A 71,796-nucleotide genomic window follows, 5' to 3' on the forward strand; every position below is an offset into this window, starting at 1 on the left:
CCGAGCCAAGCCTCAACGAGCCCAAGCCGAGCCTCGAGCCTCGAGCTTCAAATCCACCCCTAATCATAAGGCTACCACCTATAAGTGACTTTGCTTTTTTGTTGTTTTGGTATAAACGCTAAGTTCCTTATGGTTCTTTGTTTTTTGCTCGAGGACGATCAAGTTTAAGCCTGGGTAAGTTGATGGTTGTGAAATACGCCATTTTTTCTCGCGTTTAAACCCTTATCTAAGTCAAGAAATTGACTAAGTTTACCTCTCAACTTGACTAACTAATGCAAAGATGTGCAATCTATTATATATTTGGATGCTCTGCAGGAAATCACGTCATAATGACAAATGGACCTGCAATTACTGAAGAAAAACGCGTCAGGAGCATGGCACAGTTGACTACGCTAGAAGAGGCGGTTCCAGGGGCTTTAACGGGCATCGGTACGGGCAAGCCCCGCTCGTACCGTGCACCCGTACCGTATGCCAGTGCATTACCGAGGTCAAACCCTATAAGTTTCGTGAAGGGACCGACGCTGAAAAGAGAGCCATTCGTCGCCAAACAGAGCCGCCATCCATCAGATCCATCTGCACCATGCCAAAGAAGATCCACCACCATAGTTCATCCATCCCATCTCCCATCTCCTCCATAGCCATTGCCATCACCATTGTAATAGAGATCTCCTTGAGAATTGATGACCATTGTAAGAATATTGTGATTTCAATCTAAGTATTTTGCACAATGATTTCTATCTTCGTATTTGATCTTGATATTATGTGTGAGTTCACGGGCTACGGGTTGGGGTGAATCCTCGCAGCGTTCATGTGCATCTAATATTATTATATGTGTAAGGATGGAATAGGAGTTTTGCAATCTTGTATCCTTATCTTTCTCGTCTCGATGATCCGCAGATACCCATATCATTCGATTTGATCAAGGAAAGATGCGGGATGAATGGAGAACGACGTGCTACCGCGAAACCTCAGTGACAGAAAGGTGAAAGTAACAGTACATGTTTAGTGATTTATTTGGAATTATGACACAATTATCTAGCTTAAGGCTTTGGTCTGTATTCATTTACTTAATAATTATTGTTGCTTGTGGCTGTAAGGACAGTGGTTGGACCATTAGGCTCTTGTCACCTCTAGCTTTAGGGACAAGAGTATTTACGGATGTGCTACTCACGAATCTCTTATCTCTATTTTATTTGTTACACATATGTGATTCAATTATATATATATGTATGCATAACTGCAGATGAAACCTCAACCCTGGCCTATTTTTATCATTGAACACAACCCCTTAAAAGTAAACTAGATATGTCCGGTAAACTGAAGATAAACTACACTAGAATGTATTGTAGACGTTTCCTTTACACCATTTTAGCAGCGCTTTCAAGGTTCGGTTAAACCTAGATCTTCTAGGAAAAAAGCTTATCATAGTACAATCTGTAATCCGGATCAAAAGTATCACTTATCCTCCTAGTTTATTAATTCCAAAGTTTATAAACTTTGTAACCTTGTTTGAGAATAAATAAAGCTTGTGGAAATGCTTTTTCCTAAAAAATAGTACTAACAAAATTCATAGATCGTAATAAAACCCCGATAAGTATTTTTCCATGATCACTGATACATCCATTTACCGATTTGTGTGATATCCTGGTCATGGGTTGGGCACCAGTGGAAACAAAAAATTAGATAAACAATGGAATTAAACCGGTATTTTCTAAAAAAATTGAACGATACATTCTCGTACAAATCTTCAAAATATATAGAGTTAAGGAGTGGAATTTAGTACAACAACTAATTCTGGTGACGGTGGTTAAAAGTTAAGAACGGGGATATTGACATAATTATTAGAAATAAACAGGTTCCACTTTTTTTTATAATTTGTGACACCCGCATCTTTTCTAGATGGCATGCCTATATTTAACATACAAAAAAGCACAAATATAATGGGAAAACCACTTTTTAACTTGGGAGCATATGCTTCTTGTACCCAAGAAAGCATTTGAAAAAAAAATCTGAACAAAAATTTGGCACGTATATGTCGACATTACATGTATGCACGCCAAGTTTCACGGAAAATAGATATTTTTGTGTCCTGCGTAAAAAAGATAAAGAAATGTATTCTGGAAAGGCCTTTTAAGCACCAAAATTTATCTTTTTTTTCACAGGACACAAATAATAAATAATGTCGGTTTTTCGCGAAACGACTTTATGAGCATATATAATGACAAAATGTACACGCCAATTTTTTTAACATTTTAAACTATGTTAAAAAACTATTTCAAAAACTAGGAGCATGTGCAAAAACGCCTCGTCGGTGATCGGAAAAACAACGGTTCATCCCAAATGTAATAAACTACATAAAGCTACATCTACTATCAACATTTCGTGACACGAAAATGACACCACAACATGGAGGAATCAAAATAGAGCAGCACAACACACATGTCGCAAAGTCTCAATAGGGAACAACTCATGCCAAGTGGCACACAAAACTCAATCTTAAACATGGGAAATGGCAACTCAAACCGAGAATCCGGATATTGCATCACCACACAAAAATACTCCATCTACCGTTCAACTTCAACGGAATGGAAAAAAAAGCGGCAGAAGCTATATTTTTTCTTCTCAGATTTTTTCAAACACAAGTCCATTACCCATTGGCTTTGACTGACGATAATAAAAAGGAAGAAAAAAGAGAGAAAAAGAAACGAATTTAAAAGGTGGCAAAAAATACTAAAATCAACAGCACACCAACCGAACTCTTTTTTTTTCTCTCCTCCTACCGCGCTTGCCTTTTTCTCTACTCTATATCTTCCTCCATTCCCCCCACACGCAAAAGCTTCCCTCCATGGGCACCTCCCCCTTCCCCTCATCCTCCTCTTCCTCTACCTCCCCCCACCTCCGCCTCCACTTCCCCGCCGCCGGCGCTTCCCCCCTGCGGCAGCAGAGGCAGCCGGACCGGATAACCTCGAGCCATGCTGCCGCCTTCTTGCGCGCCACATGCTCGAGGAAATGCCTTGGAGTTGCAGATCCCAACAAACGCTAGGATTAGGCGCTCCCCGGGGTCCCTTTTAGCTCCCCTCTAACGATTTGTCTAGTTCTTGGTGTGGCTTGGTTGCTGTTCTTGTTCTGTGATTTGTCGGTGTGCGTGTATTCGGGTACAGAGTCGTCTACTGAGAAATCAGGAGGTTTGGGCCCCCTCCGGCAGCCGATTTTTGTGCTTTTGCTGCTTGTATGGGAGTTCCCGTCGCGCGGAGGTCCGATTCTTGGAGTACCGACCTCGCGATGACGGACTGGGAGCACAGCGCCGACCTCGGCGGCCGGCCTATTAACGGTGGCCGAGGTGGGGCCACGGAGCAGCGCGGCGGTGGGCTGGACGGGCCTCCGGTGTCCCCGCCGGAGCGCGTCCCGACGCCGTCGTCGGCGAGGTCTGTCGGATGGCGGCGCTTCTCCTCGCCTGGCCCTCTCCGGTGCTCAACGCCAGGGTGAGTAGTTGACTTTAGTACATGCCTTGGAGAGCATAACTTATATCATGTTTAATTTAATGAAAATAAAATTTGTTGGTTGTAGGAGTATTAGTTATGATGACGGCGAGGACTCTGACCGGTATTTCTCCCCGGGTAGTGAACTTTCTCAAGATACATCTGATACGGACTCCATGAGCACAAGTATTAGCAGGCTGTACACATTCAGGCTGGCTTCGAGCCCGGTGCAAAGTCCTATGAAACGGCCGGGGCTAAATGGTCACCGAAACTCTGGCCATGGCTATGATGATCTTGATTTTTCTAGCTCAATGGATTCACCCAAGGGCGATGGCGAACAGAATGACAGCACCATACATCCAATTGACTTTGAGAGTAATGGAATATGGTTTCCTCCATCGCCGCAGCATGGTGGCGATGACTTTGAAAATAGTTTCTTTGAATACGATGATGATGACTATGACAACGCTGATGGGAGGAACTTTGGGCATGGTAACCATGACAGTGGCGGTAGTGACGATTTACCAGGGGTTGAAGGAAAACATAATATAGCTCATAAGGAGTTCTTGAGGAATGCTTTGCATGGGCATTTTAGGGCTCTTGTGTCCCAGTTGCTCCAAGGCCATGGAGTTGATCTCGTGGATAGATGGTCCGATATCGTATCCTCATTAGCATGGCAGGCAGCTACCTTTGTCCGACCAGACACAAGCAAAGGTGGTAGCATGGATCCAACCAGCTATGTCAAAGTCAAATGTGTAGCGTCTGGGAATCCCAACAATAGGTATGCACTATAACTGTATCGAGCAATTATTTGCTCTTTGTCATGATACTTCGGGAGCTAAATGACTATTCATCTGTTTGCAGTACTTTCATTAAAGGCGTTGTTTGCTCTAAGAATGTAAAGCATAAACGCATGGTGTCAGCGCATGAGAACCCCAGAATTCTTCTTTTGGGAGGAGCACTGGAACACCAAAAGGTTACAAACAAACTAGCATCCATAAACAGCCTTCTCGAACAGGTAAAGCCTGTCATTTTTTAGTTACAGTATATTTATCCAACAGCTTTTGGTATGTTCATGGTTGACTTGGAAAGTTTTACATGTACAGGAACAGGAGTATCTTAAAAATGCTGTTGCAAAGATAGTGGCCCAAAGACCTCATGTCTTACTGGTTGAAAAAAGTATTCCAATGTATGCTCAAGAGCTTCTTGCAAAAGACATCTCTTTAGTACTGAATGTCAAGCGATCACTTCTAGAAAGGATATCACGCTGCACAGGCGGCCAAATTGCTTCATCCATTGACAATGTCACTTCAGCTAGACTTGGACACTGCCAAGCTTTCTGGATTGAAAGAGTTTCAGAAACTTTGGCTCCAAAGGACTCACACAGAAAATCAGTCAAGACACTGATGTTTTTTGATGGTTGTCCAAGACGATTGGGCTGCACGGTAATGCATAAAACTGTCCATTGCCTTCCAAAGATCATCAATATTCTATGCCATGATAAATTAAGTGTCAATTCACATCATGTTGTTTGTTTCTAAAATCTTTATACACTCGTACTTCAGTTTTATACTTTTCCCCATTATGTTGCCCTTTCTGCTGAGTATTGCGAAGCACTTTGTGTTTTAGGTTCTCAAATGTTTTACCACTCTTTGGGCCTATTTATTTAGTCAGTCCTCATACAGTGTATGACTTATCAAATACAACTTTTATGACTTAACTAATAAACCAATATGTTTCTGCTTAGGTCCTTCTAAGAGGCACATCCTATGAAGAGTTAAGGAAGGTCAAACTTGCTTTACAATTTGCTGTATTTGCAGCATATCAACTATCACTTGAGACCTCATATCTTGCGGATGAGGGTGCAATACTACCAAAGATCCTTTCAGATCTTCCAGTTCCTCCACTTGAGAATTACATGAATGGTGGGAATAGTTCCTTAAGTAATCATACCCATGCTTCAAATGATATTCAAATCATTAGTGACAGAACTTCTGAAAATGGATGCATCATGCCAAATTTCCCTGATAGTTCTTCAGAATTGTTATCTACCAATCAATCTCCTTCGGAAAGTAACTTTCAGGAAGATTACACTGGTGGCGCTAATGGCACATCTTCTCATTCCCCAATATTATCTCTTGATAATGGTTGTATGGCACCTCTAGGCATAACTGTTCATAGAGATGCGATGGTTGGTGGGACTTCTAGAGTAGAAAATGACTTGGACAATGGTTGGCATCATATATCAGATGAAGAAAATGCAGGAGCAGCCATACATGATCATAACGAGAACCTTGCTGAGTATTTCCCAACATCTGATAATGCACAGAGCATTTTGGTTTCCTTATCAATTGCGTGCCCTCAGAGACGAATTGTGTGCAAGCAATCTCAGCTCTTGCGCATAAAGTTCTATGGTAATTTTGACAAGCCGCTTGGGAGATATTTCCGTGAAGATTTATTTAATCAAGTATTGTGTTCTCAAACCTATTAAGTTTTCTATTTGCTTACAAGCTGTCACGTGTACCACTTTATTAATATATTTGGTCTTTGTTGCCAGAGTTCATGCTGTGCGTCTTGCAAGGAGCCTGCAGAATCTCATGTACAATGTTATACTCATCAACAAGGCAGTCTGACAATCAGTGTAAAAAATCTTGCATCTGTGAAGTTACCTTGGCGGAATGATGGGAAGATATGGATGTGGCACAGGTGCCTCCGGTGCAAATCAAAAGATGGAAACCCTCCCCCAACAAAAAGAGTAGTGATGTCTGATGCGGCACGTGGACTTTCTTTTGGGAAGTTTCTCGAGCTTAGCTTTTCAAATCACACAACAGCCAATCGAGTTGCCTGTTGCGGACATTCCCTCCAGAGGGACTGTCTTCGTTTTTATGGGTATGTGGTAGATTTTTGCATTTGATTTTTAAAATTTTAGGGCCAATGTAAATGTTGGCATTCTCCATGAACAGGTCTGGAAGCATGGTTGCTGTCTTCCGTTATTCTCCTGTAGACATCCTGTCTGTCAACTTGCCGCCCTCAGTATTAGACTTTGCTTGTCCAATAGCTCAAGATTGGCTCATCGAGGAAGCTGGTGATGTATGTTAATTTAAATATAAGTTTGTTCATTTACTTCCTGTTTGGTCTAGCTTAAAGTTCAATCTGAGCGATACACCCAGCTTAAAAAAAAGCTGAAGCTCAACTAAGATATAAGTTGTGGTGAAGTGTTTTCTTGACCTTTGACCATCCCATCTCCCTACGCCGCACCATCCCGGTAATGCAACTGCTTTTTTGTGCTTCTCTATGAAGCAGTCTTGTGGGTTCTCTGACCATGGGTTCCCAAAGCAACTCTGTGGAGCAAAGTTAAGCTGGGACAAACAGCCGTTAGATGGATGCTGAAAATTCCCCTTTTGACATATTTTTCTGTGAAATTATAGCCCTACTTAAATGGTTGTTTTCTCTTGCAGGTAGCCAATAGGAAGGATAATCTTTACAGGGTGATTTCTGATAAACTTGACTGCATTGAAAAAACGGTCTCAGCCCAAGAAGACATGAGCGTGAAGGCAGGCCTGTATAAACATGTTGTTGATCTTAAGGATTTGATTAAAATTGAGTGGAAGAAGTATGATGTAAGTTAAACATTTACATGGTGATGTTAGTTGATTAAAATTGAGTGGAAGAAGTATGATCTTAAACATTTACTGTGCAGTAAGCTACATGATGTGCTGATTGTTGATTTCTTTTGCATGAATGTACACCATTTTCAGGTTTCAGGTGAAGAAACTATAGATGTTCTAGGCCTCAACCATGTGAGGCGAGAGCTTGTACTTGATGCCCAAGTATGGGATCGCCGACTGCACATGATGCACTCACTCACCAAGGAAAACTATCATACTATGGCAACTGATGCACCTTGTCCTAAGAAGCTTCCTGGAAGCTTATTAGAAGAGTCGAAGGCTGAGATTTCTAGTGAGCAGGAGAATATGCGGAATTCAGTAGAATATACTCACCCAAGTTTGTCCATCACAGATACCGGGAAACCATTGCTCAGAAGAGAACAGAGTGACACAACTCTGTCACATTTCGGGCTGGAAACCAATATAGATGAAGTATACCACCAGTCTGTTGAAGGCACTACTGGTTCTGCTGGTCTTCACTTTGTCTCGGGCCCATCTGAAATACAGAGTGATGGGGTGGTGGCTGATGAACTTAAGCTTGAGAAGACATTGGAGAAGTCGGAGTCTTCTGCATCGAATCTTTCTGATAGAATTGACTTGGCATGGACTGGCTCTAGTGTGGAGACACTTCCAGTCTTACCTACTGCTCTGATGAATGGTTCCTCATTCCAGAATGTCATGGCTCCAATCAGAATCAGATCATTTGATTCTGGAATCAATTTCAGGAATAGATTATCACCTGTTGACGATCCAAATGTCAGCATAAGAAGAGCTTATTCCCAAAGGCCTCCAAGGGCACTTGAGAGAACAGGCAGGGGTTTGTCCCCGACATTCACGAATACGTTGTCACTTTCTGGTATGATGGATGGCGAGGGTTGTATGCTTCTATCTCAAAGTGTTTTGGATGTTGTCGTTCCAGTTTATGATAATGAGCCATCCAGTATAATAGCCCATGCCATGACTGTTCCGGAATATCATAGTTTCGTGTTGCCATTGAATGAATTGGATGCCTCTGACCAATCTCAACCTAGAAATGGAAATGATTCCAAGGATACTCACTTGACAGTTTCTTTTGAGGATGAGGATTCATGTTCTGCAGAGAAGGCAAAATTTTCTGTAACATGTTATTTTGCAAAGCAGTTTGATGCAATCAGAAAAAAGTGTTGTGCACATGAATTAGACTACATCCGTTCTATGAGTCGCTGCAAGAGATGGAGTGCTCAAGGTGGCAAGAGCAATGCATACTTTGCCAAGACGCTCGATGACAGATTTGTCATAAAGCAAGTGACCCGGACAGAGTTAGATTCATTTGAGGACTACGCAGCTGAGTACTTCAAGTATTTAACAGAGTCTGTAACTTCTGGAAGCCCATTTTGCCTTGCTAAAGTCCTTGGTCTTTACCAGGTTTGTAACGCTCTAGTTTATTGTCATGGTTTGTAGTGTCTTGTAAGATCGAAACATGTTAACTTAACTGTGACTCATCAATGCACTAGGTCGTTGGCAAGAACATGAAAGATGGAAAGGAACTGAAGGTGGAGGTAATGGTCATGGAAAACATATTCTTCAATAGGAAGGTATCGAGAATATATGACCTGAAAGGATCCTTGCGTTCCCGTTACAACCCTGATACATCAGGAAACAACAAGGTTCTCTTGGATCTCAATCTATTAGAGACACTTCATACGAAGCCCATTTTTCTCGGAAGCAAAGCAAAAAGAAGGTTGGAACGAGCTGTCTGGAATGATACTTCTTTTTTGGCAGTAAGTTACTCTACTTACTATGTTATGTACGTCTGGAAGTTGCATAGTATGTGTATAACTTAACATTGTTGCCAGATTGGTCGATGATTTTGGTTAGTCAATGTGGCAAATAACACTTAAGTTATTACTTAATTGGCTACTTGGACGATGGATCTGGGTTGGCCAAGTCAGCAGACACCCTGTGTTAGCTGAAATCTTGATACCTAACATTTCTGGATGACAACTTCAATCTGAATGATTGTTCTCGTTAACTTTTGCAACGATGATATAGTTCTGCAAATATTGAAATCTCATTTGTGTTGCGCATTTCCTTTTACTCAGTCGGTGGGTGTGATGGACTATTCTCTCTTGGTTGGCATCGACGAAGAAAGCAAGGAGCTGGTGATAGGAATTATTGACTATCTCCGGCAGTACACCTGGGACAAACAGCTGGAGACTTGGGTTAAGGCATCAGGAATCCTAGGGGGCTCCAAGGACGGGCTCCCGACCATCATCTCTCCGGATCAGTACAAGAAGAGGTTCAGGAAGGCCATGTCAAAGTACTTCCTAACTGTCCCTGACCAATGGTCGCCTTGAATCAGCCACTTGATGCTATTATTTGCCTCTTCAAGTGCATGATGGGGTGACAGGAACTGGGAAGCGGCACATTATTTTCATCTTCTTTTTAACTTTGTTTTTTGTTAGGGTAGTTGATCGATCTGTGCCTTTTGTATGTTGTTTTTTGTTTGCAACTGGCAGGATCACCGGAAAAGGATTGGCCCAGGCTGTCCGTCCAGGCAGGCCTGGGGATCGATACATGTATATTTTATAATTTCCTTCAACATTGTAACATACACTGTAACATGAAATGGAAAGGAACTAAAATACTCTATGGGTTCCTTACAAGTGGGTTCAAACTACGTCATGATTGTCTTATTCGGATGGATTATTCTTTTGGTGAGGAGATGTCTATGGCCAGGTGGTTGTGGTGAATTCGTTGACGCTGTGTGCTTTATATTGTATATATACTCGCTGTTTTCTAGAAAAAAAAGTGACACACTTTAAACAAAAGATAAGAGGTGCCGCAAAAGTAAATAAAAAATATCAGCGCACTTTGATGTATTTTTAGGAAACTTCGATGAACTCTTTAGGGGAATGTTGTTAGATCAAGTGGGTTTTTTGCTTCTATCTTTGATGGGCCTTGCAGGAAAGCCCGCCATATAGAAAATAGGCCTGTACCAAACTCAAAGAATCAGATGGATATCAAACACCCCTCAAGTGCCAAGTCCTCTTTCCCTCAAAAAAAAAAAAAAAAAGTGCCAAGTCCTCTTTGCCACCTATTGTAAAAAAAAAAGTCCTCTGAGTTTCACCTGGATCATACGTTCGTTTCACCTGGAATTTGCTTACCTACTCTTTGATGATGCGACGCAAGCTTGTTTTCTTTTCTTATCAGGTTCCTTTCCAGACTTATGTTACATCCAATCCAAGGATCATGTGTAGTACTGACTGTAGGAAATTAATCGAGGCCACATGTCCAGAAAAACTACGATCAACAAGAACTACTTGTATAAAAGCCAATACTGATCACGGTCATGAATTCATAGTAAACATTATAAAGAAATCGTGACCGACACACAGCAGGGTTCAGATCAAGGGCTCCACTGCAACCACTGCGATATTATTTTATTATTCTTTAATAATAAGGAAGTGCATCATGTTTCTATTGCGAAACTAGTTCGGGCAGTCCGGCATCACAGGCTCGGCAGGATCGCTGACCCGATAGAGTAGCCACGCAACCCTGATGGTGGAGCCTTGCTAGCTTCAGTTTTGACGGTGGCGCTGCTTTCAGGCTTTCCCTGCAGACCCGAAGAGGCGTATTTTCTCTGCTACGACAGCTTTCATTGCCTCCTTAGCAGACGCCATGACCTGAACCAGGTCCTTTTCTGGCTTCTTGAGGGACTCCAGGTAACTGTTGCGGACCTCTGTGTTCACGTTGAATTTCCTCACACCCAAACCTATGCACTCCTGCTCCAGAAGTTCAGAAATTGAAATTTTAGAAAGCAGAAGGAGTTCGAGATTATTGTCACTTGCAAAATAGGATTTCGACCATGACAGTAGTAGATGATAACGCAATCGAGCTCATCAGTTGATGGGCTTAGTATGGAACTGTGAAGGCCAGAGGATGAGCCCCAAAATTGTTTTGGAAACTAACCATATATTTCTTTAGGGGAGGGAAAAACTAACTATAAATTTAGTTATATGCCTGACTTATTTTACGAGGGAAAATAAAACTGGTATTTGGGTGGGTGGCTGGGTGGTATATTTTTTCTATGGTAAATAACCAAACACGTTTTGAACTCACAAACTCTAGCATTAAGTATCTTTTAACCTTATGGTTGAAAGTTTTATGGTTAAAACCAAGTCCACAACCATGAATTGCCTTATGGTTGGAAATGATAAGCCTCACCATTCCCCAAATGATAAGCCTCACTATTACAAGCTACAACTTCACTGATCTTAATAAGGAAGGGAACAGTATATCAAACCTTTACAAGTTCATGTGGGAGGCCAGATGCTCCATGGAGAACCAAACTAACTCCTTTCTTCATGGTTAACTCACGAAGATCCTGTCATCGTTTCAAACACACTGAGTTAGGAAGTCACATACAACTGCACAAATTTGCTTGATCTTCACATAATACTTCACAAGATGTTGGGAAAAAGTTCCACTTGACACCCCTGAACTGTTACAGAAGTTAAGTTCCAACCTTTGACTATGAAACCCACTGTTTTTAAACTTGACCAGAAAACACAGACAACACATGGCAGGCAGGTGCCGTCACTTATACATTATCCACCTTTCCATGCCAGGAGATTAAGTAGAAATATCAGGAAAATCATAATTTTTAAAAACAATTTAAAGGTTCTCACAAAAAAAAGGGAAAAACAGAAAGTCGGGTAGAAGGTCTGGTAAAACAAATAACACGTGGGGATTTAGCCAATATACGAATTTCCTTGTTTTGATTTTCTAGCTAGTTTAATTCTTTTCAATAAAATTATGAATTGTACTTTCATTTTTCTTGATTTTTTTACTAAAGCTGCTTACATAGCAAACTGATGGCATAATAATGTGCTGTCACATGTCAGGTCAGCTCAAAACCACATGGGTTTGAGCTGAAAAACTGCTGGTTTCAGAGTTCAAGGTTGAAAATTGGACATTTTTCCAAGATGTTAGTACAATTGCAAGATAGCATTACTATATAGACAACAATTCGCTAAAAAAAATCGCGAAAACGCAAAAGCCTTGCATTTCGATGAATTGAACAACAATTCGCTAATGGAATGTGGCATGCTATGATGCTTTCTTAGAAAAATCTTATGTTCTGTCACTAAGATCACATAAAGATTTTCATAATTTGATTGCATTTGCCTGACCTTTAGCAAGTCAAGTCTGAGGTTTGGTCCACTGGGAGGATATTTTCCATGAACATTTCCAATGCATACTGCTAATGCATCAATACCAGTTTCATCAATGAATTGCTCAGCCTGAAAAAAAATGTGCCATATAAGTTCACAATTGATACAAGAATAGAAGGCCATGGAGCTGAAATTTGTTGGGGAAAGAGAAAATGACCTGAGCAATATCAGTAAATCTTGCTTCATATTCTTCCACTGTCAGGCCGTCTTCAGTTCCTGATAGTCTCCCAAGTTCAGCTTCCACAAGTATGCCTTTTGCATGAGCCAATGAAGATATGTTCTTTGTGTATAGGATGTTCTCCCCCAAAGATAGGTGGGAACCATCCACCATGATTGAGTCAAATCCCTGGAAAATTAAGGGTCATAGCAAAAAGTCAGGACAAAAGTCAAGAATGAGATCTAGTAAATTATCAGTCTCATTCATGATTTCAGTACAGTACAGCTTGAGAAAATAACGCATATTTTTCTCATACCATCTCAAGAGCTTCAAGCAAATCTTGCTTGGAAGTCCCGTGATCATAGTGAACGGTGATAGGTACCTGAGTTAGAGGATCACAGAATGATCACCTTTATAGAACATAAATCAAGGGTGGCTGAATTGTAATATTTGAGAACCCAAGTTACATAAACATCTGTCAATTTTTTATTCACATCGTTGGATGTCCGCGTATACTCTTCAAGCATACTATATTTTCTAGTTTCTCTTACACTGGCTTGTTCTGCTGCAGCAATGCAGCATGCTACCAATGGAACTCCACCTTGCTTCAGGGCACTGGGATGAACCTAAATGAACACAATAAACATGGTTAGAAATTAAGATAATACATACCAACTACAAAAAAAATAGATATTAAGATGTCTGCAATAAAATTAGCCTGAGAAAATTGCATCTGTGGTGCTCGCTCAACTTTAAGCTTTTCTTACTATCCTTCGTCACCTGGAAAATCTGAAGCCACAATCCCAATACTCGTCACCATTTCTAACCGGACTCTCTTTCAGGATTTGCACAGAGTAAGAATGCAAGATGACATGGCAACTTTACTGACGTGTGTTAATACTTTGGCCTGGTGGTCACAGAAGGTACGGATAGATAGCTCATGTGGTCCAACTTGTTACACACATATTACTCTCTCTCCCACAGGAGCTGCAATCTTACAACGGCGCCATCACCCTGCCCACCATGTATTCGGCGAAATGCTGTTAATCAAGGCATCACTCGAGGTCACAGCACTCCGCAAGCACCAAAGCTGCTCTCTGGGGACATGGAAGCTGCATGGAGGCGGGGCACTCCAGAGCCCTCGGTGACAGAGGAACTACAGCGTGACTGGACTGAAAGTGTGAGATGAAGCAGAACAGAACGTGACAGCGCGATGAACGCAACAAACCCATGGTTGGAGTAATTGTCGCGAATGACTTTGAGTCTTCCATGGTGAGTGGGTGAGCATCGCGCACCAGTAGAGAGAGAGAAGGGAAGGAAAGGTGGGGAAGATGGGCCGGTGGACAGCGGAAACAGGGAATTACTCCACTGACATGTGGAACCAAGACGCCAACTTTACTTTCTCTCTGTCAATTAAACTGCTTTCCATGTCATCGCCCTCATCTACTTCCATTATCTAACAGACGCATGGACTCAAGCAATGCAGTTCCGTCCACACAAAAAGAACTGGTACAAATCCATGTCAGCTGTGCTGTATTGCGTCTATTCCATTAGAGCTAGTTGTTGCAAGCTTTTACTACTCAACTCCTATCATGGATACTCCACTACTCCGGTATGGTATAAAGGGTCACTGAACATGATAAACTATGTAATTCATACCAGAAATTTCCCAAGAAAACATTCTATTATTACTATTAAAGAATTCCTAACCTGAAGAATAGCAGGACTTTCTTCAGCCTCTGCAGCTGCAATGACAGCTTCAATTCCCTCAAGGTTATATACATTGAAAGCACCAACTGCGTATCCACTCTTCTCCGCGTTCTTCACAATAAGAACAATAATTAATGAAGTATTTGAAGCAAAAGATGATGTATATTCTTAACTAGAAGTTAACATGGTGGATAAATCTTACAAGGAGAAGTTCTTTTGTTGAACTTCTAGAAGGGCAAGCCCAATTCTGGACCACTTTTGCCAGAGCACTGTTATCGCCAACATTACCTGTCGTTAGGGGAGCGACAAGATAGTTCATTGAGTAAAAAGGTAATGTTATCTGTCTGTTGGTATGGAAATGAGATAAGAGTGTTTATGACCAGGGAAAACGATGTAAGGGACACCAGGATGTCTACTCTCAGGGCCAAGCTGCCACAACGGTACACCAGCTAAAGCTTGTCCCATTACTTTGGCACGGCGAGCTTCCAAAGCTTTCGTAGCAAGATCAGACGAAGTGATTCCTCCCTTTGTAAAGAAATCATATTATAAAGACTAACACCAGAAGTATATTTCATGCACAACTCGTGGAATCAGTCATTTTGTTTGAGATAGCTAGCACGGTTGAATATGTACACTGTTCTTTTTTTCTGAAGGAAACATGTAGCCATATTGGTGTTATACTATCTTAATATTTAATAAAGTATGAGGCGAAGTTCCAATAAAACATAACAAACATTTTGACTGGATAGTAACAGTTTCAGAAGTTGGCAAATTTTGCAGGATATAACAAGCTATATCTTATGCATACAGTTTGATACAGTGAAATAAGTAACAATACAATGTGCTCAGAAGGAAGAAAACAGTTGTTTATTTGTTACCTTTGCAAGGATGTAACGGGGTCGTGTATCAATTCTTCTCACAATCTCTACTAGTGCTGAGCTCACTTTGTAATTAATTTCTAAACTTTCTTCAGGAGCTGCAACATGGAAGGTACCCAAGAAATAAAATACTTGTTTGGCATCAAAACATAGCAAACAATAGTAACATGTCACTGAATGACAACGGTTGTGGTTGACCGGTAACGACAGAGTGCATCTGAATTGAATTCAGGGATTAAATTAAGCTCTGAGCATCTGATACAATGTACTCCCTCCGTCCCGAAAAGGAGTCTAGATACATCCGAATTTAGACAAATCTTCGACATGCTTTTCAGGACGGAGGGAGTAGATTTTCGGGGATATTTTTGTGCTTCCTCAGAATCTCCCAACTTTTGGTTGCAAAGTCATTACCAGCACAACTTTGTCATCAATTTGTCAGGTGAGATGTGGCTCGGGGAATTGATGGCATTAGGAAGCTAGAAATCAAAACTGACTCACTTTTTTATCACCGGATTGCTAATGGAACAAATAATACAAATGGCCATATGATAATTAGAGAGATACTAACTTTTTCCGGTAATGAGTTGGCGGCTGGTGACGACTAGAGTGTCTCTCCTGGACTGTATGTAAGCATTTCCTAATTCAACAACTCTGCTGATTTCTTGGTCTCTGTCCTCAGTTGATTTCAGTGAGACCATCTCAACAGACACCTGCAATGAGTAAATAAGAGAACATGATACTAACAACTCAAACTGATATCAGAGAAAACAATTTAACTTGCAATAGTACTGGAACTGTTTACGTTTTTATCCAAGTAGATGTATACACTGAGTGACGGATCATGTTTAGGCATGACAGCCAAGATATAAATTACCTCTATCACTAGAAGGGATTGCGTGCATTGTGAGCGAAGCTCATCAACCTAACAAATTTGAAAGAACATGCAAATGAGATAAATATGGGGAAAAGCATCTTAAAGCGTTGCAGGGCTAACCTGCTTCGTAGTTTTTGGCACATAAGAACCAACAACTATGAGACCTCCAGCTAAAGTTCTTTTTAACCCAAGGTCATTTGGGCGAATCGGTGGCTTTGGCTCAATCCCAATTCTAGCACTCACAAAACTTGCAGCTGTGCGGCATAGAAATCGCTTTCCTTGCAATTCAGCCTGATGGGTTAATATACAAAGAGAAGAACAATATATCAAAACAAAGCATCCATCTTACGAATAAGACATATTATCACACTATCAACAAATGCTTCTTGTAGAAATGGAGCGTTATATCATGCCTGGATCATTCCAGCAGCAAAGACATTCATGTCCCTCTCACTAGCAGCATTGACAATACACACAGAGCCCTAAAAAAGAGTCAAACTGCCTGTCAGGAAATATTCGAGGTAAATCAAGAGGAGAAGAAATCAGAACAAAAAGGAAAATGGGTTTCTGATAATTGATAGGCGAGTTTGATGGTCAGTACAGTTCTCTAGTCCCTAAAATGTCTGTAATATTTTATAATCCATTTCATTTTAGCATGTATTCTGCCATGACTGCAAACAGAAATGAGAGTGTGAAAGATCTATAAAATGAGTGTGCAATAACTATATTATCCACAAAAAAGTACAAAACGACTTGAAAATAAATGTTCATATGGTACATGTTTATTATTAAATACCTTCTCCAACCTACAGAGATGCTGGCAGACTGCATTTGGTCCTTCTTTACGCAGAAGACTTATGGAAATTGTCGAAACTTGGTTTGCTGAAATCCTTCCTCTAGTTTTTTCTTCAACCCACTATATATCAAGTAATATAAAATTGCTAAGATCGTTGCTTTTCACTTCACCAAACAAACAGTTCCACAACAATACCTGTTTGAGATCGGAAGATGTATAGCCAAAAGATGCATCCTTGGCGAACTCAGTCTCTCCAGCAGGAATCAATCTGTAAGATATTGTTGGACAATAATAATGTTATGTGTTAATTTGTATTTAAATGCATTGCATAATAATACTGCATAGATTACCTGTCAGATTCTGCAACATAATGAATGTCATCAATAGTGTACCGCCCACCTTGAAGAAAGAAGGGACAGATTATCCAAGCATCCATGTCACCTAATACTGAAACAACTGCATCAGCTTCCTGGAAAGTAGAACGATGTGATGTATGGTCAGGGAAATGAAATAGAAAAACAAGAGAGAAAGAGAACTTCAGATAATAACCTCTGGGAAATGGCCACGTAGAGTGGAATCGCCTCTCAAGACCACTGTATAGCTAATACCAGGGACAGTCTTTGCTGCAGCTTCAAGATTTTTGCAAATATCTTTTACTAGTAGTGCGGCCTATATAAGTGAAAAGGTTTGAACATATATTTAAAGACACCAAAGATAAAACAAATTTTGCGAGAATATAAAAAATAAACTTTGTAAGATTACACTTTCCTACCTTATCAGCAATCATTGACCGAGAGTTTGTCAAAATAAAAAAGCAAGTTGGCAGTTTCAGAAACTGCTCTGTGAGGGCTTCAACAGGCCTGCAGTTTAGAGTTACGAGTGAGGCTTATGAATTTATGTAAGGAACATGGGCAAACGAAAAACAATAGATAATCGGAAGGATATTTAAGCTAAGATAACAAAATATGCTTTGGTTTACCATTCAGTCAAGACCTCTATATCATGAACTGTTTGAGTTCCAGTTGGATCATCATCTAAAACTACAAGAACTTTTTTGCTATCATGAGATGCAGAGGAAACAAGATCATCCATTGGAACTTCAGGCCACTCAGCAGGAAGAGAACGCAGGACATCGTCTTTATCAAGCATGGGTGGCCTTGCTTCTACTTTTACTCCAGTCAATGTCTCATAGACCTGTGCTAATGCAACCGCCATGCAAGTTAAGGAAAGAAAATTTAAATTAGGCTTATCAATTAATCTTACTTTCTCTCAAGTTTTGTTTACTGAGAGGTGCTAGCTGCTGAAACATAGGGTAACTTCGCACCTTGACAACAGCAGCATCATCACACCGACCCCACCCAGAAGAAGAACCTGTTGGAAATACATCAAACAGATAAAACAATAGCCATCTTTTTAAAGACTATTATAAAAAATACCTGTAGTACAGTGGTATTATTATAGAATAAAGGGGTGAAATGGCATCAAATGGATCGTTCTCATTGTACAATGAGAAATATGCATTGTTGAACATTTGGAACAAAATTCAATTAAGAAAACATTTGGAACAAAAGCATAGAATGAGAAATGATCTTTGCTTTTATGCCAGACAATTACCTGAAACAAACAGTTGATGAGCAACACTAGAGACATGCAATGGGATCCCCAAGCTGGAGCTTTCACGAGATACTATACCCTGAAATAGGCAAGACACACATTATGATATTTTATCAGTAGTTCATATAGTGCATAAGTCATAGATCGGTTATCCATACAAGATCCTTGACGAATATGTCCACTGCAGAATAAGGTGTGTAATCATTATCAATCATGTGCGGCACACGATTTCCAAACATCCTGCAATACATTAAGTGTATCGATTATCAGATAGGCACCTTCACTCATTCTAAAACATATCACTGGATATCTGAAAGACTGGTCAGTTGACCTACAGGGAGCTGATAGCTTAGTTAGAAAAAACTACTAGAACCAATTGTTTCGTTTCTTCTTCTAGAACACTTTGTTACTCGGGCAACATACATACATAAGTATAAACACTGAAGAGTCAAGAAGCAAAAGGGATTACAGTGAGGCAGTTAAACAATGGAAACATACCACGAGTAACCTCTTGCATGTTGAATAATTTCGAAAACTCTTCTTGTTCGCAAATTTAGTCGAGCACCAAATGCCATTGCTTCAGCTGCTGAGGCTATATGGACCCCAGCAAGAAGTTGGTTGACCATTTTAACAGAACTGGGAACAATAGCAGAAGAGATATGTTGATTTATGCACACAGAAAAGTATTCAGACATCTTTAATTGTATATATATATATAAACAACCGCCAGCACTAACAAAAAATAGTAAATATATATAAGCAAGGCACATTGTTAGGAAATATGTGTATCACCTCGAAGCTCCACATCCTCCTTTGATGACATATAGCTTCTCGCTTAGTGCTGTCATGCAAAAAAAAAAAAAAAATCAGAATCATGGACCAGTGTCCATATGTTCTAAACAACATATGATGGTCTTCAGAGAACCTATTTTACCTGACAAAACTCTACCAGCAGAATACAGAGCTTCATCTGTTCCCGAAGCCATTACCTTCAAAAGAAGTTCAAATCTATCTATCAATTAAGGTTACATCTTCACTTTATAATTAAACTGATGTGTTGCTAATCATACAGTTAGGGTCCCATCTGCTGCCCTCTTGACACCACCAGATACTGGAGCATCAACCAACTTTATCTCTCGACTTTCGGCTGTACAGAAGTAGTTCATGATTCCAAATAAAATCATAAGAGAAAGCAGTAAACAACATTGCCGACATATCTAAAATGGAAGCAGTTCTACACTTCTGGTACTACAAGCTTGCAAGGTTTTGGGGTGCTACCGTACCATCAATGCATAGAAAACGATATTAAATTTACAAAAAAAAAAAATGAATTTCTCTAGACACAATTGACATGACATAAATCTAGCAAGACACAAAATGCAACCTACACATGGAGATAACAAAATTTCAAATAATGTTTGTTAATAGCCAAAAATAAAATGGAAAAGAAAAAAATGGAGCAGCTATAGCAGTAGATTTTATTTCTTGATGTACAAGTCAAATTTAGAATTTAGAATTTTGCGTCATAATAGATCTATATTGTATCATAGCTGTCAATTTTTCGGAAATTTTCACTTTTGGAGTTGCTCTTCATAGCACTTTATGGTCTGTTTGGGTGGGAGCCCCAGGTTACCAAGCCAAATAATTGGTTTTGAACAAGTGCTTGGGCATTGTTTGGATTGGAGCCTATTATTTGGCATGCCCATGCCAGCTTCAGATCTCCAGTAAAAAAATTACACCAAAAAGTTGGCCAGATGTGGCTGGCGGAAATCTATGCCAGTATTTTGGCTCGCCCGTGAGTTGGCAGGGCCAACCTAGGCAAAAACCAAACATGCCCTTACTTCATAACAATGGACTCCAAACGCTAAATACATACAGGCTGTCACTGCACAGTAATTGTCACTTCTGCAAATGATTACTAAGTGAATCTGTTGTTTTCAGTTGAACAATGTAAAACGCTACTTGTGACACACTGACAAGATAGGAACAGATTTAGATTTCTATGAGTTGGCTTTAATATTTACACCGAATGGAATTTCCGATAACGGGAGTGATGTTTTGGCTCTTGGGTGCATATGCTCCCTTTATTTTGAAATGCATCTTTGATACATTTTGAAATGTCAAAAAATTCCAAACGAAAAATTAACGTGTACATCTTCACATGCTACGTGCGCATAAAATCTTTCCATGAAAAATCGACTTGTCGTTTGGGCTGTGTAAAATACACAAATTTTGGTGATAAAAATAAGGCTTTTTGTGAGATATGTTTTTTTTTCTTTTTTTACATGGACCACAAAAAATATCGGTTTTCTGTGAAACCGTACGAACGCACATAGATTGTCGAGATATACAAGCAAAAAAATTTGTTAAATTGTTTTGACAATTAAAAATATGTTTTTGGGGTGGTGGGAGCATATGCACCCGGGAGCCGAATGGAATTTCCGATAACCAAAGTGTTTGATGATCTTGTTCCTTATTCAATGCCGTGACAGAGAGATAGAAAAGAGCTGCTACCTTCCAATCTTTTCTTGAGTTGAGTCACAAATCCAGGAGAAACTGTAGAAGACAGAATAACGGATGTTCCCGCTGACAATGCTGAAAGACAAGGATATCAACAACCGTGTAACTAGAGCTCAACTAAAAGTAAACTACCTGAGAGATGCAAATAGTCAGGAAAACTAGAACGAAAAGGATTAATAGTAAACTTTACCTGGCACAGCACCAGCATTTCCATACAGAACACTTTCAGCTTGAACTTCATTTGCAACCATGATAATAAGTATTTCCACATCTGAAACAAATTTCTCGTTAATAATACAGACATGGCATCATCATTGATACATAGTACATGGTATTTCTGTTCGGGTGGTGTCGCTTTTAGTTAAGTAGTGACAAGATGGGCTCTAAAATGAGGGGGAAAACCAGATTTGAGAGAAAAAAAAGTACACGAGAATTATGAGGTCTGAGCTGACCTCATGAAGTCAAATAATTATAAAACACTGGCGTACTTTTATAGTTTGACTCTAAAATGAAGGAGAAAAAAAGTACACGAGAATTATGAGGTCTGAGCTGACCTCATGAAATGAAATCAGATAATTATAAACACTGGCGTACTTTTATTGGTGATACTATATTTCATACAACAAGATTTCAATGTACCTTTTGATACTTGCTCAGGAGAATCTTTAGTCAATCCACCTAAATCAGCAAATCTGGCCATTGTTGGCTTGTACACCTAAATGAGAAAATGAGATAAAATTATTGTTTTGTGGCATCAGAAGAACATCTTTTATATAGCATCATGTACAGACAACGATATGTAAGTAAGGGTGAGAGGGGTATCCTATTTCCTCAACTCTAAGAGCACATACATTTGTATAAGCTCAATGTGCCCAATGAATTACCAAAAGGAGAAGAATTCAGGATATATTCTTGTGTTATTCAGATTACTGCTGTCCTTTCTCATGCCTTGAGATTAATCTAGGCTATTCACGGAATCGTCTGGCAAATCAAAGGCTTAAAACCACAGAGGTAAAATTTAACATCCATCATATTATTGTCTAGATTATTTGAAATGCAAACAATGTACAGAACTACTAGTATGACTAGAAATAACAAATCAAGTTGAGAACTTCTTTTATTCCTTGTACTTGAACTGCAGCAATTCAAATGAGAAACTATGAAGTAGAGGAGTAATAAGTGTGAGTTCCTACATCATAAGCAGTTACAGAGAACCCTGATTTTAGCAAATGAGATGCCATTCCAAAGCCCATAGCTCCAAGACCAATAAAGCCAACTCTCTTTACTTCTTTAGAGGCCATAACAAGCTGATCAGCTAATTTGCTCGCGTCATAGATTTGTTTATTGGCAGCATCTATGATGTTTACTCCAAATAATTGTTCCCAAACCTGTAAAACGGTTTTCCAAATTTTAAGATAGATCTGACAAACTGAAGCAGCTATGTGCAGCTTGAGAAAGCTGACAATAATTCCAAACCTTCAACGGTGAAGCAGATTCACCTCCAATTACTGCTGACGAACCTGAAGATAAGTACAAAACCATGCATAAATAAGAAGGCAAGCAACTTAAAGCTTTGGATGGTAGTTCAGGCTATGAGGAGAATTTCAACTGTATTGCTGTAAAGAAGGTTTGACAGCATACCATGTATTAATTGTTGATAGGCAACGGATAGAAGTGGCACAGGGAATGTTACTGCTTTAGCCATATCCATCACGTAGCTCTATATTGTTTAAGAGAGAAAACTTTCTTAGTGATTCGTATGCAGAAGCATTCAGACAATCAGCCATGCAATAGTAGAAGTCCTTCTACAGTTTGCAACATCAGATACTAACTAATCTTTTAATTCTCTATCCAAGATGGTGTTAATTTATGAGATCAAAGCATGGGAAGATACGAAATAAAAATGCAAATTTCATGAGCACCTCCTAGCCATGATAGGTGCTTGGAAATAGGAGAAACCAAGGAGGAGAATTAGGAAGATTAAGAAAGAGTCCAGAAGAGAATCAGGCCAGTTAGAGATATAGTAATAGTTAGACTTCATAGAATGTTCAGTGCATGGACACAGTAATAGTTGAGTTCATATAATGTTACGAGTCCACAGACATAGTAATAGTGATTTCATCCTGTTAGTGGCCATATCACGGAGCTCTGCTACCTCGGAAGGACTTGAGGGTCAAGGTCAGTCCCTCTAGCAAGAAATACACTCTTCTCTTCCAATTGCCAACCCCAGCCCCTACAATTTATCTATCACATCCCAGCTACCCTACTTCTACAGCCGGGCATGGGCTCCTATAGGCAGAAGGTGACTTCGGTCATTGTCCGTGCAACCTTCACAACAATAAGCGTGTACATCATATTTATATTCTTCTACGTAAAAGAAACTTACTGCATGTTTCTTTACTGACTTCAGAGAATCAGTAAGCACAGGATCTTCACTCAGAAGTTTTGGAACCACCTCCACAAATATCCTGTCAATAAATAGGGCGTTCATAAGTTGAAATACATACCTCCAAGTATTACAGGTTTAGAAAAACACAAAAACACAATGATCCTTGTAACCTTGAGCTTCCTGCAGCATTTGATATTATGTCATAGATAATTGATGGATGGATCCCAGCTCGAACACCAAGAAACATTGCTTCAATAGAAGCAACAAAATGAATGCTTTCCAGCAAATCATTAACCAGCCTCATTTTGCTGTAAAATAAATTGTATCCGGTTCAAATAGTGACAATAATAGTTTCAGTAGTATTGGAAGGGATAAAAATTGATACATCTATTATCTGGTATTTGATATTTTCAGAAAAAAGAAAGCAACCTGCTGCTGCCCAATTCACCTTCGACAAAGTAAATGGTTTTTTCAAGACCTGCAAATATCAGATAGCTTAGAAAATCAGCATCATTACAGCATCCTAGATAAGGACCAAGAATAAAACATTAGTAAAAAGTGAACAAATTTGGAAGTACCAGAGAAGAGTTGACCAGCTCTTTCTGCTACATCCTTTCTCCCAGATGCAACGACCTGACATTGAAAAGCTAATAAATAGTGATATAACAGGATAATGGAAGCATACATGCACACAGTCCAGATTCTCAGCTGGTGTGTTACTTACAACAGTATTATGATTCAGTTCGTCAGATAAACCACTAAAAAGGTAACCGTCAAGAAGAAGGGTATCTTTCTTCTCATCTGCAGAATGTAATTTGGATTAAGTAATAGAGTCATTCATCACCAACATTCGTGCACTCTGTTTGTTCGAATGGGATTACAGGAGGATCATAGAAACTGCACGAGCATTTCCTAGTGTAGGCTTTTGGGGAAATTGTGGATGGGTTGGTCACTTGGACCTCCACACCCTCTCATATATATAGCTCAACTTAGGCTTACATGTTAACTCATACACTAGAATAGTCTAGACACTACTACTATACTAACACTCCCTAGAATACTCTAGACTTTGCTAATAAACTAACTTAGATTCTAGCACACTACTCGGAATATTCTAGACTTTCCTAGGAGACTACTACTAATCTCCAATTCCCCTAGAGCATTCTAGACTCTACTAGAGTACTATTATACTAATCTTAGATTCCAACACTCCCCTCAAGATGGGCGATGGATATCTATCATTCCCATCTTGTTACATGCCAACAAACATTCCTTACTACCTAATCCTTTGGTTAGACAATCTGCTATTTGTTCTCTAGAGGTTACATGGCTTAACTTCAAGGTTCCTTCGTCAAGCCGTTCTTTAATGAAGAATCGATCTATTTCCACATGCTTTGTTCGGTCATGCTGAACGGGATTGTTAGCAATGTTTATTGCTAACTTGTTGTCGCACCAAAGATTCAATGGCCCTCTCCGCAGTAGCTTCAATTCTGATAGGAGCCCTTTCATCCATAACATCTCACACAAACACACCGCCATTGCTCTATACTCGCTTCGCAGTTGATCTTGAGACCACATGCTCGCTTCTTGCTCCTCCAAGATACCAAGTTTCCTCCTACAAAGACACAAAAGCCCGATGTTGACCTTCGTCATCAAGGCAACTTGCCCAATCAGCGTCACAATATCCCTCCACACTCAAGTGCCCATTGGCCTTGAACCATAGACCTTTTCCAGGACTTCCTTTCAGATAGCGTAAAATTCTATAAGCTGCCTCTAGATGTCCACTTCTTGGGTCATGCATGTAGCGGCTCACCACACTCACGGCATAAGATATATCAGGTCTCGTATGGCATAAATAGATAAGTCGACCAACAAGCCGTAGGTAGCGCTCTCTATTAACTGGATCTCCTGACTGAGCACATAGCTGGTGACTTTGCTCAATAGGAGTTGAAGCAGGCCGACACCCAAGCATACCAGTCTCATTGAGTAGATCCAACACATATTTCCGTTGAGAGATAACTATTCCTTTAGGAGATCTCGCAATCTCAATACCCAAGAAATACTTGAGTTGTCCTAGATCCTTAACCTCAAATTCTCTCGCTCAATCTCATCTTCGATCGGCTTATTTCATCATTATCGTCTCCGAAGTGATAACAATGTCATCCACATAAACCGCAAGGATGGTAATACGACGCTCCGAATGCCTATAGAACACGGTATGATCCCTATTACATTGCTTGTAACCCATATTGCGCATGGCTCTCCGGAACCTATCAAACCATGCCCTTGGTGACCGCTTGAGACCATACAAAGACTTCTTCAATCCGCACACCTTCCCCTGGGTGTTGGAGTTACTAAAGCCGAGTGGAATGTCCATATAAACTTCTTCCCGGAGATCTCCATGCAAGAAAGCATTCTTGACATCCGAGCTGATGCAAGGGCCAACCAAAGTTAGCGAGCACAAGAAATAAGAGTTCTTATAGTACTCATCTTTGCAACGAGCGCAAAGGTCTCGTCATAGTCAATCCCATATGTTTGACCGTAACCCCTTGCCACCAACCTTGCCTTGTATCGTTCTATTTTCCCTTCGGGGATTGCTTCACGGAATACACCCATTTGCAAGTAACTGGACGTTTTCCAGCTGGAAGAGTAACAAGATCCCATGTATTGTTCTTCTCAAGAGCTTTCATTTCCTCCAACATGGCCTCGTACCACTTTGGGTCTTGTTTTGCTTCTTTCCAATCTCTTGGGATCACCACAGATTGCAATGATGCGATGAAGGCCCTGTAGTTCGTAGATAGAGATGCATGTGATACATAATTAGTAATGTCATGCTCCTCCTGGTACCAATTTGGAGGTTTTCTAGCTGCAGCTCGGGTTCCTTTTCTTAAGGCAATGGGCAAGTCCATTGAATCCCTCGTAATAGATGGACCTGCGTCATCAGACAATTCATCAGTTTCAACACCTGTTGGAGCATGTTGCTCCCCCTGCACCTGTGTGTCACTTGTCGTGGGAACCTGTTGTTGCACATGTTGCTCCCCCTGCACCTGTGTGTCACTTGTCATGGGAACCTGTTGTTGCTGCTGCTCATGCTGCGATTTTCTCCGTGTATATACTTTCAAGTTCTCTTCCTCGTTTGGCTTTCTCCATCTCTCTTCACTTGTAGCTTGTCTCCTTGTAGACACCCTTAGATTTTCTTCCTCATTTGGTTTTGTCCATCTCTCTTCACTCGTAGGAGATGGAATTGAACCAACAACAACTCTGGATGGTTCATGTTCCTTTGTCCTCAAAAGTTCACTCTCCCCTCTCGACTAGCTTCGATTGTGCTAGGAGAGTCAAAGTCAAACAACGAGCTGAGGTCCGTCTTCTCTCCATAGAACGGCTCAGACTCTCTAAATGTCATATCCATGCTAACAAATGTTCTCCGCTCACTAGGGCTCCAACACTTGTAGCCCTTTTGTCCAGATGGGTATCCAATGAAGATGCACTTCACAACACGAGGATCCAATTTTCCCACCGAAGGTCTATGGTCTCTAACAAAGCAAGTACACCCAAACACCTTTGGCGGAACGATGAACTCATTTTGGGCATAGATCATTTCATATGGAGTCTTCATCCCAAGCACTCTTGAGGGCATCCGGTTGATGAGATAAGTAGCGATCATAACCGCTTCACTCCACAAGAATTTGGGCACATTCATGGTAAACATAAGTGATCGAGCCACCTCCAACGGATGCGATTCTTCCTTTCAGCTTACTCCATTCGTGGAGAAGTATCGGGACATGAAGTTTGATGAAGTATTCCTTTTTGGGAAAGAAAATTGCCAAATTCATTGTTCACATACTCCGTCCCATTATCTGTCCTGATAATTTGAATACTAGCGTTGAAGCGATTTTGGACATATGCATAGAAGTCCTTGAAGCGTGTAACCACCTCACTTTTATGTTTCAGAAGATATATCCAAGTCATTCGGGAGTAGCAATCAATGAAGGTGACAAAATACTTCATCCCGCTAACGAGACCACCGGGAAGTCCATACATCGAGTGAATCGAGTACAAAGGGCAACGTGCTCCGCAGTCCACGACTCACATATGATGTCCTGGTGTGTTTTCCAAACTCACATGCATCACACACAAGTTTTTCTTTGTCCACCTTCTTCATTTCTTCAGGGAATATCTTACTCATAGTATCAAAGGACATATGGCCCAATCGACAATGTTGGAGTATCAACCTTGCCTCATCTTCATTGGTAACAACTGTGAGAGCAGTGCACAACGCTTCATCGGTTTCCCTTCTATCCAAGTACCACAATCCCTTATGTCTCACACCTATCCCAAGCCTCCTTCCAGGTCTTCCTCTCTTCAATTATACAATTATATCGATCGGCAATTATTCGACAATCAATATCATCAACCAAAGAGCTCATAGACACCAAACTCACCGGAAACGATGGAGCATATAGTACCGAAGACAATGTAATTGACGGAGTGCATTTCACTGTGCCGACCCCTTTCACAGGTTGATAAGTTCCATCGGCTGTTTGGATTGTCTCTTTATGCATGGGTGGATGTGGAGTATATGATGCAAACTCACTCCACTTACCCGTGACATGTGCTGATGCTCCCGAATCCAGAATCCAATTTGAACAAGTTCCATTTAATGCAGGAGCCTGACTTGAGATTGCTTCTTCTGTTTGTGCAAGATTCACACAATTTCCTAGGACAGTTGTTTTTTCACTTTGTTTTGAAATTTCTGCACTCTCCCTTGATTGTCTCAACTTCTCAATCTCCTTGAGCAATTGAGTCATTTTCTCAAGTAGCTTCTCAATTGTTTGATTCTCCCCCATTGATCAATATTTCTGAAAATCACCAATAAACCAGCTTATGTGCTTCTTCTCTTCTCTGCTATATTTGACCTACTCTTGCAGATCTCTCGACCCCTTCTTCTGGCTGCACACGCAGCTTAGGTCTCTCCTCTGTCCTCTACTCGCACACGCAGAAATCAGCACCTTTGCTTCTCCCTCTTCACTGCAAGCCACAAGCAGCTGCACATCACCCAGCTGCTCCCTTCACCACCACACCGAACTTTGCAAGATTCACCACCACTCCGAACGCTGCAGACGGTTGGCTCCGCACCTCTGCCGCAGCTCACATCAACACTTCTACCTGGGCAGCACTCCACTCCTCTGCCCGTCTTTTGTATTTCCCCTGGATTTTGCGGAACTCCACCTCACTCCACCGAATCACCACAGGCAGCCCGTAGCACACACCATCACTGCCTCTAGCTCGATACCATGTAGGCTTTTGGGGAAATTGTGGATGGGTTGGTCACTTGGACCTCCACACCCTCTCATATATATAGCTCAACTTAGGCTTACATGTTAACTCATACACTAGAATAGTCTAGACACTACTACTATACTAACACTCCCTAGAATACTCTAGACTTTGCTAATAAACTAACTTAGATTCTAGCACACTACTGGAATATTCTAGACTTTCCTAGGAGACTACTACTAATCTCCAATTCCCCTAGAGCATTCTAGACTCTACTAGAGTACTATTACACTAATCTTAGATTCCAATACCTAGTAATTGTTAACAGATTAGGTCAAATCAAAACTCAACACAAGCTGAGCATGGATACTTAGTTGTTAAGTGTGCATCTTTCTCATTCTTAAAAGTGACACTAGAAATTAGCATTCTACCTGCAAGCCTCTGCTCCAACTTGTCAAGACGACTAGGCACCAACGTCGACCGAATCAACACAAGAGCCCCTGCGCACAATCCTGTGCAATGCTCAAGCAAACATCATATCGGATGTTAGCAATATAGTATAACTTGTACAGAAACAAGTGCGTGAGGTTGAAAGACTGGCAGGCAACAGCATAACACAGGAAGCACGTGCATACCTTTCACAATACCCTGAGCCCCAAAGAACAACTCATCTACCGCATCGGCGTCGCTGAGCACAATGACGAGCGCCGCATCTGCAGGCACGGAGAGTTTGTGATCGATCAGATAGACGCAACACACATACGACGCCACCAGGAAGAGCATGGTTTCTTAGGCATTCCAACAAACGCCTTGCACGCACGCACGCACGCACGAACTATGGCAGAAGAGCATGCGCGGCATGCTATCTCCGCCACGAGGACTGGACAGTGCTGGAGATGGTCATGTACGCTCACCTCGCGCGGCTTCAGCGGGGCTCCCGCATCGGACGGCGCCGCCCAGCTCCGCAAGCGCCGTTGCCGCCGCCGATCCATCCGCCTGCACGAACACGTTGGGTGAGGGGTGAGAAACGAAGCAACGTGGGGGGCGCGCGTGACGTAGGGAGCACGGAAGGAAGGGCGATCGAGCCGGGGCGACCTGGGGGTCGATGTAGAGGCGGACGATCGCGCCGGAGCGGAGGAAAGAGGCGGCGAGCGCTCGGCTCGGCTCGTCTGCGCCGACGAACGCGACGATCGCAGACGACGACGGCATCGGTGGCGTGATCTCGCCGACGGCGACGGCGACGACCAACCCGGGGCAGAGGAGGCGAGCAGAGTGGAAAGCCGAGTGAGGAAGGGAAGTGACGCACGAGTCGACGACTCCACTGTTGTACACTACTAGTGTAGTGGGCCCGGCCTTCCGTGGCACCAGCTAGGACATGTCGCATGTCTGGGTTCCGGATAAAAACGCCACGAGGGCTCTCTCCCTGCATGTGGGCCATGGGAGAAAAACTGTGCCATTTTCTTACTTGGGACATAGAGATTTTAGTGCACGTGACATGGGACATAGCGCGATACAAGGATCTTGCTTTGGCTTTCATTTAGATCAACTTGCTTGGGTTGCCGGTAGATCCACCTGGAATAACATTTTTTATATGTCGATGAGAAAAGGAATAGAGATTTGGTGTCCATGGGCACTACTGATCTCGTTTTTAAAAATCATAAATCATATTTTTTAAGTTTTAAAAAAAATTGGAACAAAATCTACATATAGACAATGATGTATTCCACAAACTGTAAAATATCAATTTTAAATACTTTTTAGTTTGAGCTATTTGAGTAGTCATTTTCAAATCTCCAAAATATATCAGATTTTTTTCATTTTTGTCTAGCATAAAATAAAAAAGAATTTCGGGTTGATAATTTGCATGATTGTGAGATTTGTCACTCAAAATCTCTAAACTTATTTTCAGATTTTTTTTGATAACTTGTAAAAATGCTTTTTTAGTTTTTTTAAATGGAAAGAGCACTGAATCTCGGGAGTCAAAACCACTTTCCATGACAAAAGAGAGTTGATTGTGCTAACTCTAGCATATGCTGGAAAAAAATAGCTCTGTCAACCATCTTCTGATACAGTATAAAACATGCACAGAGGACTTTATGCCTATTGCAGATGATCATCCCAGGCCTAGGAGGGATCTAAACCACCCAAGAGGTTTGATTGAGGAAGCAAATGATTGTTGCTTATGCTTTGAGTGTGGCACATGAAATTGAAGGTGATGCTTGTTTCAATCTCATTGTGATAATGGTAATCTTTTCGGAATGTTTAATCGCCTTCGAACATACATTTTAAAGATAATATTGACAATAGTGAAATTGCATGGAGCCCCCTTATGTGGTTTTGGTAATTAATGACAATCCCTATGGACTAATGTTTGCATTGAGTTATATTTTTAGGAGCTATCCATAGGCAATGCTTGAACCACTTGTTGGCTTCAAGGTTGCAATAAGAAGAAATTGATGAAAAATATTAAGTGTCTAGTATGTCTTGAAGATGAAGTGAGCCCTCAAAGTTAACTTCAAAACATCAACATGATGAAGAATAAAAAAATGATGTGCAAGTTCAAGATGAAACATCTCGAAGAGATCATTTGCTTGAAGCTTGCCATCCATATGGTGATCATGGATATATAAAGATGCGCCGAAGAAGAAGCTCTCCCATGGTAGAATATGGGGGACCAATCTACAAGACTTCGTCAAGCAAGCACAATCAAGAAAGACGTTCCATCTCGTTGCAGTCAAGATCGTCATCATCCAACTCAAGAGGAACGCACAAGGTTAAGATTTGCTCTTGATAGGGTTCCTTTATTACCGGTCTCATGGTGTAGTTGGAGACCAGTTTATAGTTTAGTTGTCGTACTATCAGAGGGCTCTCGAGTGAGTAACTCGATCGTATCCTTCAGAGAGCTCAAACCTTTGCATCCTTGCATCATATTTCTTGATTGTTATTTGGATCTTATCCATGTGATGTTTTAGAGCTTGTTCTTATTCTCATGACAAACTCTAGTTCATCAAGAATGGTTTTTGCACGGGCAACTTGTTGCATTTTCGAGGTTGAGGTTTTACCGGTATGTCTTTTTTAGATAGGTCAAACCTTTCATCATTTATTTATATCCTACCTTACTGGACTATGATAGTTCCCTGAATGATCTTGTAGAGTTTGTTACTACCTTTGAAAAGATCCCAAGATCATCAAAATCGGAGTCCGAATGCTCAAGTTATGGTCATTCTCGTTTTGGTGTTTCTGCAGTTTTCGGGGGGGGGGGGGGATTCCGGCCCAGATTACAAAATTTCCGGCCAAATGTCCGGCCCCCTTACTCCGAGCAGTTCCATTAAGTCCTTAGCCGTTTTTCGAAGCCTGGGGGTGAAAATTCTGGCCCGGGGCGGAAATTCCGGCCTCGAATGTCCCAAACGGCCATATTCCATTGGGAGGGGGTATATAAGACCCCCTTCTTTCTCCTTGGACTGGTTGCTTCTTCTACTCTCTCCCTACTCCATTGTTGACCTTGAGAAGCTTCCTCTCCCTCTAATCCCTCCATGATTCTTGCACCTATTTGAGGGAAAAGAGAGAGATCTAGATCTACATCTTGACCAATCAAATCACTCTCTTTGTGAGGAGAATCCACTAGATCTACATCTTAGAGAAATTTGGTGTTCTCCTCTTATTTGTTCTTCCTCTCTTATTCCCCCAATAGCTTTTGTAGCTTTGTTGGAATTTTAGAGAGGACTTAAGCATCTTAGTGGTGTTCTTGCCACTGCATTTGGTGCATCGGTTTGAGTTCTCCACGGTGATTCGTTGTGGTGAAAGCAAGAATGTTGTTACTCTTGGGTTCTTGGAACTCTAGACGGATTCTAGGCCTTTGTGGTGATTTGTTGAGAGCCTCCAATTAAGTTGTGGATGTGTGCCCCAACCTTTGTGTAAGGCCCGGTTTCCGCCTCGAAGGAAATCCCGTAGTGGAACCATGACCTAGGCTTTTATGGTGAGGGTCACTGGAGAATAAGGTGAGGCGACTTCGTGGCGCTCGGTGTGTGGTGTGACTACCGCATCTTGGGTTGAGGTCTTTGTGGAGTTGGTGTGCATCGAGCAACCACACCTCAAGGTGAGGTCTCTTGTGGCGTTCGGGAGCACTAAGCCACCGCACCTCTCCAACGGAGATTAGCACTCGCAAGAGTGTGAACTTCGGGATAAATCATCTTCTCCCACGTGCCTCGGTTATCTCTATACCCGAGCTCTTTACTTATGCACTTTACTTTGTGATAGCCATCGTGCTTGAAGTTATATATCTTGCTATCACCTAGTTGCTTATATTGCTTAGCATAAATTGTTGGTGCACATAGGTGAACCATAGTATATAGGCTTTGGGCTTGACAAAGTAAACGTTAGTTTTATTCCGTATTTGTTAAGCTCATCTCGTAAAAGTTTTAAACCGCCTAATCACCTCCTCCCTCTAGGCGACATCTGTGTCCTTTCAAATAGCCATTAAGAGAAGTGAATCCTCCAGTTTATTTCGTCGACATGTATCGAGCCACCATCGCTCTCATGGGCGAGACACGAGGAGTTGCATCCCAATTTAGCATCGCGTACTATTCTATCGAATACAAATTCATGTATGATCGCTTGAAATCTGTGAAATTAGATCAATCTTGTTAGGAGGTACTGCCCAAGGAAAAGAAAAGGTGACTTCCAGATCAGGGATAATAAATAAAATAGGAACCGGATAAAATCGTATATCGAAACGACTTCTGGCATCACCGGAGGGATCGGAACCACATTCGTATGCCACCTATTTTTCTAGATAGGACAAACTATTGGAAGCAAATGGAAAAGGAACACTGAGTAAAATCAAAGAAACTAGCGGACACTAAATAGATCCAAATAGGTGTTTAGAGTGAAGCTTCATGGCTTATATGAAGCCCTCTTTGATTCATAGGATTTTATAGGAATTATGTAGAATATGGATCCTATAGGAAAATTTCCTACATAAGTTGTTTGATGCATAGGAATATATTCCGTAGGAAATAATCATATAGTAATCTTGTAGTGCAAATTTTATAGGAAAACATATTAGGTCATGCCTCATGAAAAATTCCTTCGCTACAATCACACTTCTTTCCGTATGATTCAAGTATGCATGACATTTCAATATATGCTTTTCATATTCCTATGATTTTCCTATCCTGTGAATCAAAGGAGCGCTGATTTGTAAGAATATTGGAGAAAAATATAGGAATCGAAAATTTTCTTTGGTGATACTATTTGTCCATTTGATTCAAAAGAATGAAGCATATAAAAAGTGTAGAAGATACTCTTTTTGGCATAGGTTTATAGGGAATACAAAGAAATTCTACACTCATTCAAATCTCTTTTTCTACATTTCCATGCACAAAGAACGAGCCAAAGACCATAAATTACATGATAATAACCTAGTCTTATCTTTATATATACTTTAACATTATGCCTTATTCTGTTTGCTAGGTTTCCCTAATTATTTGTAATCGGGAGGAATGACAGTTTGATCCTTTTTTATCTTTAGTTTATCTTTTCCTTGTTTTTTCTGTTTTGTTGGATAGAAGTGCGGACTTGTTCCGTTATCTGATGATAGTAGAACCCGGAGCCCTGTAGCTTCGTATGGGAAAAACCCACTTTAACCTCGATTTAATTATGCTTGTTAGCATTTCTGTGTTTTTCTTCTTTTTCTGCAACTCAAAAACTTGTTTCGCAAAATTCATGTGTTTTCTTATTCTTTGCTTAGCACATGCATCACATTCCTATGATTTTTCTATTCCTATATCTTTAAATCCTCCAAAACAAAGAGGCCCTAAGTCTTTATAACGTTTGTAAGTCCTTGGAGGCAACGCCTCAACGGAAGAGTCGGTGTCATGTGGCGGCTTTATTTCCAACGAGCTGTTAAAAACACCAAAAAAAGAGGTTTCACATGTCTTGTCAATCTAGAGCCAACAACAAACCAGCAAAAATATAGCTTTATTTCATAATGAGAAGTACAAACGTTTACCAAGAAATGTTGTCTTCGAGTTTACAACAATATGTTATGAAATAAACAGTGGGTTGGCTAGTAATTAAAATACAGAGTACATGTCGGTGCATTTTTGCTGCCTTAAACAATTTGTGCAAACAAGCTATTACAATCCTAAACCCAACTAGTAGCAAACAAATATTACCTAGTGTAGGCACACCACATACAGTGCAGATACCAAAACTTCCCTCCACCCACTGCTGCATACATCAAGCTAATGTCATCGATATTATGCAAACAGGGACATCATCACATCATCAGCTGAGTTTCTTCTTGGTAGTTGTAGTCAATGTAGCCCAAGCGTTCAATAAATACCAGGAATAACCCTGTATGGTACTTTATTGCAGTAGGTCTTCCAATACTTGCCATACCTGACAAAAGAAATTTCATCAGGCACAAAAGCACAGAACTGGATATTGCTTAAACCCGAACTAACCAAATAAGTACAAACAACAATTTATCGGTGCTAGCTAAACAGATAACTTAAAGGTTGTGTTACATACTTTGATGAGCATCTATCGTCATCCCTCTTTGCTCGGTCGAGCAATAATATGGTCAGAAATATCACATAGAAATATGGGAGAAACTGCAAGTGAGCAAAGAAAAACAATTAATACAATCCCAGCTAAATTTGTCATATGATACAATATACGGCATGCTTACGTGATCGAAAAGAGCTGGGACGGTCCAGAAAAATGCTGATAGTATTTCTGGGACATAGTGAAAGTGACGAGTCAAGCCCCACCTGTCCAAATAGAAAACCAAGGCTCATGCTCAAATGGCTATCATCTCTGCATATATATGGTCACAAATTTCATTTTTTATGAACAACGTAAAGAAAGAAAACTGAATCTTAGACTCACCATCCAGAAGTCAAGAGAAGACTGGTTTTTGTTTCTCCATTTGTGGTCTGGTAGGAAGCAACAATCTGAAGTTCCACCAAAATAAAGATGTAAGCAAATCTACAAACATGAAAGTAAATTTTGGCTATTTTAGAAGCTTAAAACTAAGACCTTTGTCGGAGCTTTGCCCCAGACTAAGCATTTTCCATTGGTCCGGCGAAATTCTTGGCGTTGGCGATCACAATCATAGTTTATATAGATGCACAGTATTCCAGCAAGAAGAATTGACAGTGCCAGCTGCAACAAGATTAACAAATATTCCTTTCAAGTCTTAGAACTAAAACTGTGAATACGAACCAAAGTATCAAAGATATTGTCTGAAAAAATAACCTGGGGACCCAAATTCACAGGATGATTGACAAGGTACATTCCAGGAGAGGTATATATCGATGGAACCCATACCAAGCATCCCCAGCAAATGTAGAAACCGGCTGTAGAAAATCATGTCAGACAAAAATGATGATCTGGACCCAAAAAAAGGGAACACACCTTTACAAGCTAAAAATTGAGTAACTTTATTATAATAATATATTAATTCAATCCTGATATGACGCAATATACTTTAATAGGGGTTCTTTTGTATCTACCAGTATATCCAAGAACTAATATTAGACACTGATGGCCTTTTGCAGACGTACGAAGTTTGAGTGTTTTGTTAGATTCATTCTCCTATTGAAATAAGTCAATGAGTATTCAAATTAAGCTAGAACTTTTCCTGCAAGAAATTTTTCAAGTATAGATATCTCCAACAGGTTGAGCCAAGTGGTTTATTTCATTTCTGCACTTGGATGTTTGGATTTTGATAGTAATATTAGCCTCACAGAACATGTTATTTTCCATAAGTTTTATGGCAGTGCCATGGTACAACCTAAAATATCATATTCACATTGTGAACATATATTTGTTATTTCTTCTATCACATTTTTAATCTGACGTTAAAAATTTCAATGGTCTATGTACTATAGCATCAAATATTTTCGGAATTTTCATGTTGAATTGGTGTCCAGATGGAAAGATGATACCACAACTGGAGCAGAAAAATGGTGATTGCATTTGATATGTTGCCATTAAAAACAAAATAAATAAATTTCCTACCTCTATCATGAGCAATGTCCATAGTGCACCAATATCCAGACTCCCACCAATAAAACTTAGTGATATAGATCAACATCAGTGCAGTATTGACAAGCATGGAGTCTGCAACTCGGCCATTCATTTCATACTGCATCTCAAAGTTCATAGAGACCAACTGAGTTTGATAGAGAACTGCAGCATATAGCATAAACACTAACAGAGGCTTTCTATCTTTACATTGCTTAGTATGAATATAACACATGAACGAATATAGGCACAAAGATAAACAAAATCCGATAGCAAACAATTTAAAAGTGTGCTGTTTGATTGGGACTAGTTTAAATATTACTACTCCCTCCGGTTCATATTAATTGACTCTAATATGGATGTATCTAGAACTAAAATGTGTCTAGATACATCCATATTGAAGTCAATTAATATGAATCGGAGGGAGTACAATGTTCTGACCTGCTTTATGCAGTAGGTTACAGCAAGAACAGCCCAGGACATCATCCCAAAACGGCAGTTTGTAAAGACTTTGATGTCAAAATGCTTGCCAATCCGAGGATACAGTTCCATTCCCTGAAAATGTGCATTTTAGATACATGAATCAGCAAGTCCACAGGACATAGCTCATAACTCCAGGCAATGTAAAAAATATATCACATGGATATAATAAGACTTACCCAGTAGAAATCGATTATCGCGTTCCCTGAGGATCCAGAATCAGATGAAGATGGTGCTACATGGCCCTAAAAGGTAGAATAAATTATCAACCAACAAAGGAAGCATAGGGCTACATAAGTATATGTGCATACAAAGATCTGTTAAATAACCGCACCTTTATGTACAGTAAAATACAGAACACAAAGCTTCCAAAGACGAGAGTCGAGAAGATCTCCCCCAAATGATCATATACTATCGCAGGGTTAAAAATTCCAAACCTGACATGAATTTTTTTGTTAGTGAATGGAGATATAAGTTAGCCTACAAGTAGTCCTTATCATATCATTCAGATTCATAAAACTGCAATAAGAAAACAAATGACCATGCAAGTAGGGGCAAGTCACTGGATTGTTTAGGGATGAAACCACCACAATGATTAATAATGTTGTAATTTGAGTTTAATCAGTAGTTTCAGCCAAGACAATAAGGTAGTCGATCTTACCACCAAAGGCTTAGGTAAGTGGCGAGTGTCACTGCATATGCTTGCAAACCATTTGCCTGCCAGGAAGAAGAGAGTACTATTAATAATTTAATGCAAGTACAGGTCAGTGATGCTGACGTAGCAGGTAGTAATTAAATGAAGGTACGATCTGAGCTAGGTACGATCGATTAGCTAGGAAATCAAGAGTGGAGAGTAGATTAGAATACCTTGTAGACGGGCACATTGCCGGAGGGTGAGACGGGCCCTTCGAAGCGCTTCCCGGGGAGAAGCAGCTGCAGGGCGGCCTCGAAGAGGGCGAAGCCGAGGATGATCTTCCCGGCGACGACCGTGGGCATGGGCCAGATGGACCTGAGCCCCTCCAGGAGGCCGTGGTCGCGAAGGTGCTGGTACGTCTGCACCACCGATCCGTCCGCGTGCACCATCGTGTACCACCTGCGAGAGCGAAACGGCGAGGGCTAAGATGCGAGATCGAGATCGAGGTCGAGGGAGCGGAGCGGGCTCGATCTGGGATGAGGAGGAGGAGGCGCGCTCACAGGAGGATGACGAAGGGCGGGCAGAGGGAGAGCAGCGAGAGCATGGAGGCGTAGGTGAGCAGCGCGGAGTGCACCGTCTTGGACGGCGTCGGCCGCGGCGGCGGCGCGGCGGGCGAGGGCTTGGCCGGCTTCCCCATGGCGTCAGCCGCCTCGCTTGCCCTCCGGATCTCGCGCTCGCGCGGGTGGAGACTGGGGAGGCGACTTGGCTTGACTGAGGCGTGGTTGCCGATGGGGCGCTCCTTCCTTTAAAACCAGGATCTCCGTTGGGTCACTGCATGTGGGCCTTCCGTTTTTGTTGCTTCCCCTGGCAGCTGCTGTGGACTGTGGTTTTTGTTGCTTCATGACATGTGGATTTGGGATCTGTGATGTGGTGCACTGGTGCTGCACTTGGACACAGGGAATATTGGGCATGTATAATGGTTGATAAGACGGTTTTATCTTATGCCTTATGCCTTTTGATATGACAACAAAACATGATATACAATGGATTATTTTTTAGTCTAATCTTTAGCCTCGTGTATTTCTAAAAATATGGTGAGACATATTGTGCTAAGAGATGATCTCTTGCCAAGAGAAGGCAAAGATCTTTTTTGTTTTTCTCTCCTCCAACTCAGCAATTATCTTATGTGGCATTCCTAAGATAAGACTAAGATAAGACCATTCAGTGGCGGACCCACCGTAGGGGCGAGCAGGGGCGGCCGCCCCGGGTCTCCCATGGCGGAGCAGGTACCCCTCCCTACCTTGCCTCGACAGAATGGACTAGCGCAAGTGCGCCATTGATGAATCTGATGAACCTTTCTGCGAAGAGGAAGACGAAGACAGCCGAAGCAGTGCGTGGGCTGGTTAGCTGTTAGCTGGGCTTAAGTGAAAGGTGAAATGGCCCAACCGGTATCTCACTCTGGTGGCCCTTATTGACTTGGTAAAAACAAGTCTTCCACCCTGAAAAAAGTCTTAAGCACAATCTGCATCGCACACACTACTACTTATAAAAATTCTCCAATACACAAAATGTAATTCCCATTGCAGACGTTGTTCCTGCTCAGCTGGTAGCCTAACCAGGCCGTTTGTCAAAAAAGTTAGACTTGGTTTCTCTCACATGTGCTTGATTTAGCTTGGTAATTTGGGTTCGTGTTGTCGCTTGAAACCATTGTTTTAAATGGGAGGAGTCAAAATAATATTTTGTGAATCACTTATTTTTTGGTTAGACTATATATTTATGCCTAAAAAATATGCACATTGTACTTTCGCCCCAGCTAACCTTAATTTCTGGGTCCGCCACTGAGACCATTGTACATGCCCTTAGAAATAGGGCTTTCTATCTATGGCGAAAGTGGAACACCATGGGTATGCCCTTAGGAATAGGGCTTTCAAATAGCATACTATTTTTTCGTTGAAGCGTCAGAACCAGCCACGGCAGCGTCCTCCCCTTCCCACCCCAAGGGCGTACCCATGGTGTTCGCCACAATGCTAACAAGGTACTCCCTCCGTCCCAAAATGTAAGGCGCCTAATCTTTAGCTAAAAGGCCTAGCAAACTTCCACTAAAGGATTTCCTCGAGACGAAAATCGGTCCTTTACAAAGTTCTTGGGGCACACATCAACAACCGAATTGGAGACTCCCAATATATGTAACAACACAACAACAAGAACAAGAACAAATCAACCACAAACAACTAGGATTTTCAAAGAGAAACACTAGCAAAGGGACCCTCAAGCAAATGAGGGGGAAAAGTAAATCACTTCGCTGAAGGTGTAGATCGGGGTCTTCTCCTTCGATTCTCCAAAGATCAAGAAGAAGAACTTGTGCAAGAATGAGCAACTTGGTGTGGAGGAGGACATCTAGTGAATCTTGTATTTCTTGGTGTGGCTCTAATGGTGAATGAACTTGTGCAAGAATGAGCAACTTGAGCTGGAAGAAGAAGGGGGTATTTATACCCCCCCCCCCCCACCAATTGTAGCCGTTGCAAACTTTTAGGGCCGGAAATTCCGGTGTTAGTTGGGGTCGAAATTTCCGCACCCTCGACACAAATGTCAGGGAAAATTTTCGGGGGGCATCCAGTGGCTCAGGACCTTAAGTCCTTAGCGAAATTTTGGGGGCCAGATATTCTCAGAATTTCTGGCCCGGAATTTTCGGCCTGCAAATTCCATAATTCTTCTTTTCTTCTTCCTTTTCATCAACGGCTTACCCCCTTTTTAATACTTCCCACTTCAAACTATAATGTAGATTATATATGCACACTAAGCCACGTTAGATCATCACATATGTTGTCATCAAACACACAAAATCATAATTATGGAGAGACGTTCTTTCAATCTTCCCCTTTTTGGTGTTTGATAACAACACACAGATTTGCAATAAACTTACTAGCACCAGATAACATGTTGACACTAAGATAGAGGCACTCCCCCTAGATGTGTGCATATAAGTAGTTTGCATTTGAATACAAATGCACCACACATAGGTTCAAGTGACCTTGTCAGATACGCTAGGCAACATGACACGATAATATGAGCAAGAGACGTAGTCACATATAGTTGAGACTTTGAGATAGAGATCATACTCATATGGTGATATAGAATACCGAATACCATAAATTACACACCATATAATAATGCATAGTCTCAATATATAAAATACCGAAATCCATGTCTCACACAATAAACCATATTCCAAGCACACATAATATAGTTCAACACAAATGAAAGCCAAATGTTCAACAAATAAAAGGGACACAAGCTCTCAAAGAGTGGTAAAAGGCATATGCTTGTGTCCTCCCATGCAAATCCCGGAGATACCCTACATATAACAACTTCTCCCCCTTTGACATCGAAATGCCAAAAAGGGAGAAGAGCGATGCTAAGCGCCCCAAGAGAATCACTCCGAGCTCGAGCCTTACTCATACTCGTCCTCGATGTCCTCTGTGGTTGGCGGAGTACGAGAGATGCCACTCCTCAGAATACTCTGCTCGATCTCTGACCAGTGAAACTGAGAAGAGTGCCAGCTGTTGTAGGAGGGGTGGACAGGAGGCTGAGGAGGAGGACCTTGCTCACCACTGAGCTTATGCAGAATGACCGCTTGTGTATGCTGGATATCGGCACGCTGACGGCTAGCCTGAAAGTTCTCCTTGTGTATCTCAATGTTCATGTAGAGGACATTCCTTTGGAACCAGTTCAACTTCTTCACCTCCTTCTGAATAAGAGGTGAGGCAGCTGAGCGGCCAAGCGCGGTGCCACTAGCACGGGCATCTCCCATAAAGGACACAACCGTAGGGGCATGAGTGGCGTCAGTCTTTCTCTTCCGATAGATCTTATTTACCTTATGTTCCACTCGAGGGTACTCGCTCAAATCCTCAGTCACAACTGTGTTATCAATGAGCAACTGAATATAAGGAGCATATGGCATGGTAGTCCGACTCACCATCGCATCGTGTATCTCGTGGAAGATATAATCCATAACATCAACATTGTAGTCCTTATTCTCATCATCTTCAACACACTCGCCGGCAAGAGCAAGAAGGCTCACCAGGGCTGCACGAATAACATCACGGTTCCCTCCACTTGGGGCAATGTTGTCCCGAAAGAAACGAAGAAGCTGATCATACAGTGGAAGGAGACCGGTAGTAGTGCCAACTTTACCATGCTCAGAATAGAGCTCATAGAGTGAGTCCTTGTCAGGGGAATTTGGACCATGGAGACGATGGCCAGCGTGGAAGGGATATCCAAGAAGCTCAGCAAACCTGTGAAAGTTGGCTTGACAGGGAGTAGTGCCAGTCATCACATCATGGTATGTTCCTCATCCTTTTTGAAGGCAAGAGTGAAGTAAAATTGCTGAATGAGTGGAACGATGTAGTCCTGCCGCAGTCACATCAGCTTATGCAGCCTCATCTGTTTAGTCACCCACACAACATCCTGAAAGTGATCCTTCTCAGCAAGAGTATCCAGAGCAAGAGGATGCGTCGGTCTCACTTTGTCCATCTTCTAATAAATGTCTTTGTATATGAACAGCTGCTCATTGCACCAGAAACGAGTGTCCTCAATCTTCAAGTCCCTCTCCATGTCCTCATACCAGTTCTTCTACCGGATAGCTCCATACTCAATGGAGTACATATCATTGTAGTTGATCCGCAAGTCCTTTCCTTTCTGGCCCATGGTGGCGGACTTCCTCGTAGCAGAATGTCTAATGTCGTGGTCTTTGCGAGGGCGACGTCTCGTGCGCGAGCTATCTGTGAGAAGAATAAAATGGATAGCATGGGACGAGTGAGCACACAAGTCATATCAAAGAAACATGCAGTATACAGTAACATCAATCTAGGTTCGAACTATTGTGGACATAGACATTCAAAAGTTGTGCTGCAAACACCTTCCAGGCCGGAAATTCCAGTGTTGTCCAGGGGCGGAAATTCCACCCAGGCCAGAATTTTCGTTCCTTGTCGGGGCCGGAATTTCCGCCCCGGCGCCAGCAACATTTTTGAGCAGATTCTAGGTCTAAGCAGTAGATCAGATTGATTCTACTATGTAATGCAAGACATCTTAACCACTAGGGATGCAGATCCTCCAAGCATATTGACAAAAAAGACAAGAAACTCCAAAACTAGATAGCAAGGTTTACCGGAGTCCATAGGCAAAAATGCTTGGAGGGGAGTGACCCTAGAGATGAGTGGAACGATCCTTGGCCAAAAACCGCGGAGGGGAGTGGCCGGAGTTGCTCCGGCAAGGTCGGGAAGCCATCGCCGGTTGTGAGGAGGAGAGAGGGCGCGGGGTGGGAAACTGGTTGCTGGGCAACTGCCCACCCTGCGTGCCCTACAAATCCCCTCGCAGAACACCAGTCCAGAAATTCCGGTGAGATCAGAAATTCCGGCCACCAACAGGGCGGAAATTCCGACCCTGGCGGAAATTCCGGCCTCCGGCAGGGCCGGATATTCCGGGTTTCTGAAGCACTCAGAAATTCGAAATATCCGGCCCATCAAGCATGGTTATTTGCACTCACCCATATATGAGATAACACAATGAGTATCATGTCATGTATCGGTGGAAAATTGACTAGCTAGATGAGAGACCAACAATTTCCGTCCAACGACTTCCGAACCAAGTTTCAGCAAAAAGACTTGTGTGCAAGATGGAAATGTTTATAGATGAGAATAGGCTTGGGTTTAGATAGCACAAACTGTTAATGGTGCATGATCACTCAAGTTTGCAAGGTTTAAGCAAATAAAGGCCAAACTAGAGTGATTTCCCATAAGAACATGTAGATGGTGAATAAAATCCATTAAGCTCCAAATAATGCCAACTCTTCACAAAGAAGAGTGTGGTGGCCTAGGCCACCATGTATGAGTGTTATGGTATGGCACCGCGAAGATGTATCTTGGGTCCAAAAACCAATACTCGTCATTGAAGCTCACATATCAACAATGATATAAAGAGAATAATTTCTTACTATTGGCATTATGGGGGGAGGGATAGCTCAATAATTTAAACTGCACTCCCCGTATCTCCATGCCCACATCTATGCCAAATAAAGTTTTCAGAATAAGGTGTGTTTGCAAGATGGTCAAGCTATACTCCTCGAATCATTGATATTTAGCTCATTCCTCAAATAGCAAAACCTTGCTTCATCAAGAGGCTTCGTGAACATATCGGCGAGTTGGTCTTTAGTTGGTACATAGCATAGCTCAATATCACCACGGGAAACATGATCTCTAATGAAATGATTCTGGATTTCAGTATGCTTCGTTCTTGAATGTTGCACCTGATTATAGGCAATCTTGATGGCACTTTCATTGTCACATAAAAGAGGCACTTTGTCACAAGTGACACCGTATTCCCTTAACGTTTGTCTCATCCATAAAAATTGAGTGCATCCACTTGCGGTGGCAACATATTCGGCTTCGGCGGTGGAGAGAGATATACAATTTTGCTTCTTAGAAGACCAACATACCAAGGACCTACCAAGAAATTGGCAAGCCCCGGGAGTTGATTTCCTATCATCCTTGTCTCCCGCCCAATCTGCATCCGTTTATCCATTAAGAAAAAAACTTAAGCCTTTAGGATACCAAAGTCCATATCTTGGGGTATCAACCAAATATAGAAAGATTCTTTTGAGAGCAATCATGTGGCTCTCTTTAGGAGAAGATTGATACATTGCACACACACCAACACTCAACACTATGTCCGGTTTAGATGCACAAAGGTAAAGCAAGGATCCAATCATGGAGCGATATACCTTTTGATCCACCACTTTACCATTGGGATCTAGTGCAAGATGACATTTGGTAACCATTGGAGTGGCTACACCCTTCATTTCCTTCATATTGAACCTCTTGAGCATGTCTTGGAGATATTTTGCTTGATTGATGAAAGTCCCTTCTCTCAATTGCTTGATCTCAAAACCAACAAAGAACCTCATCTCTCCCATCATAGACATCTCAAACCTATCGGTCATAAGCTTTGAAAATTCATCATTGAAATATTTGTTAGTAGAGCCAAACATAATATCATCAACATATAATTGGAAAACGAAAAGCTCTCCATTGACCCTCTAAGTAAAAAGAGTGGGATCGATTAGCCCAACATCAAACCCACGGTCTAACAACAATTCTTTAAGGTGCTCGTACCAAGCTCTAGGAGCTTGTTTGAGACCATAAAGTGCTTTATCAAGCTTATAGACATGGTTAGGAAAGTCGGGATCCTCAAACCCCGGGGGTTGCTTAACATAAACCTCTTCATGCAAATGACCATTAAGAAATGCACTTTTCACATCCATTTGTTGCAACTTAAAATTATGATGTGATGCATATGTAAGAAGGATACAGATGGACTCAAGGCGAGCCACGGGAGCATAAGTTTCTCCAAAGTCAATTCCTTCAATTTGGGAGAAACCTTGAGCTACCAATCTTGCCTTGTTCCTCACAATAATTTCATGCTCATCTTGCTTGTTCTTGAATATCCACTTAGTGCCTATAACATTGCGGCACTCCTTTGGCTTCTTTACTAAAGTCCATACTTTGTTGCGCTTGAAGTTGTTGAGTTCATCGTGCATAGCATCCAACCAATACAGATCTTCAAGAGCTTCAAATAATTTTTTTGGTTCCACTAAGGAGATATAAGCATGATGATTGCTAAAGTTAGCCAATTGTCTTCTTGTTGACACTTTTTCTCTTACATCACCAAGAACCTTGTCATGTGTGTGTTCAAGACGTTCCAAAGTTCTAGCTCTTCGAGCAACACGACGGGCCTCAATCTCTTCCCTGGACTTGCTAGTCCTTGGAGGGATCACTTGATTAACTTGATTGTTTGGATCCCGTCTTGACCATCAACTTGAGCTTCCTCAATCTCTTGAGTGTGCTCAATATCATGTGCTTGATCTTGGACATCATTCGATGAGTAGCAAATATTAAAAGGATACTCATCGGAGTCATCATGAATCCTTGGTTGATCTTCTCCTTGATCTTGCACATTAGAAGAAGGGTCTTGTTCTTGTTCTTGGGTTGGTGCATCATTAGATTCAAGAGATGGAGTTTGTTGATGTTGTGAAGATGAGGGCTCCACCATAGTAGAGCATAGTCCTTCCCGAGACGCCACACCGTGTCCCTCAATGGGGCGGAAAATCCCACACCCATTCTTACTATGGCATCTTGAGGTATTTCATCACCTACACAAACATCAACTTGCCCCACTTGGGAGCCATCATTTTCCTCGAATGTCACACTACAAGATTCGATGATAATCTCGGAGGATATGTCAAAGACTCTATAAGTGTGAGATTCGGCACCGTAACCAACAAATATACCCTCCAAAGCTTTAGGAGCAAATTTAGATAAACGAACTCTTTGATTTTATAGAAACACTTACACCCGACACCTTGAAGTATGAGATGTTAGGTGATGGCGTGTAAGACACACGTCCGTTGGGAACCCCAAGAGGAAGGTGTGATGCGTACAGCAGCAAGTTTTCCCTCAGAAAGAAACCAAGGTTTATCGAACCAGTAGGAGTCAAGAAGCACGTTGAAGGTTGATGGCGGCGGAGTGTAGTGCGGCGCAACACCGGGGATTCCGGCACCAACGTGGAACCCGCACAACACAATCACGGAACTTTGCCCCAACGTAACGGTGAGGTTGTCAATCTCACCGAAGCTTGTCGTAAACAAAGGATTAAATGTATTGTGTGGATGATGATGATTTTTTGCGAAGAACAGTAAAGAACAATTGCAGTAGATTGTATTTCAGATGTAAAGAATACGACCGGGGTCCACAGTTCACTAGTGGTGTCTCTCCCATAAGATAAGCAGATGTTGGGTGAACAAATTACCGTTGGGCAATTGACAAATAAAGAAGGCATAACAATGCACATACATATATCATGATGAATACTATGAGATTTAATCAGGGCATTACGACAAACTACACAGACCGCTATCCAGCATGCATCTATGCCTAAAAAGTCCACTTTAGGGTTATCATCCGAACCCCTTCCAGTATTAAGTTGTAAACAACAGACAATTGCATTAAGTATGGTGCATAATGTAATCAACACAAATATCCTTAGACAAAGCATCGATGTTTTATCCCTAGTGGCAACGAGCACATCCACAACCTTAGAACTTTCTCGTCATCGTCCCGGATTTAATGGAGGCATGAACCCACTATCGAGCATAAATACCCCCTCTTGGAGTCACAAGTATCAACTTGGCCGGAGCCTCTACTAGCAACGGAGAGCATGCAAGAACATAAATAACATATATGATAGATTGATAATCAACTTGACATAGTATTCAATATTCATCGGATCCCAACAAACACAACATGAAGGATTACAAATAGATGATCTTGATCATGATAGGCAGCTCACAAGATCTAACATGATAGCACAATGAGGAGAAGACAACCATCTAGCTACTGCTATGGACCCATAGTCCAGGGGTGGACTACTCACACATCGATCCGGAGGCGATCATGGCGATGAAGAGACCTCCGGGAGATGATTCCCCTCTCCGGCGGGGTGCCGGAGGCGATCTCCTGAATCCCCCGAGATGGGATTGGCGGCGGCGGCGTCTCTGGAAGGTTTTCCGTATCGTGGCTCTCGGTACTGGGGGTTTCGCGACGAAGGCTTTTAAGTAGGCGGAAGGGCAGGTCAAGGGGCGTCACGAGGGGACCACACAACAGGGCCGCGCGGCCAGGGTTCAGGCCGCGCCGCCCTGGCGTGTCGCCACCTCGTGGCCCCACTTTGTTTCCTCTCCGGTCTTCTGGAAGCTTCGTGCAAAAATAGGACCCTGGGCGTTGATTTCGTCCAATTCCGAGAATATTTCCTTACTAGGATTTCTGAAACCAAAAACAGCGAAAACGACAGAATCGGCTCTTCGGCATCTCGTCAATAGGTTAGTGCCGGAAAATGCATAATAATGACATATAATGTGTATAAAACATGTGAGTATCATCATAAAAGTAGCATGGAACATAAGAAATTATAGATACGTTTGGGACGTATCAAGCATCCCCAAGATTATTTCCTACTCGCCCTCGAGTAGGTAAACGATAACAAAGATAATTTACGAAGTGACATGCTATCATAATCTTGATCATACTATTGTAAAGCATATGAGATGAATGCAGCGATTCGAAGCAATGATGAAGATAATGAGTAAACAAATGAATCATATAGCAAAGACTTTTCATGAATAATACTTTCAAGACAAGCATCAATAAGACTTGCATAAGAGTTACTCATAAAGCGATGAAATTCAGAGTAAAGGCATTGAAGCAACACAAAGGAAGATATAAGTTTCAGCGGTTGCTTTCAACTTCAACATATGTATCTCATGGATAATTGTCAACACAAAGCAATATAACAAGTGCAATAGGTAAACATGTAAGAATCAATGCACACAGTTGATACAAGTGTTTGCTTCGGGATAGAAAGAATAGGCAAACCGACTCAACAATAAAGTAGAAGATTGGCCCTTCGCGAGAGAAGCATTGATTACTATATTTGTGCTAGAGCTTTTCATTTTGAAAACGAGAAACAATTTTGTCAACGGTAGTAATAAAGCATATGTGTTATGTATAAGACATCTTATAAGTTGCAAGCCTCATGCATAGTATACTAATAGTGCTCGCACCTTGTCCTAATTAGCTTGGATTAACATGGATTATCAGTGCATAGCATATGTTTCAACCAAGTGTCACAAAGGGGTACCTCTATGCGCGTCCGTACAAAGGTCTAAGGAGAAAGCTCGCATTGGATTTCTCGCTTTTGATTATTCTCAACTTAGACATCCATACCGGGACAACATAGACAACGAGATAATGGACTCCTCTTTAATGCATAAGCATTCAACAACAGTTAATATTCTCATAAGAGATTGAGGATTGTTGTCCAAACTGAAACTTCCACCATGAATCATGGCTTTAGTTAGCGGCCCAATGTTCTTCTCTAACAGTATGCATACTCAAACCATTTGATCATGAAAATCGCCCTTACTTCAGACAAGACGAACATGCATAGCAACCCACATGATATTCAACAAAGGTAAAAGAGTTGATGGCGTCCCCAGAAACATGGTTACCGCTCAACAAGAAACTTATTAAGAAATAAGACACATAAGTACATATTCTTCACCACAATAGTTTTTAAGGCTACTTTCCCATGAGCTATATATTGCAAAGACAAAGAATAGAATTTTTAAAGGTAGCACTCAAGTAATTTACTTTGGAATGGCGGAGAAATACCATGTAGTAGGTAGGTATGGTGGACACAAATGCTATGGTTATTGGCTCAAGGATTTGGATGCACGAGAAGAATTCCTCTCAATACAAGGCTAGGCTAGCAAGGTTGTTTGAAGCAAACTCAAGTATAAAAGGTGCAGCAAAGCTCACATATGAACATATTGTAACTATTATAAGACTTTAAATTGTCTCCTTGTTGTTCAAACACCTCAACTAGAAAATATCTAGACTCTAGAGATCAATCATGCAAACCAAATTTTAACAAGCTCTATGTAGTTATTCATTAATGGGTACAAGGTACATGATGCAAGAGCTTAAACATGATCTATATGAGCACAAAAATTGCCAAGTATCACATTATTCAAGACATTAAACCATTTACCACATGCGGCATTTTCCGTTTCCAACCATATAACAATGAATGAAATAGTCCAACTTTCGCAATGAACATTAAAGATAAAGCTAAGAACATATTTGTTCATACGAAACAGCGGAGCATGTCTCTCTCCCAAACAAAGAATGCTAGGATCCGATTTTATTCAAACAAAAACAAAAACAAAAACATACATACGCTCCAAGTAAAGCACATAAGATGTGATGGAATAAAAATATAGTTTCACTAGAGGAACCTGATAAGTTGTCGATGAAGAAGGGATGCCTTGGGCATCCCCAAGCTTAGACGCTTGAGTCTTCTTAAAATATGCAGGGATGAACCACGGGGGCATCCCCAAGCTTTGAATTTTCACTCTTCTTGATCATATTGTATCATCCTCCTCTCTTGACTCTTGAAAACTTCCTCCACACCAAACTCGAAACAAACTCATTAGAGAGTCAGTGCATAATTCATATATTCAGAGGTGACATAATCATTCTTAACACTTCTGGACATTGCACAAAGCTACTGAAAGTTAATGGAACAAAGAAATCCATCAAACATAGCAAAACGAGGCAATGCGAAATAAAAGGCGAGAATCCGTCAAAACGAACGGTTCGTAAAGACGAATTTTAAAGAGGCACCGGACTTGCTCGGATGAAAATGCCCAAATTGAATGAAAGTTGCGTACATATCCGAGGATCACGCACGTAAATTGGCAGATTTTTTAAATTTTCTACGGAGACTACTTGCTCAAATTCGTGACGAGCAACAAATGCGTTCTGCGCAGTAATCCAAATCTAGTATGGGCTTTACTATCAAAGACTTTACTTGGCACAACAATGCAATAAAATAAAGATAAGGAGAGGTTTCTATAGTAGTAACAATTTCCAAGACTCAAATATAAAACAAAGTGCAGAAGTAAAATAATGGGTTGTCTCCCATAAGCGCTTTTCTTTAACGCCTTTCAGCTAGGCGCAAAAAGTGTGAATCAAGTATTATCGAGAGACGAAGCATCAACATCATAATTTGTTCTAATAATAGAATCATAAGGTAACTTCATTCTCTTTCTAGGGAAGTGTTTCATACCTTTCTTGAGAGGAAATTGATATTTAATATTACCTTCCTTCATATCAATGGTAGCACCAACGGTTCGAAGAAAAGGTCTTCCCAATATAATGGGACAAGATGCATTGCATTCAATATCTGATACGTCTCCGACGTATCGATAATTTCTGATGTTCCATGCCATATTATTGATGATACCTACATGTTTTATGCACACTTTATGTCATATTCGTGCATTTTCTGGAACTAACCTATTAACAAGATGCCGAAGTGCCGGTTCTCGTTTTCTGCTGTTTTTGGTTTCGAAATCCTAGTAACGAAATATTCTCGGAATTGGACGAAACGAAGACCCGGGTTCCTATTTTCACCGGAAGCATCCAGAACACCCGAGAGCCGCCGAGAGGGGCCCTGTGGGCCCCGGATGATAGGGTGGCGCGGCACTGGGCCCCGGCCGCGCCGGCCTATGGTGTGGCCACCCCTTCGACCCTCCTGCGCCGCCTCTTCGCCTATATAAAGCCTCCGTCGCGAAAACCACGATGCGAAGAACCACGATACGGAAAACCTTCCAGAGCCGTCGCCATCGCGAAGCCAAGATCCGGGGGACGGGAGTCTCCGTTCCGGCACCCTGCCGGAGCGGGGAAGTGCCCCGGAAGGCTTCTCCATCGACACCGCTGCCATCTCCACCGCCATCTTCATCACCGATGCTTGCTCCCATGAGGAGGGAGTAGTTCTCCATCGAGGCTCGGGGCTGTACCGGTAGCTATGTGGTTCATCTCTCTCCTATGTGCTTCAATACAATAATCTCATGAGCTGCCTTACATGATTGAGATTCATATGATGATGCTTGTAATCTAGATGTCATTATGCTAGTCAAGTGAGTTTTACTTATGTGATCTCCGGAGACTCCTTGTCCCACGTGTGTAAAGGTGACGAGTGTGTGCACCGTGTGGGTCTCTTAGGCTATATTTCACGAGAATACTTATTCACTGTTGAATGGCATAGTGAGGTGCTTATTTATATCTCTTTATGATTGCAATGTGTTTGTATCATAATTTATCTATGTGCTACTCTAGCAATGTTATTAAAGTAGTTTTATTCCTCCTGCACGTGTGCAAAGGTGACAGTGTGTGCACCGTGTTAGTACTTGGTTTATGCTATGATCATGATCTCTTGTAGATTGCGAAGTTAACTATTGCTATGATAATATTGATGTGATCTATTCCTCCTACATATGCATGAAGGTGACGGTGTGCATGCTATGCTAGTACTTGGTTTAGTCTTTTGATCTATCTTACACTAAAGGTTACTAAAATATGAGCATTATTGTGGAGCTTGTTAACTCCGGCATTGAGGGTTCGTGTAATCCTACGCAATGTGTTCATCATCCAACAAGAGTGTAGAGTATGCATTTATACGTTCTGTTATGTGATCAATGTTGAGAGTGTCCACTAGTGAAAGTCTAATCCCTAGGCCTTGTTCCTAAATACGATATCGCTTGCTTGTTTACCGTTTTACTTGCGTTAATACTGCTGCGTTACTACCGCTTGTTTACTTGTCCTGGGCAAAGCAACTGTTACTGGTGCCGTTGCTACTACTTATTCATACCACCTGTATTTCACTATCTCTTCGCCGAACTAGTGCACCTATTAGGTGTGTTGGGGACACAAGAGACTTCTTGCTTTGTGGTTGCAGGGTTGCATGAGAGGGATATCTTTGACCTCTTCCTCCCTGAGATCGATAAACCTTGGGTGATCCACTTAAGGGAAACTTGCTGCTGTTCTACAAACCTCTGCTCTTGGAGGCCCAACACTGTCTACAAGAATAGAAGCTCCCGTAGACATCAATATCCAAGACAACAAAATCAACGGGGACAAGGTTATTGTTAACCATAATACGAACATTATCAATCCTCCCCAAAGGTTTCTTTATAGCATTATCAACAAGATTAACATCCAAATAACAATTTTTCAATGGTGGCAAGTCAAGCATATCATAAATTTTCTTAGGCATAACAAAAATACTTGCACGAAGATCACATAAAGCATTACAATCAAAATCATTGACCCTCATCTTAATGATGGGCTCCCAACCATCTTCTAACTTTCTAGGAATAGAAGTTTCAAGTTTTAGTTTCTCTTCTCTAGCTTTTAAGAGAGCATTTGTAATATGTTTTGTGAAGGCCAAATTTATAGCACTAGCATTGGGACTTTTAGCAAGCTTTTATAAGAACTTTATAACTTCAGAGATGTGACAATCATCAAAGTCCAAACCATTATGATCTACAGCAATGGGATCATTATCCCCAATATTTTGAAAAATTTCAGCAGTTTTATCAATTTCAGCAGTTTTAGCAGTTTCAGGCAATTTTGCACGCTTGGCACTAGGAGTAGTAACATTGCTAACACCAATTATTTTACCATTGATAGTAGGAGGTGTAGCAACATGTGAATCATTAACATTACTAGTGGTGGTAATAGTCCAAACTTTAGCTACATTATTCTCTTTAGCTAGTTTTTCATTTTCTTCTCTTTCCCACCTAGCATGCAATTCAGCCATCAATCTAATATTCTCATTAATTCGAACTTGGATAGCATTTGCTGTAGTAACAATTTTATTATCAATATCCTTATTAGGCATAACTTTCAATTTTAAAAGATCAACATCAGAGGCAAGTCTATCAACCTTAGAAGCAAGAATATCAATTTTATCGAGCTTTTCCTCAGCAGATTTGTTAAAAGCAGTTTGTGTACTAATAAATTCTTTAAGCATGGCTTCAAGACCAGGGGGTACATTCCTATTATTGTTGTAAGAATTCCCATAAGAATTACCATAACTATTACCATTAGCAGCAGGATATGGCCTATAGTTGTTACCAGAATTATTCCTATAAGTATTGTTGTTGAAATTATTATTTTTAATGAAATTCACATCAACATGTTCTTCTTGGGCAACCAATGAAGCTAAAGGAACATTATTAGGATCAACATTAGATCTACCATTCACAAGCATAGACATAATAGCATCAATCTTATCACTCAAGGAGGAGGTTTCTTCAACAGAATTTACCTTCTTACCTTGTGGAGCTCTTTCCGTGTGCCATTCAGAGTAATTTGTCATCATATCATCAAGAAGCTTTGTTGCCGCCCCCAAAGTGATGGATATAAAGGTACCTCCAGCAGCTGAATCCAATAAGTTCCGCGAAGAAAAATTCAGTCCTGCATAAAAGGTTTGGATGATCATCCAAGTAGTTAGTCCATGGGTTGGGCAATTCTTTACCAAAGATTTCATTCTCTCCCATGCTTGAGCAACATGTTCATTATCTAATTGCTTAAAATTCATTATGCTACTTCTCAAAGATATAATTTTAGCGGGAGGATAATATCTACCAATAAAAGCATCCTTACATTTAGTCCATGAATCAATACTATTTCTAGGCAGAGATAGCAACCAATCTTTAGCTCTTCCTCTTAAGGAGAAAGGAAACAATTATAATTTTATAATATCACCATCTACATCCTTATACTTTTGCATTTCACATAGTTCAACAAAATTATTAAGATGGGCAGCAACATCATCAGAACTAACACCAGAAAATTGCTCTCTCATAACAAGATTCGATGAAGCGAGGTTTAATTTCAAAGAATTCTGCTGTAGTAGCAGGTGGAGCAATAGGTGTGCATAAGAAATCATTATTATTTGTGCTAGTGAAGTCACACAACTTAGTATTCTCAACAGTACCCATTTTAGCAGTAGTAAATAAAGCAAACTAAATAAAGTAAATGCAAGTAACTAATTTTTTTGTGTTTTCGATATAGAGAACAAGACAATAAATAAAGTAAAACTAGCAACTAATTTTTTTGTGTTTTTGATATAAGAAGCAAACAAAGCAGTAAATAAAATAAAGTAAAGCAAGACAAAAACAAAGTAAAGAGATTGGAAGTGGGAGACTCCCTTGCAGCGTGTCTTGATCTCCCCGGCAACGGCGCCAGAAAAAATGCTTGATGGCGTGTAAGACACACGTCCGTTGGGAACCCCAAGAGGAAGGTGTGATGCGTACAGCAGCAAGTTTTTCCTCAGAAAGAAACCAAGGTTTATCGAACCAGTAGGAGTCAAGAAGCACGTTGAAGGTTGATGGCGGCAGAGTGTAGTGCGGCGCAACACCAGGGATTTCGGCGCCAACGTGGAACCTGCACAACACAATCACAGAACTTTGCCCCAACGTAACAGTGAGGTTGTCAATCTCACCGGCTTGCTGTAAACAAAGGATTAAATGTATTGTGTGGATGATGATGATTTTTTGCAAAGAACGATAAAGAACAATTGCGATAGATTGTATTTCAGATGTAAAGAATAGGACTCGGGGTCCACGGTTCACTAGTGGTGTCTCTCCCATAAGATAAGCGAGATGTTGGGTGAACAAACTACGGTTGGGCAATTGACAAATAAAGAAGGCATAACAATGCACATACATATATCATGATGAATACTATGAGATTTAATCGGGGCATTACGACAAACTACACGGACCGCTATCCAACGATGCATCTATGCCTAAAAAGTCCACTTTAGGGTTATCATCCGAACCCCTTCCAGTATTAAGTTGTAAACAACAGACAATTGCATTAAGTATGGTGCATAATGTAATCAACACAAATATCCTTAGACAAAGCATCGATGTTTTATCCCTAGTGGCAACATCACATCCACAACCTTAGAACTTTCTGTCACTCTGTCCCAGATTTAATGGAGGCATGAACCCACTATCGAGCATAAATACCCCCTCTTGGAGTCACAAGTATCAACTTGGCCAGAGCCTCTACTAGCAACGGAGAGCATGCAAGAACATAAATAACATATATGATATATTGATAATCAACTTGACATAGTATTCAATATTCATCGGATCCCAACAAACACAACATGAAGGATTACAAATAGATGATCTTGATCATGATAGGCAGCTCACAAGATCTAACATGATAGCACAATGAGGAGAAGACAACCATCTAGCTACTGCTATGGACCCATAGTCCAGGGGTGGACTACTCACACATCGATCCGGAGGCGATCATGGCGATGAAGAGACCTCCGGGAGATGATTCCCCTCTCCGGCGAGGGTGCCGGAGGCGATCTCCCGAATCCCCCGAGATGGGATTGGCGGCGGCGTCTCCGGAAGGTTTTCCGTATCGTGGCTCTCGGTATCGGGGGTTTCGCGACGAAGGCTTTAAGTAGGCGGAAGGGCAGGTCAAGGGGCGTCACGAGGGGCCCACACAACGGGGCCGCGCGGCCGGTGGTCCAGGCCGCGCCGCCGCGGCGTGTCGCCACCTCGTGGCCCCACTTTGTTTCCTCTCCGGTCTTCTGGAAGCTTCGTGCAAAAATAGGACCCTGGGCGTTGATTTCGTCCAATTCCGAGAATATTTCCTTACTAGGATTTCTGAAACCAAAAACAGCAGAAAACAACAACTGGCTCTTCGGCATCTGTCGTTGCCTAATCGACGGTACCTCGGAGGAGGGATGCTCACGAGGGGGAGAAGAAGTAGGGGCCATAGGGCGGAGTGCACACGGGACGGTGGTACGCGAGTTACCCGGCTTCGGAACACCCGCACGATGACAGGGCCCTACTGCTGCTTGTCTGGAATTATCTGGGCGCTTTCGCGTTGTTACAATGAGTTGTGGTTGTGCCTCTAGGGCTCCCGGGATTCGGCTTATAAAGGCGCACGGATCTAGGGTTTACATGGAGAGTCCTAGCCGGATTACAGATAGCCTAACTACGGTACAATATCTTGCCGTGCACGTCACGGATCCGCCTTCCATACACGTCGTCCGGGATCCGGGTTCCTCATGGGCCTCCATGGATCCGGGTCACTCCTATGTCGGTGCGGATCCGGCCTCGCTGATCCTGGACTCGGACTTCTTCCTTCATGATCAACGACAAACTGGGCCGCCCGATGGGCCACATGCCTCATCACCGTCCGTGGGCCACCCGGGCTTGCCGGATCTAGGCACTGTCGATGGTACACCTATGAAGTATACCCACAACAGTAGCCCCCAGAGTTCTCCGAGTTTCACCTGCAGTTTCCGCCTTGCTAGTTCATTATAATCTCCGGCAAACGGTGGTAACGCGGAGAAACTTGAAGAGCTCCAACTTTGCATTTTCTTCTTTTTTCCAACTTATAGCCGGAAAATGCTCTCACCCCGCGGGACTTCATCCATCGACATTCAAAAGAACATCTCCGGGTTACTCCTTGCTCGGATGAGAGACAACTTATATCCGGAATCTTTAAAGACTCAAACGGCTTCGGAAATCCTTTATCTTCAGATCATGCTCAACAACGGAAATTCCGCATTTCCCGCGCACAACTTCCTTATTTCCCGCGCTAAATTTTCGCAGATGCAAATCTTCAGCCGGAATTTTCGGGAGTGCATGGTTAAATTACCTCCACGTCGTTTTACCGCATTTGACCTAAACACGTGTCATCCATCCAACGGCACGACCGTTCAGTTTCCACCGTCGGATCCGGATCCCGAATCTCCGAGCGCGGCCTATAAATACCCCGCAGCCCGGTAAAAATTCATTCTTTCACCCCCTCTCACCACATCGTCTTCCTCCTCGCGCCTGCGCCGCCCGCCAGATCTTGATTCCGGCGAGCATCGTCACGGTGAACTTCGTGCGCCGCCGAACCAAGGCTCCCATCGCACCAAGATTCTCACGTTTGAACGAGAAACTCGCTCCGCCGCCGATTCGTGGTCACGCGGGTCGATTTCCTTCAAGTTCGGCGACCTCATCTTCGCCGGAGCTCCGTCGAGCCACCGCGCCATTAGCGGTAAGTTCATCGGCTTTGTAGAAGACAACCTAGTGTAGAAGATAGGCTTAGTGATCCGGGTACTCAAACACTTTGTATGGGTGCAGCCGGAAGCATGCCACTCGAATCGTCACTTTGTACTGGTAGCTCTTCGAGTAGCCCGGATCCCAATCAGATAGAACCCATATGCCCGGATCCCATATCATTCCCGCCACCGTATGTTTCCGACATCGGACTAGCTCAACCTTTTTCCGCATCTTCCAGCACCGCTCCAAGCCGGATTCCTACCCTCCAAGAGCTCCAAGAAGAACTCGAGGGACAAGCTCGGATGGCAGCAAAGGTGCAGGAGGCGGAAAACAAGAAGGCGTCCAAGGCCCGGATCCGCGAAGGAGAACGTGGTCAATGGTGGCCTTGCGAGACCACCGATGTGGAGCTTAGAGAGCTCCAGAACGAAGGAATGATCTCCTCTCATTGGAGTTTCACACGTGATTCCGTCGTCCCCAAGCCAGAAGCCGGAGAAGTTGTTATGACTAAGGCTTGGGTGGAACGCGGACTTTCACTCCCTTGTTCGGAATTTTTCCTCTCCATCCTCGGCACCTACGGGCTCCGGCCCCACAACATTTGCCCGAACTCATACCTTCTTCTGTCCAACTTCGTGACTCTCTGCGAAGGACATCTTGGGATCCGGCCGGACGTCAAGTTGTGGCGGTTCTTTTCCGGGTGAAGAAAGAAACCAAGGAGAAAGCTATGGTGAACTGCGGAAGCATGACGTTTATGCTCCGCCCTAGCCGCATGTACCCTCCCCATGACTCACACGAATCCGTCCGGTACTGGAACGCCGGATGGTTTTATGAGAAGAATGCCGCAGTTCCGAAGGTCCATGAAGGCCTGCCCCAGTTTGTCAACGAACCTCCGGAAGAGCTTGCAAGCTGGAGCTTCGTCCCTTCGCTCGCCCAGACTCCAATTCTGGAGAAGGCTGCGCGGAGAATCTCCTGGCTAGTCCACGACGGACTAACCGGAGCCCGGCTCACACTTAGCTGGTTTTCTCGGAGAATCCAGCCTCTACGCTACAACGCGCGCCTGATGTGCGCTTATACCGGGGCGGATGATCTTCTCCGAGTAACCCGCCACGACCTTCCGGCCGATTCTCTGAAGAGGAGGATCAAGACACTGGTGAAGATTCCGAGGGGCCAACAAGTCCCGGAACTGACCAAAGACATCTTTACAAACGACCAGTGTCCTCCGGTAAGCTTTGTTCCTTTCAGTGCTTCAATCTTCACAAGTTTTTAGATGTTTAACTTAACTTTTATCCATCTTCCTTCCAGCTCAACACTTTGGCGGAGGAAGACTTTCGCGCCATTCTCCGCGTCCCCGTCACCGAAGACACGGCGGAGGAGGTTCCGGATGACGATGAGGAGGAAGAGGAACGAGGCACCTCGCAAGGCGGCCCCTCGACCTACAAAGCGTCCCCGCGCCAAGGCTTCCGGCTCTGAAGCCGGAGCTAGCGGCGAGGCCTCCGCCAAGAAACCGAAGACGGTAAAACCACCTCCGCTAGACTCAAGGAAAGCGGAGCGTGCTCGTATAAGGATGCTCTCAACGGCTAGCCAAGGCACGCGCCCCATCATCCCCGGCGCCCCGTAAGTTTCCGAGTCATGATGCGATTTTAACTTTAACGAAATTATCTCTTGTCTAAACCCTTTCACTTGTTTGCAGGAATCCGAAAATCACTACCACGCGGACCGCCAGCCAAGAGCCCATCACAAAATACATGAAGAAATCTCCGGCTATTGGTCCCTCTACCCCAGTTCCACCAAGCGTCACCCACCCAACTCCCCAACCGTCGCCCCCTCAGGCGGATCCATCTCCCCCACTTGCTGCAAACACTCCACCGGAAATAATTCCGGTTAGCAGCGAGCATGCGGGCGATGAAGACCCTAAGGCCAAAGGCCCAGCCCAAGAGGAGGCGGAAAAACAAGTACAAGGAGAGGTGGAAGTAACTTCTTCCGAGAAAGCTGGGAAAGGTGCTGGCGACATGGTCGTTTTTCCGAAGAACTTTGGAGATCCGGCTGACACCACTTCCACCCCAAAGGCCTATGCCACTAAATTCTTCAACAAGCTGACTGAGGCGGAAAAGTGGGAACTTCAACAAGACCTGCTTAACGCCATGCTTAACAACGCCTGGGGGAAGCCTGATTCCAGGACGTCGGAAATCCAAGACTTCAAGAAAAATGTTGGCCAGTTCTGCGACCAACTCATCTGCAAGCAAAAGGTACTCCCCAGTAGCCCCCAAGCATGTAAGCGGAAACTGAAAAAGTAGTTAGCGCTTAGATGCTTAGAGAAAAATTACTTCCGGGAAAGTTTTTTAGAATGAACCAGTAGCCCCCAAGCATTATGGCGGAAAGGTTCCGGCAATGATGCTTTTAAGAGAAACCATCTGCTACGAGCGGAATTTTTTACTCCTGCCTTGTTTAAATTTTACGAGAACGAGCGGCGCGCACTACGAGCTGCACAAGAACATTGCCTTGCAGCGCCGCGTTACCCTGAGTCAGGCGGAAAATATCCGGACCCTGAAGGATGAGAATACAGATTTGGCTAAACAACTGGCGGACGCCCAAGGTTGGTTTCCACCTTCTTCGTCATTAGCCAATTTCCGACTTTGAACTTACTGTTAACTTATATTATTATAGGCGCATCCTCGTCCCTTGCGACAACCTCAACCGAACTTGAGAACCTGCGCTCCTCGTACCAAGAATTGGAGACGAAGCTAAAGGAGGCGGAACTTAAGAGGGAGCAAGCCGAAAAGCAGCTGGCGGAGAAAAACTCCGAGCATATCAGGGAAAAGGGCGAGCTGGTACTGAAAAAGAACGCTGATAGCGAGACCATCAAGCGGCAGCAAAAAGAGCTTGACGGACTCCGGAAATTTATGAGGACGGCGGAGCAGCACTGGGACTTGCTCAATGAAAACATCTTGGGTACCAATACTGGAACCCTGTCCAAATATTTATTCCGGCGTTTTACTTTATGCTCAATACTGTATGCTTATGCCCTGAATGTGTTGTGCAGAGCCGCTTGGGTACTCGGAAGAACGCCGGAATTTGTACCCACGTGACGACCTCCTTCAACTTGCAGGCGATGACTGCAAAGATCTTATCTCCGCCTCCCGCAAGATATGTTATAACTTATCCATCAAGAGGAGCCGCACTTGCGACGTCCGGAAACTTATTAGGAAGATGGATGTCCTGCCGGAACTGGTGACAGATCTGCAAGCATCCTCAGCCCGAGGCGCAGCTGCAATGGCCTTGACCATGTGCTTGGCTCATACTCCGGATCTTGACCTTGATGAAGTGACCACAGGCGTTCCTCCGGATGCGGATGTCAACGCGCTGCTAGATGCAGTGAGCGGCTACGACACCCGTATCGCGCGCAGGATCCGGCACGAGGAATTCTACGACAAGGTCGTCCTTCCTGCGGACGAGCCCTTAGAAGCTGAACTTCAGAAGGAGCTTGCTGCCAAGGCGCGACCTGCGGAATCCGGAACCCAATTTACCTGGACCAGCTCCAAGGAAACTCCCCAAGAGGAACCCAAGACCAGCGCTCGTCGCTTACGAAAAAGAAAGTGAAGAAGATGTGTCTTCTCCGGCCGAAGGCGCCAAGGGACGAGGATCCGGAGGGCAAAACTTCTCCGGCTAAGGGGAGTGAGAACTTTTATTCCTGCGGGAAAAACAATGCATCATTTTGGCCCCGGCGAGGGTTTGTAATAAGACTTTAAATTCTTAAGTAGCTAGGAACGAAACGATTATGCATGGGGCGGAAACACTTATCCTGCTATCCGTTTAATATTATGTGCATGTTTCGTTTTATGTCGGAAAGCAAGTGCTGATCTCGTTATTTTCCGGCTTACCCGCTTGACCTTCCACGAGCCGGAAAACCTTAGCCGGAAATGCTCGCCGGCGCGCGAAGCCCAATGGCAATCCGTCCATAACCGCGGAAACAAGCCCCCGAGCATAGGTGCGGAAATCGCTACTAGGAATCCACGAGTTCGCAACGGATAACAACTTAATCGAGAAAACTTAAGCTTACGTCCTAAAGGACGATTTTTAGAAATCACAACTTTTATACACGCCTAGGCGGAAAACATCCGGCTCGCGGTTTTAGTCGGAAAAAACATACACGATCTAAAATGAACAAGTAAAGGAGGTAAAAGACTCAAAGAGTGATCCATAAGCTTTATTTCATTGATCATGTATAACTATTACAGAGTTTGTAACTCGGAAAAATATGCTAAGTGTAGAAAGGACGTAGGCTGTGCGATATTCCAAGGGCGATCTGTTTCATCGTAGATGTCATCCGGATCCTCACGCTTGCGTTTCCGGCGCCGGTTAGCGAGGTCTATCCCTCAGCTCGCGGAAATCGACAAGGTAGTACGATCCGTTATGGAGCACTTTGCTAACGACGAAGGGTCCTTCCCATGGAGATTGCAGCTTATGGTCTTTCACCTGTCGAAGGCGGAGGACCAGGTCTCCGGCCATGAAGGAGCGTTTCCGAACTCGACGGCGTGATAGCGTCGGAGCCTGCTGGTAGATGGCGGAACGCTGGTCGGCTAGATTCGAGCTTCTTCGATCGGGTCCACGAGATAGGCTGTCGCGGCCTCGTCGAGTTGTTTCATCGCTATAGGCGGAAACTCGCGGTGAATCATGGATGATGTCGGAGGGAATCACGGCTTCGGATCCGTATACCGGGAAGAAAGGGGTAAACCCTGTTGACCTGTTAGGGGTAGTTCGCAAACTCCACAAAACGGCGTCCGGTTCATCGGCCCAAGCTCCGGTTGCTCGTCGCGGCGGTTCTTCGAGGCGTGGCTTGATTCACGATAATATTAGACCGTTAGCTATTTCGACTTGACCATTGGATTGTGGGTGAGCCACAGATGCAAGGTCCAATCGAATCCCCATTGTCTCACAGTAATCCTTCAATTCTCCCTGAGCGAAGTTTGTGCCATTATCCGTGATTATGCTTTGTGTGGGATGCCGAATCTCATTACAAGGCTGATGACAAATTTTAGTGCCGTAGCACCGTCGGCTTTTCTCATCGGCTTGGCCTCGATCCACTTGCTGAACTTGTCAACGGCGACCGGGAGGTATTCACAACCACCGGGAGATGATCTTTTTAACTTACCAACCATATCGAGCCCCCGGACCGCAAATGGCCGGGTGATAGGTATGGTCTTCAGCTCTTGGGCTGGAGCGTTTGGTTGAGTAGCGTAGTACCGACAACCTCGGCAGGTCTTTACTATCTTATCGGCATCTTCTTTAGCTGTGAGCCAATAAAAGCCTAGCCGAAAAGCTTTTGCAACGAGTGATGCGGGAGCGGCATGATGCCCGCGGTCCCTGCGTGGATCTCTACTGAGTATTTCAATGCCATCTTGATTTGAGACGCATTTGAGAAATACCCCTGTTGCGCTTCGTTTGTAGAGCTGTCCATCAACAATTGTGTAGGATCGTGCTCGTCGATGATCCGGCGCGCGAGGACCTCGTCCTCCGGCAACTTCGATCGATGAGGTAGTCCGGGGAAAGGCTGTGTCCAAGCCGGAATGGTGGCCAACACCTCTTTAGCCGGAGACACTGCCACTTCTGGGTTTTCCGGGTTAGCGCCCTTCACCGAGGGTATCCGGAGATGCTCTAGGAAGATTCCAGGCGGAATTGGCTTTCTGCCGGATCCGAGCTTGGATAGCATATCTGCCGCTGTATTGTCGTCTCTTCTGACGTACTTGACTTCGTATCCGAGGAAGCTCTTGGCGATCTCGTCAACTTCGTCTCTGTAGGCCGCCATGACGGAGTTTCTGGCGTTCCGAGGTTCCGGCTACTTGCTTGTGCCACTAGGTCGGAATCTCCGCGGCAAATGATGTGCTTGATCCCTATTTCCTTAGCGATGCGCGAGTCCAGTGCGGTAGAGCCTCGTATTCCGCCATGTTATTTGTAGCTTCGAAGTGGATCTGCGGAACATACTGCGGTTCTTCTCCGGTAGGGGACTTCGGGGTGACTCCGGCTCCGAGCCTTGATGCTGCTTGGATCCGTCGAAGTGCATGACCCATGTTTACGGTTCCGGCTCCAGACTTTCATCCGGAGCTTCTGTCCAATCTGCAACGAAATCTGCCAAGACTTGGGATTTGACCGCAGTCCTTGGCTTGTAAGCGATGTCGAAGGCGGATAATTCGATGCCCCATTTAGCTGTTCGTCCTGTTGCGTCAGCGTTGTTGAGAATTGTTGACAGCGGAGCTTTGCTCACAGCCATTCTTGGGTGTTCTTGGAAGTAGTGTCTCAGCTTCCGGCTGCCTAGGAAAACTCCATAAGCTAGCTTCGAAAGTGAGGGTATCTTTGCTTTGACTCCGTCGGCACCTCGCTTATGTAGTAGACAGGTCTTTGGACGTCATATTCATGACCTTCCTCCTTTCGCTCCACCACGATGACGAGGCTGATGACCTTGTTGGTAGCCGCCAGATAAAGGAGCATTGGCTCTGACTCTGCTGGGGCTGCCAGGATAGGTGGGGAGGTAAGTATTTCCTTCAACCCACGAAGAGCTGCGTCGGCTGCGTCGTCCCAGACAAATTTGTCTGGTTTCTTCAGCAGCTTGTACAGGGGTAGCGCCTTCTCGCCAAGACGGCTAACAAACCTGCTGATTGCTGCGACGCAACCAGTTAGTCGTTGCACATCTTTGAGACAAGTTGGTCGTTTGATGCACAGGATTGCCTTGATCTTTTCCGGGTTCACCTCAATGCCTCTGTGAGAGACTATGAAGCCAAGGAGTTTTCCGGCTGGTACGCCAAAAACGCACTTCAGCGGATTCAACATCATCTTGTACCTGCGGAGGTTGTCGAAGGTTTCTGTGAGGTCGCTGATCAAGTCGGATCCTTTCCGGGTCATGACCGCGATGTCGTCGACGTAAGCGTGCACGTTCCGGCCTATCTGGTCCTTCAGGCACCGCTGCATCGTACGTTGGTAAGTAGCACCTGCATTTTTCAAACCAAAAGGCATAGTAACATAGCGAGTAAGTACCAAACGGGGTAATGAATGAAGTCGCCTTTTGGTCGGATTCCTTCATCCGGATCGATGGTACCGGAATACGCATCAAGAAAACACGAAGTTCCGCCCCCGCCGTCGAATCAATGACTTGGTCAATGCGCGGCGGGGAAACGGATCCTTCGGGCAATGTTTGTTCAAGCCGGAGTAATCGATGCACATTCTTAGTATTTCGGTGTTCTTTTTGGGTACAAGGACGGGATTCGCGACCCAATCGGTGTGGATAACTTCTACTACAAAACCTGCTTCTAGTAACTTTGCTAGTTCCATTCCTATGGCGCGGCGCTTCTTATCTCCAAAGCGTCGCATAGCTTGCTTCACTGGTTTAGCCCCGGATTTATGTTGAGGTAGTGCTCGGCGAGTTCCCTAGGTACTCCGGACATGTCAGAAGGTTGCCATGCGAAGATATCCATGTTAGCGCGGAGGAACTCGACAAGCGCGCTTTCCTATTTGGGGTCCATGTTGGCCCCGACTGAAACCTGCTTGGAAGGGTCACCCGGAATGAGGTCGTGCTTCTTGGTTTCTATCGCGGGCTTGAAAGAGGTTTTCTGCTCGGAGATCTGCTTCTTGGTGGTCCGCATCTCGGTCGGATCCACCGCGGCCACGTAGCCTTTCGGCTCTTCTCCGGATATGACAGACTCTGCGAAGGCGGCTTCGCCCAACTCGCACTCATGAGCCTTCTTGTAGTCTCCGGTTATGGTGATCATACCATTAGGACCCGGCATCTTGAGCTTGTTGTAGATATAGCACGCTCTTGCGTGGAACTTGTGGTAGGTGGGCCTGCCGAAGATGACATGGTAGGAGCTCTTGAAGGGCACAACTTCGAACGTGATCTTCTCTTCACGGAAATTATGAACATCGCCGAAAGCCACGGGAAGTGTAATGCTGCCGAGGGAGTTTGCCTTCTTACCCGGAACCACGCCGTGAAACTCAGTTGTGCTGTGTTTGAGCTGTTCCTTGGTGAGGTTCATCCGCTCCAGAGTCTCCAGGTACATGATGTTCAAGGCGGCTCCGCCATCCATGAGGCACTTGGAGAAGTCATACCCGTCTATGCGGGGACTCACAACCAAGGCGTAGTATTCTTTTGGCACAATGGCGGGATGATCTTCCCTATCAAATGTGCACGGAACTTCCGACCACCGACATCTCGCGGCACGGCCGGAACCGTGGCGTTCGGGATCCGGGTAGCTGATTTTGTAGCACGGATCGTGGGGGTTCCGAGGAAGGTGTGGTAAGCCCCCACGCTCTTTTTCTCGAAGGGGTTGGATTTTCCTGCGGATCCGGCTTTGGGATCCGGCGAGTTATCATCCTCGTCCATCGCCTCGGAACTGTCCTCCTCCTTGTCCTTGTTCTTGCCCTTGCCTCCTTTGCCGCGTGGGCGGTGCTTCCGGGCTCGCTTGTATCCTGCCTCCGGGTCGTTCTTGAGGTCGTTGACCCACTTGCAATTGCGGTTGGTATGAGTGGACTTCCACGTAGCCGGATCCAAGTGGGCCAAGCAGGGCATGTCTCCGTACTCCTCGTAGGTTTGCGGGGCGCGGGATCCGCCGGCGGTGACCTCGGTGCCATCGCTGCGACCCCTGCCGGCTCCGCCTCCACGGCCGCGTCCTCTTCCGCCTCCCGAACCTCCGCGTTGGAACGCCATGGCGACCATCTCGGATCCGCCACTCTTCCGGTCATCGGGGTTTTTGCGCTTGTGGCCGCTGTTGTTACCGTTATCACGGTTCTTCTTTTGTTGGTGCGGGGGGATTGCTTGTAGCTGCGATATCACCGCCTGCGTCGTCATCGGCGGCGGTGTGATCACGCGGCAATGGAGATCATCTCATCCAAAGTCGGTTTGTTGGCGTTAGCCAAACATGTAAGCTTATGCCTCGAGCAATCCTCCTCTCTGCAGTCCACCAATAAAGGCGTACATGGCGGTGGTGTGATCGACGTTTTCGCACTCGTTCTCGCATGCCAACCATCGTGTGAGGAAGTTTCTTGAGGTTTCTCCCTTCTTCCGGATACAAGCTTGCAAGTCGCTTGCTGTGGCAGGTCTTTTGTAGGTGCCCCTGAAGTGTTTCTCAAAAGCGGTCTTCAGGTCGAACCAGCAAAAGATGGAATTCTTCTCGAGGTCGCTAAGCCAGATCCGGGCTGGTCCTACAAGGTACAACTGGAGCATGCGGCAGGCGATGTTAGGGGTTCCTCCGGCGAAGGTTACTGCATTGTAGTAGTCCTCAATCCAGGTATCCGGCCTTTCGGTGCCATCATAATGCTTCAGATTTCCGGGTAGCTTGAGGGAGCTCCTTGGCTTTGGTTCCTCTCGAATCATCCTGCCAAAGCACTTCGGACCAATGTAGTCGGTTCTGTACTCGTTAAGGCGGTCCCGTGCGTCGCGCGAGCCGTGGCGGGGAGACTTTGAGCGCGAGCGAGATCTCCGGCCATTGCCTCCGCCTCCACCTCCGCCGCCACCGCTAGGTGGTGGTGAGGAGACCTGCGAGGTGGGCGGTCCGACTTCTTGCTTCCGCCATCCGAATCTCCACGACCTTCCCGGTGCTGACTCCGGCTTCGTGGCTGCCTTCGCCTTGGCGGCTGGCTGCCCTGGTCATTCCGGCGAGGCTCCGGGTCACGGCTCCGACGAGGCTGCGGGTCGCGGCTCCGACGAGGTTCCGGATCGCGGTTCCGGCGAGGTTACGGACCGCGGTCTTCATTCCGACTCCTTCGGGCTCGGGCTCGGGAACATTGTTCTGGTTCCGGCGAGGTTCCGGCGAGCGCTCCTCGTTTCGTTTCTTGGCAGCACGTTGTCGCGGATAACAATCGCACCGTGCCCTATGGGCCTGGTGTTTCCGGCTGGACTACGGCGGCGAGGGGGTCGCGGGTAACCGTTGGGCGGAGGAGAGGGGTTGCGGTATCTGTCTCGTCCGGAGTACATCGCATCCTTTCCTTTTCTTGGATCCGACGGAGGTGTCTGTGACGGGACGGGGATCGGATTTGGGTGTTCCCTGGCCCTTCTTCTGCGCTCTGAGGATCCGGTGTGTGATTCATCATCGGGATGCCGATCGGCGCGGGCGTCCTTACGCGCGGTAGATACACGGTTATCCGGATTGGATTCCAACCTCGCGCGAAGTATCCGCCTTGCTCTGCTGCTGCATTGCTGAAGCGACAAGTGTGCGGAGATGGTTGATATCAACTTCTTCGTCCTTCTTCTTCGACAATTCCGCTGCTTTCAGCATGTTGTCCTTTGGAGTTTCCGGCGGGCGGTGAACTGCGGGCGTGTTGAAGGCTATCCTGCGAGGCGGAATTGCTTCTCTGACAATACGATCAGCCTCCGCCTGCACGTAGGTCATCTTTACTTTCCACTCAGCCCTCATGCTCTTGACGTGCTCGAGTGTGGTAGTAATCTCGCGGTCCTGTCTGTCGAAGTTTTCCAGCCAGGCCGCATGATCTGCCCTTCCTATCTTTAATGCAGCTTCGGTGTCGGCGAGCCTCTTGGTTGTGGCCAGCATCTCCTTTCTGGCGGTCTCTAGAGCCTCCAGATCTGCGGCGTGGCCCGGAGTTATAGGTGTGTTAAGAACTGCTCGCGCGGCCACCTCTTCTGCTGACAGAATTTCCTCCGAAGGAGAATCCCTTTGGGGTCGTACCCGAGACATTGGAGATCCTTGTTGGGATGGTTCGGATTGGCTGACTTGGTCTCCAGATCCAGTTTGTCCCAGCGCTGCTACCGTTGCGAGAACCTGCTTCGGCTGGGCGGAGTTGACTTCAGGCTGATCGCCGAGACCATACTCCTCCAACTTGCGGACGAAGTCATCAGATTCCATGGACGGGGTGTCGCCGGAAATTGGGCTCGGATTGCCCAAGATCGACTCTTCAACCGGAGCTTCGCTTTCTCCGACGAGGCTGAGCTCGATCCGGATCCGCGCCGTTTTTCGGTGCTTCTTCCTGCTCGGGACCAGCTCCGACTTCTTGAGGGGCGGTTCCGGCGGTATGGGCCAAGAAGTGTACGAAGTGGCACCTCTCGCTTTTCTAACACTCGGGAGACCCGGGCGGATCCGCATTGGTCTTCCACCTTTGTTTCCTCGCTCGGGGGCGGATTGGGTGGGCTTTGAAATTTTCAGATCTAAGGCGGAATCTTCCTTGGGAAGCTCCTCGCGTCTCGGATTGGATCTTCGCGACGGCGTCCAGCTCTGCGGCGGTCGCGTCCGCGTTACTACCGGTGGGTTTCCGTCGGAATCGACGGTTTCCCCGATGAAGATGTGTATGCCGCCGACTGGGATGATGGAGAGCTTGACGGGGTCGGTTTTAGCCGGAATCCAACACTCATCCGGAGGGACGATCGGCAGATTTCCGGCGTAAAGGACACGCCCCACAGCGATGGTGTCATCGTAGCTTCCCATGGCGGAACCCTCCCGGTTCCGGCCTCCAGACGCCGCAGGCCCCACGGTGGGCGCCAACTGTCGTTGCCTAATCGACGGTACCTCGGAGGAGGGATCCTCACGAGGGGGAGAAGAAGTAGGGGCCATAGGGCGGAGTGCACACGGGACGGTGGTACGCGAGTTACCCAGCTTCGGAACACCGCACGATGACGAGGGCCTACTGCTGCTTGTCCGGAATTATCCGGGCGCTTTCGCGTTGTTACAATGAGTTGTGGTTGTGCCTCTAGGGCTCCCGGGATCCGGCTTATAAAGGCGCACGGATCTAGGGTTTACATGGAGAGTCCTAGCCGGATTACGGATAGCCTAACTACGGTACAATATCTTGCCGTGCACGTCACGGATCCGCCTTCCATACACGTCGTCGGGATCCGGGTTCCTCATGGGCCTCCATGGATCCGGGTCACTCCTATGTCGGTGCGGATCCGGCCTGCCGATCCTGGACTCGGACTTCTTCCTTCATGATCAACGAGCAAACTGGGCCGCCCGATGGGCCACATGCCTCATCACCGTCTGTGGGCCACCCGGGCTTGCCGGATCTAGGCACTGTCGATGGTACACCTATGAAGTATACCCACAACAGCATCTCGTCAATAGGTTAGTGCCAGAAAATGCATAATAATGACATATAATGTGTATAAAACATGTGAGTATCATCATAAAAGTAGCATGGAACATAAGAAATTATAGATACGTTTGGGACGTATCATTAGGCTTGTTCTCGGTGAGTATTTCATATGGAGTCTTGTTCAAGCCCTTAAGGAGATAGAGACGGTTAGAAGAATGACAAGCGGTGGAGATGGCTTCAGCCCAAAAATTATAGCGGGATTTGTACTCCGCCATCATAGATCTTGACATATCCATAAGAGTCCGGTTCTTCCTCTCCGCAAAACTATTTTGTTGAGGGGTGTATGCAGTGGTACATTGATGTCTTATCCCCTCATCACTAAGAAAATCATTGAGTGTGTAGTTATTGAACTCGGAGGCGTTGTCACTTCTTATTTCCAATATAGTGAGGTTGTTTTGACGTTGCACCTCGGTGGCAAAGTCGATGAAGATTTTGTTATCACCAGATTCTGGACAAATCCAGAGGTGGGCCGGGCTTGGAAGATTACACGTGGAAGATTTCTAAAGCGGCTCGGCACGAAGGGTTTGGGCTGAATTGCCCGTGTATCTTTAATTAGTAGTTTATTATCTTAGATAAAAGTTAGAGTTTGTATCGTGCACGATGGGATATTCCCACGTTAGAAAGTCCCCTGGACTATAAATATGTACCTAGGGTTTATGGAATAAACAACAACTCACGTTCAACCCCAAACAAACCAATCTCGGCGCATCGCCAACTCCTTCGTCTCGAGGGTTTCTATCGGGTAAGCGACATGCTGCCTAGATCGCATCTTGCGATCTAGGCAGCACAAGCCCACGTTGTTCATGCGTTGCTCGTCATCGAAGCGCTTTTGATGGCGAGCAACGTAGTTATCATAGATGTGTTAGGGTTAGCATTGTTCTTCGTTTAAGCATGCTTACGTAGTGCAACCCTTGCATATCTAGCCGCCCTCACACCTATCTCGGGTGTGGGGCGGCACCCCGCTTGATCATTATTTAGTAGATCTGATCCGTTACGATTGCTCCTTGTTCTACAAGGATTAGTTTAATATACTGCAATAGTTAGGCCTTACAAAGGGGGGAGGATCCGGTGGCACGTAGGGTGGCGTTCGCAAGTCCTAAACAGGATGTTCCGAGGATCAACTTCATGTTGGTTTTTAGGCCTTGTTTAGGATCGGCTTACGAGCACCGTGCGTGGCCGCGAGGCCCAACTTGGAGTAGGATGATCCGATTATGCGGTGAAAACCCTAAATCATCGTAGATCTCATTAGCTCTATCTTGATCAAGCGGGACCACCAAGTATTCGTGCACCCCGTACGAATCATGGGTGGATCGGCTCTTTGAGCCGATTCACGAGATAACCCGAGAGCCGATCGAGGCTCGTATTTAATGTTTACATGTATGCCCTGCGAGGAAACTAAGCGAGGCATCCCCATCACCTTCCCGACCGGGTATAGGTCGGGTGGCACGCCCTTGCACTTCGCATCGCCGCGTGTGACCGGAAGAGCATTGCGGGCCGTCGCTCGGAGGGGTCTCAGCCAGCCGCAGCTCTAGGCTCTTCCCGGCTCTACGGTGTTGACAAGGCCGCTGCCCGCCGGTGGGTTTTGGCGGTCAACACATTCCGGCACGCCCGGTGGGACGAACGTCTACATCAACCACATCGCCATCTACATCCGAGATGGCGGACGGCACGCCGGTCACCTACGAGGAGCTGCTCGACGAGCTCAAGAAACAATACAACGAGATCAAGGCCACCCTCGAAGCCGACCTCATCGGCTCCTTTCAGAGAACCCGTTCCCATGGCATCAGATGGAAGGGATTCTCACCTCAAGGTGCACTCGATGGGATAGATCTCTCCGCCCGTCGGAGGAACGCACCGAGGGCTGCGGCGAGGAGATCAACTACTTGGTGGCTCACTCGCTACACCGCCACTCTGAGAACTTGGTCAACGTGTTGGAGCGTGTCGCTCTGCGCGTGATCCAGGAGATCATGAGCCACCAGTACTCGCCGTTAGGACCAGCTCTCGGGACTCATCAAGGAGAGTTGCCACTCCAGTCCCGTCCACCGTTGCCATATGCGTTGGCAGCACCTGCTGAAGTGCCGACTACACCGGCATTCCTCGTCTACAAGATTGGTGGTGACCCTAGTGACTACCAGTTCTTGGCTGAGGCGCCTAAGGAGATTCCTCAAGGATACGCGTGCACGTATGTGCCAGATTGTGGTGACTGGGCACTCACAAACGAGGCCACAACATCGGGGACTCCGGCGAAGACAGGAGGAACGTCAGCAACAGAGCTTGAGAAGCAGACGTGGCTAACTAAGTATGCCACACCGACGAAACTCCCGAGCCCAGCTCTTGCAGTTGGCTCGGAGCTGGAAAAGCAAACATGGCTGGCTAAGTACGCCACCCCGGCGAATCTTCGCAGTGCAACTCCTACGGCCCGAGCACGGCGGATCAGATCGGT

At 44.1% G+C, this 71,796-nt stretch overlaps 3 protein-coding genes across 3 annotated transcripts; 1 reads left to right on the forward strand and 2 right to left on the reverse strand.

The window, feature by feature from the left end:
* Positions 1-2,884: 2,884 nt before the first annotated feature.
* LOC124685346 (putative 1-phosphatidylinositol-3-phosphate 5-kinase FAB1C) lies at positions 2,885-9,806 on the forward strand. The gene is made up of 11 exons (XM_047219698.1): positions 2,885-3,482; positions 3,568-4,260; positions 4,344-4,497; positions 4,586-4,924; positions 5,227-5,946; positions 6,037-6,368; positions 6,443-6,569; positions 6,938-7,099; positions 7,238-8,551; positions 8,641-8,907; positions 9,229-9,806. Exons 1-11 carry the CDS (start codon positions 3,232-3,234, stop codon positions 9,481-9,483), a joined length of 4,614 nt encoding a protein of 1,537 aa, XP_047075654.1. The 5' UTR covers positions 2,885-3,231; the 3' UTR covers positions 9,484-9,806.
* Positions 9,807-10,419: 613 nt separating this feature from the next.
* LOC124685347 lies at positions 10,420-29,793 on the reverse strand. Its single transcript, XM_047219699.1, has 42 exons — positions 29,674-29,793; positions 29,493-29,574; positions 29,214-29,291; positions 29,010-29,090; positions 24,026-24,102; positions 23,880-23,934; positions 23,731-23,779; positions 23,472-23,609; positions 23,299-23,380; positions 22,554-22,632; positions 22,389-22,432; positions 22,106-22,300; positions 21,552-21,627; positions 21,103-21,183; positions 20,907-20,987; positions 19,463-19,539; positions 19,327-19,381; positions 19,185-19,233; positions 18,891-19,028; positions 18,551-18,632; positions 18,393-18,471; positions 18,103-18,149; positions 17,758-17,972; positions 17,551-17,638; positions 17,328-17,447; positions 17,129-17,247; positions 16,974-17,046; positions 16,779-16,898; positions 16,396-16,464; positions 16,103-16,273; positions 15,983-16,030; positions 15,677-15,818; positions 15,109-15,206; positions 14,611-14,755; positions 14,433-14,518; positions 14,231-14,341; positions 13,072-13,146; positions 12,837-12,902; positions 12,521-12,709; positions 12,322-12,432; positions 11,433-11,513; positions 10,420-10,911 (listed from the first exon to the last, which is right to left on the reverse strand). The coding sequence occupies exons 1-42, from the start codon at positions 29,785-29,787 to the stop codon at positions 10,732-10,734; spliced, it is 4,146 nt and encodes a 1,381-aa protein (XP_047075655.1). The 5' UTR covers positions 29,788-29,793; the 3' UTR covers positions 10,420-10,731.
* A 4,745-nt stretch (positions 29,794-34,538) lies between these two features.
* On the reverse strand, positions 34,539-38,423 carry LOC124685348 (7-dehydrocholesterol reductase-like). Its single transcript, XM_047219700.1, has 13 exons — positions 38,287-38,423; positions 37,960-38,185; positions 37,754-37,809; positions 37,427-37,529; positions 37,272-37,337; positions 37,054-37,167; positions 36,607-36,733; positions 35,842-35,942; positions 35,623-35,748; positions 35,473-35,537; positions 35,273-35,354; positions 35,113-35,195; positions 34,539-34,980 (listed from the first exon to the last, which is right to left on the reverse strand). Exons 1-13 carry the CDS (start codon positions 38,421-38,423, stop codon positions 34,914-34,916), a joined length of 1,353 nt encoding a protein of 450 aa, XP_047075656.1. The 3' UTR covers positions 34,539-34,913.
* Between the last annotated feature and the right edge of the window lie 33,373 nt (positions 38,424-71,796).

The sequence above is a fragment of the Lolium rigidum genome, chromosome 1 (genome assembly GCF_022539505.1).
Source record: "Lolium rigidum isolate FL_2022 chromosome 1, APGP_CSIRO_Lrig_0.1, whole genome shotgun sequence".
Taxonomy (NCBI): domain Eukaryota; kingdom Viridiplantae; phylum Streptophyta; class Magnoliopsida; order Poales; family Poaceae; genus Lolium; species Lolium rigidum.

Bases quoted from the DNA above. Each gene is read 5' to 3' on its own strand.
- LOC124685346 (XM_047219698.1), top strand. From the start codon at position 3,232: ATGGGAGTTCCCGTCGCGCGGAGGTCCGATTCTTGGAGTACCGACCTC. The intron at 4,925-5,226 runs GTAATGCATAAA...GTTTCTGCTTAG, and splicing joins CAAGACGATTGGGCTGCACG to GTCCTTCTAAGAGGCACATC. The intron at 8,552-8,640 runs GTTTGTAACGCT...TCAATGCACTAG, and splicing joins AAGTCCTTGGTCTTTACCAG to GTCGTTGGCAAGAACATGAA.
- LOC124685347 (XM_047219699.1), bottom strand. From the start codon at position 29,787: ATGCCGTCGTCGTCTGCGATCGTCGCGTTCGTCGGCGCAGACGAGCCG. The intron at 23,381-23,471 runs GTTACAAGGATC...ATTTATTGACAG, and splicing joins AATGCTGCAGGAAGCTCAAG to GATATTTGTGGAGGTGGTTC. The intron at 17,973-18,102 runs GTGCGAAGTTAC...GCATTAGCACAG, and splicing joins ATGATGCTGCTGTTGTCAAG to GTCTATGAGACATTGACTGG.
- LOC124685348 (XM_047219700.1), bottom strand. From the start codon at position 38,423: ATGGGGAAGCCGGCCAAGCCCTCGCCCGCCGCGCCGCCGCCGCGGCCG. The intron at 37,338-37,426 runs GTGCGGTTATTT...TCTACCTTTTAG, and splicing joins GTATTTTACTGTACATAAAG to GGCCATGTAGCACCATCTTC. The intron at 35,355-35,472 runs GTGAGTCTAAGA...CTATTTGGACAG, and splicing joins CTTCTCTTGACTTCTGGATG to GTGGGGCTTGACTCGTCACT.